Source organism: Mauremys reevesii, linkage group 5, assembly GCF_016161935.1.
Source record: "Mauremys reevesii isolate NIE-2019 linkage group 5, ASM1616193v1, whole genome shotgun sequence".
In the NCBI taxonomy this organism is placed as follows: domain Eukaryota; kingdom Metazoa; phylum Chordata; order Testudines; family Geoemydidae; genus Mauremys; species Mauremys reevesii.
In genome coordinates this window covers 208,926-279,302 of record NC_052627.1, presented here as the reverse complement: position 1 = coordinate 279,302, position 70,377 = coordinate 208,926, and the positions used below count along the sequence as shown (strand labels likewise).

The 70,377-nt window shown below is 50.1% G+C and overlaps 2 protein-coding genes, 2 long non-coding RNA genes and 1 pseudogene across 5 annotated transcripts; all 5 read right to left on the bottom strand.

The window, feature by feature from the left end:
• Positions 1–1,370: 1,370 nt before the first annotated feature.
• LOC120405623 (transcription factor BYE1-like) lies at positions 1,371–2,883 on the bottom strand. The gene is made up of 4 exons (XM_039539278.1): positions 2,845–2,883; positions 2,217–2,325; positions 1,747–1,817; positions 1,371–1,533 (listed from the first exon to the last, which is right to left on the bottom strand). The coding sequence occupies exons 2-4, from the start codon at positions 2,314–2,316 to the stop codon at positions 1,420–1,422; spliced, it is 285 nt and encodes a 94-aa protein (XP_039395212.1). The 5' UTR covers positions 2,317–2,325; positions 2,845–2,883; the 3' UTR covers positions 1,371–1,419.
• A 980-nt stretch (positions 2,884–3,863) lies between these two features.
• Positions 3,864–5,583, bottom strand: LOC120405621 (sentrin-specific protease 1-like). 2 transcript variants are annotated; one of them, XM_039539276.1, is made up of 5 exons: positions 5,204–5,583; positions 4,927–5,042; positions 4,786–4,833; positions 4,257–4,325; positions 3,864–4,028 (listed from the first exon to the last, which is right to left on the bottom strand). In XM_039539276.1, exons 1-5 carry the CDS (start codon positions 5,571–5,573, stop codon positions 3,879–3,881), a joined length of 753 nt encoding a protein of 250 aa, XP_039395210.1. In that variant the 5' UTR covers positions 5,574–5,583; the 3' UTR covers positions 3,864–3,878. The 2 variants fall into 2 exon arrangements, with proteins under 2 accessions (XP_039395210.1, XP_039395211.1); XM_039539277.1 differs by lacking the exon at positions 3,864–4,028 and having other exon boundaries at positions 4,211–4,325.
• Positions 5,584–6,913: 1,330 nt separating this feature from the next.
• LOC120405627 lies at positions 6,914–8,066 on the bottom strand. The gene is made up of 3 exons (XR_005598730.1): positions 7,610–8,066; positions 7,361–7,432; positions 6,914–6,976 (listed from the first exon to the last, which is right to left on the bottom strand). It is a non-coding gene; the product is annotated as an uncharacterized LOC120405627 (long non-coding RNA).
• Positions 8,067–9,214: 1,148 nt separating this feature from the next.
• LOC120405625 lies at positions 9,215–12,171 on the bottom strand. Its single transcript, XR_005598727.1, has 3 exons — positions 12,109–12,171; positions 10,048–10,115; positions 9,215–9,397 (listed from the first exon to the last, which is right to left on the bottom strand). It is a non-coding gene; the product is annotated as an uncharacterized LOC120405625 (long non-coding RNA).
• Positions 12,172–32,160: 19,989 nt separating this feature from the next.
• Positions 32,161–65,548, bottom strand: LOC120405619 (annotated as a pseudogene).
• Positions 65,549–70,377: the final 4,829 nt, after the last annotated feature.

Genomic DNA, 70,377 nt, shown 5'->3' with positions numbered 1-70,377 from the left:
TGTGCTCTGCTTCTGGGTGACACTGCAGACAAGTTGGTGTTAGCTCTGATAAGTTCGTTTGATGGCCTATTAAGGACCATCAGCTACACAATCGACCCATGCAGAGAAGGCTGATACGCCTTGTAACTGAGCAAAGTATGCAGGGACTTGCCCATGTGACTCTAGTCTCCATTTTGCTGTAATTTTCCACAGTAAGGACAAAGGTTCTTACACCTGGAAAAGCCTATATAAGGCTAATGCCTCATCTCCATCTTGTCTTCAGTCCTGCTTCTTACCTCTGGAGGGATTTTGCTAGGAAATGAAGCTCTACGCAAGGGACTAGTGACCCATCCCAGCGGGGATGTTCTCCAGAGACTTGATTTGAACCTGCAGTTTACTCCATCACTGTTACAAGCCTGAACTAAGAACTTTGTCATTACTCTATGTAACTGATTCCATTTAACCAATTCTAGCTCTCATCTCTACCTTTTTGCCTTTATGAATAAGCCTTTAGATTTTAGATTCTAAAGGATTGGCAACAGCGTGATTTGTGGGTAGGATCAGATGTGTATATTGATCTGGGGCTGGGGCTTGGTCCTTTGGGATCGAGAGAACCGTTTTCTTTTATTGGGGTGTTGGTTTTCATAACCATTCATCCCCAGGATGAGTGGGTCTGGTGGTGATACTGGGAGACTGGAGTGTCTAAGGACATTGTTTGTGTGACTTGTGTTCCCCAGTGCGGTGAAACCAAAGTCCTTTTTGTCTGGCTGGTTTGGGTTGCCTTAGAGGTGGAAAACCCCCAGCCGAGGGCTGTAACTGCCCTGTTTGAGCAATTTGTCCTGAATTGGCACTCTCACTTTGGTACCGCCAGAACTGCCTCGTCACGGTGTGAATAACTGAAAAGGGAGGTAAGGTTTGGGGGTACAGAGGACGCCCCTGACCCCAAGGTGATAACCAGAGTGGCCCCATTCATTTTTTCCACTGGCTTCCTCCTTGATTATTTCCAATGACTTGGCTCCCTATGCACCTGTCACCAGTCCAGGGATGGTTGCAAATCTGGAGGGATGGCCTTTGCTGTAAAAAACGCTCACGATCTACTTCGTCCTGGCTAATGTGCCAAATTGACCTATTGGATGATTGAGGCGCGCGCTTCCACTTTTTTAAGTGTGAATACGTGAAAAGGGAGGTAAGATTTGGGGGTATGGAGAACGCGTATGATGAGACCACTTTCTTTTTTTAAATATATTTTTATAATTTTATACTTTGCATTATATATATGGACACAAATACAGAGAATAAATTTTTCAAGTAAAAAACATGTTTTATTAAATTCTGATTATACATAATGCAACCCAACAAAATATAGTTTTATGTTTTGAACAAGAGGCATTTAAACTAGGGGTTTCTCTATTGGGGTTTTTTGGGGGGTAATGAAGTGAACTATGCACATTTCTTGCAGTTGTACTCTTTCTTCTCATCTTTCAGGTTTTCTTGATTGGTTCCTTCTGCAATGCAGGGTATATGTGCCCACCTCTTGCAAGAATCACACTGGACCTTTGATAAGTAACAATTAAGAAATGAAATCACAGAAGTTATAATGTTACACATACTTAGCATTCACTCATGCTATTCCTTCCACATGAGAGCATTACCTAATATATGATAATCAGCATGAAGAAAACGATTACTGCTGTGGAATTTTTACAGAAATCATGCTCCTTAACCAGTTTATGGCATATATTTCTCATTCAATATTATTTATCTTACCATCGTGCAATCCTCATTTTCTTTTTCACAGTTGATACAGTTGCAGTATATGCAGTAGTCCTCCACGCTTTCTAAAAAATAATTATAGCGTTATGAAATGATGAATATGGTATGACCAACACTGAAAATGCAAACCTTGATTTATTACTTGTCAATATTTTAATGCAGTCAATGGTTTTAACTTTTTTTTATTTTTTGGGAATCATAATTTCTCAAATTTTTACTTTACTGCACCTGTATCTAAAAATGCAAATTTCATTTAACTGATCAATAGCAATCATTCACCCCCTTCAAATTTTTGTGTACTTAAAGATATTATTGATTCGTAGTCACCATTAGAGAACCAAACCTGTGAGATATCCCACTTTAGGGGTGTTACGATAACTGTCTACTATGTGACAAAGTTCCACTCTTCATGTTATCTTCACATGTGCCTAATGAGTCCACAATACACGCAAGAAAGTAATTACCTGACTCCTTCATTAGAAGAATTGCTATATGTCTTCTAAATGCAGTAGTAGCCCCTTGGGTTGTTTCTACCGCACTGAAGTCTTTGTGCTGCAAATACATTTCTGCAAACTAGCAACACAGATATTTAGAATACACATAAGTAACAGAGGTGAAAGTTGGCCAGTCTAGTGTACCGTTAAGAACTGCCCACTGGTTCCTTCCCGTACATGGCTGACATTACACTACCGCTGTGGCAGTGCTTTATGCTTTAACGGTGCTGCCCCCTTTATCCCATCTCCCCCGCATCAGTGGCCCAGCCATAGGGTCCAGCAATGCTGTTGAACGCTCCTGGCAGGGCTGCCTACGGTGGGTGACCAAAAGGGCCTCTGGGTTACGGTGATTTACAAGCACCTGGTGCTCCTGGCCACTGCAGCAGCAGCTGTCACGAAGGGCTGGCTGGTACAATCTGGTCCCCCCAGCACCGCACCTTCCACTGGAGACCCCATTCCTTCTTGGGGCCAGAAGCGCACCCCGTACACCCTGGCAAGGACACCGGTGCAGTGCCCACTGGTAATCTCTGTCATTTACTTTCAACATGGATAAGTAAACATACATAACCAATATTAATGGCAATTTGCTATTCAATACCTTTAAGATGAGTGGTCCGCAGTTGTGGCCATCACTTTGTCTTGGACGAGGAACAATTTTACTGTTCCAATCAGATGAGGATTTACTAGTTAATCGTTTTATGAAGTTTCTGAAATTTTTAGAGAGTACATTAGCAGACTGCATAAATGAGCTCTGCTTTCCCTTTCCCCCCCCCCCCCTCTGGTTTCTCGACATAGATAAAAATCCATTCTCTCTCTTTTCAATTAGTAATTGGAATGACTTACTGCTCACATACATACACACTTGTTTTCATATTATTGTCTCACACTTTACACAATGTCTCACCTGATTTGCTGTGCCCCATGTTGATAATAACACATTCTCAAACATGCAACATGCTACTGTTTCGTGTCCACATTATGTTAAGTCTTTCCCCAGAATCAAATCACTACTTGCATCCGAAGAAGTGGGTATTCACCCACGAAAGCTCATGCTGCAAAACGTCTGTTAGTCTATAAGGTGCCACAGGATTCTTTGCTGCTTCTACAGAACCAGACTAACACGGCTACCCCTCTGATACCAATCACACAAGTTCACTCAAAGTCCATCATTAAGCATATTCAGTAGAAGTGCATGCTGTTTCAATTTTTACTTGTCGCTAACAGGAAGATGTTAGTCTCACTGTTGTTACATTCCCTTTAAAAAAATGTCAATGGAAAAGTTAATGTCAAATGTAAAAGCAAGCATCTAATAAATCACCTCCAATTCCTCAGGCATGTCCTTTCATATCTGATCTCATCACACAAGGGGTCAATTATTAACAATTCCTTTTTTTCCAATCAAGGCTATCTGTAAGTTTCAATATATTCACAAATTTTATTGGTCATGAGATGTTTTCAAAAACTTTCTATTGAATTATCAACAAGCATTATGCTACTAACATATTGTTGTTTGTAATGTCTCAGTAAGACATAAGATATAAGCATATTGTGAAATCAATTAATTCTTTACGGAATGTATTCTTCCAGGATACATGAACAATGTAAAGTGACAGTTGCCATTTTTTATAACATTCACATTCCTCTTTCCTTAGCATGCACTGAACACACTGAAAACCCGCAACAAGGGAAATTGTAGTACAATATAAAACATCTTACCGCAATAACCCAATGACCTGGTGTGTGGTAAGGAAGCAATAATATATCATTTTGAAGTAATTCACTCTGTATTTATTTAAAAATCAAAAAATTAGTATTTCAATTATAGTTTCCAGTGAAGCAAACCATTAAATGTACGTTATACTGTATTTCCCAAAATCATTACATGTCTTACTATTAGACTACTCTGCCACATCAAACATACCACTGTATTTTCTGCTTCAACCTGTGTTTTACTCACTGAATGAAACTGAGCTTTTCTCATACTATGTATTACAGTGTGTCAGCATTTACCTTCACTTTCATTTGAGTAGCTCTTCCTGAGAGAATGACAGTGGAAACTACTGCTGAGATGGCTTCTACCTGTTGACAGTCAACAAAGTTATTACTGCATTAATAATTGTGGCATGTCAAGCACAAAGTTAATTTAACATAGACAGGCATGCAAGGGATCCTTCGTTTTACAAATCAGATATGTATATGTAAGAGTGTCCTATAAAAAGTAAATGATTTGTAATCAATGTGCTCTGTCTTACTTAATTTAAAAATGTGACTAAGCTGTTTGCATACTTGTGTACAATTAATGGACCCAATGAACTGTACAGCAAAACTAATGGGGCCCTCTATTGTATGTCCAATATGCACCTCCAAATACCTGATACTATATTTTTTTAAGCATAAAATACAAAAAAATGTTGCGATAACCGGTGTCTGTTGATATTTCAAGGGGATTTGGACTTAAATATGTTGTGCCACATTACCGTGATTGTTCACTTATTGAATCAATGTATACTGTCATGTATCATCACAGTAAGTAGCCTACCTTTCCATCTGCTTTCTCAACTACACAGCTCAAATATGCATCAATAACCTACAACACATGATGAAAGAAAAGCACAATTTCAATGACATTTGATTAGTCAAACCCATTACAAAATACTTGTTTACTGGTACTGAACTGTACCTCATCACTTATCCAGCTTCTAGGTTTCAGGCAATGAAAGGAGGAGCCATATAATTTAATGTTTCTCACTTTGGCCTCCAGTCTCTCTGTGTGTTTGCTGGTCATTACCAATTTGACTAGGGGAAAAAAATTACGCATATTATATGCATGGTAATATACTTTACTTATCCTCTGTTTTACTACCCTCAAAGCCACCACCTTGTACATGAAAACCTATAATATTGTTCCAGTTATGAAGTATGTTAATCTGTGTAAGAAAGGTGCTGGAACCAGTTACCTTTCTGAAGCCATTGGCTGTCTTCCAAATCCTCTGTAAACATGTCATCAAAACTGTCATCAGCATCACTTGTATCATTGTATGAAACATCTTGCCCTCTAGACTCCTCTTCTTCCATTGCTGTCACCTCTGTGTCTTCCACTGTGCTGTCGGGAGATCCAGTGCCATCCACGTTTCTAATCCCTTCCGTGGGTGTTTCTGGTTCAGTCTCACCAACTGCAGGTTCAGTTCCAATTTTTCCCTCTAATTTGCTTTCAGCAGCTAATGTTGGTGGCTCTTTTAATGGTTTTAAGTGTGCAATACTGTACATGCTTTGTAACTGTTTCCCTGAGAGGGTTTGTAATTTCACTCTCTTACCTTCAATTCTCATAATTTTGTAAGGTCCCCGATAGTTAGACTCAGTACTCCACCTTTCTGGTTCTCTTTCTAGCGTTCAGTAATAGAACAGAGTCCCCGACATCAAATGCTATTTCCGTATTTAGATTTCTTTCTTTTAGCATAAAGTCTTTGTTGTTTCTCCTGTGCTTTGGCAATGTTACCTAGGGCCAGTGCAATGTCAGCATCATGTCTTGACTTCATATCTATGCTGTACTCTTTGCAGAACTCTTCCACGAATGTATTAATATCTGGGATCTTTGTAAACAAATGGAGAAGGGGTTGTATTTGTAAAATGAAGACACACTGAATGCCATGTCTACATGACAGGTGCTGGAAAAACATACACTTACCGGGTAATTCTCTGGGACGTCTGTTGGAAACACTGGTTCTTCAGTAAACATTAGACGAAAAGGTGAAATTTTTGTTGTTGCGTGTGCTTTTGTTCGCAAAGAAAACAAAATGGGATCAAGAAATTGATCCCAGTTAGTCCCACTGTCATCAACCATCTTCCGCAGTGCTCTGTAAAAAAGGGACATTGATTTGATTGCTTAAAAAAAGAAAGTCACATGTACGGTCTTGTTTAAAACAGATCATACATAATAAAAAAGGTGTAATACAGAATGAAAAAGACTTTCCATGTAACAATTCCTTTGGAGATTTTTCTGTGAATTGTATCTTCTAGCATAACACAGTCTACTTGCCATTAGTACTGTAATATTCCCAAAAAATCACTTACCTTTTTATGGATTTATTAGCGTTCTCAGCCAAGCCATTGGTCTGTGGGTGGTACGGACTGGTGAAGCTACGTTCTATTCCCAATTTTTCACAAAAAAACAAGTTAAACTGAAAGAAAAGAAGTTACACCATTAACTTGCATATAGGCTTCTGTTGAGGACTGTTCCATTGCATATTTGCCTCTACTTTTATGTTTTTATTAGCAACAGGAATAGACTATCTTTTGTTATTTGTTTTTGAAACCAGTAGTTTTGCATTTCTATGTTAGATATGAAGAATAATAATGGTATAGGAATACTGATGGTGACCAACAGCAGTTTGGGGAAAAACAATTAATAAAGGATGGTGATTGTTGGAGATCAATGGGTGACCTCATAGTGAGTTTTACTGCAGAATTACAAATAACCAGAAAAAAACAGCCATTACCTTATTATTGAATTCTGAACCAAGATCTGTCAGTATCCGATATGGGCATCCACGTCGAAGAATCACTTTGTGTATGTTCATTGTCACCTCTAATGCTGACTTACTTCTAAGTGGAAAGGTTTCCACCCATCTTGACAGATAATCTATGACTGTCAGTATATACTGGTATCCATCCTTTGTTGTTGGTAATGGTCCTATTAAATCCATTCCCAACAATTCCCAGATCCGCGTGACCTACATATAAGGGTACTAGTTACAGACATACTACACATGTTTATTACTAAATGTTCTCAAAAAACCCGTATGTCATAGGGAGAGTACAGAATGTAATATGGTTACAACAGCCATAGAATCCGAATGAAAGCCCACTTTTAAATGATAAAGGAAAAGAAAGAAAGGGAAAACAAACCAACAGAAGTACAGGAATGGGATATAGAAAACAATACTACAGTAAAGCTGTAGAAGTATCCCCAGCCACTGAGATGTCGCATGACAAGTAATTGCTGCACTATGCTGTACCACTTGTATGCATTGGACTCGTTTCAAAAACAAACCCTCATTGTATTTCAGAAATAATGGATAATGATAAACAATAATGTGTCTTGATCAAAAATTAACCTTTATGCTTTTCAAGGTGGTATCCAGATTTGATTGCTTTCCCTGTTTCTGGCAAGTCAGGCATTGTGCAACCTGGTTTTGATAGAACAAAATGATGACATGAACATTTTGTTATGGAAATAGTATTCCAAAGGAACACAGTTAAGATTTGCCCACCAAATATAATTTTATATTCCTTTTCTTCATTGTGAACTTCTACTTCACTTTTAAATAGCATTCCTCAGGATTTCGTTTAATTACTGTACATACCCAATTGGTAATGTCTTTTGTCATCCCTGGCCAATAGTGTTTTGATGTCAGCACGTTCCTCGTTTTGAGTATTCCAAGATGTCCACCGACTGCACTGTCATGAAACATTTCAAAGAGTCGCAGGGCTTCTTTCATGGTATGCACAACGACCACCTTTCTTCCTTTTGCTGAATGGAACAATTTCCCCTCTGTTGATCATAGAAGATGGAGCACGGAGGATGATTAAGGTTTATCGGGGCCCTGGGCCACAGCAATTGTTCTCCCTGTACCCACCCTGTCCACCCGCAGCACCACCTATGGCCCTGTCCCTTGCGTCCTCTTCACCGGGATCTCAGCCATGTTCCACCTAGGCTCCCCACCATTTTGCCTGCCCCAGAACTCCTTGTCTCATTTCCTAACCACCCCGCTCTCCCACACAGCACTGGGACTGGAGAAGCTCTATTCCTATGTCATGGCTGTACCAGGAACTGAGAGCTCCTCCAGTCCCAGGGCTGCAGTGGGGTTTTTGATGCTGCGGTTCTTTAGGGGACCAGGAGCAGGGTGCTGTGGATTCTCCTGCCCCACCAGGCATGTATCCTGGAGATGAGGTTGGGCATATGGGCTTCCCCTGCAGCCCTGTGGCTTCTGCCAGGGCTGTGGTGGGGGCAACATGTTTCACTTAATCTGTAACTGGTTACTTGCAAAAAATTTATTAATTATAAGGTGTATGCCTATCAAAGACATCTATGTACACTATGAATCATAATACCTTGAGTACAAGGGGGAAATTTCACTGTATAGCAGGGCTGCAAAGACTGGGGGTGGGAAGTGGGGCAATTTGCTCCGGACGCAGGCCCCCACGAGAGGTTTTTGTGGCCCCTGGAGCGGGGACCTTCACTCGCTCCGGGTGGCCCCGGGACACTCTCTCAGGGCCTGGGCCACCGGAGCTTCTTCCACTCCTGGTCTTCGCCGCCGTGGGGTCCTTATGCCCCGGAGGAAGGTCCCCCCACCGCCAAAGCGGGACCCGCCGCCAAAGTGCAGCCGTGTCTTTGGTGGTAATTCAGCAGCCGGGGGGGGGGGGTTCTTCTGCTCCGGGACCCGCCGCCGAAGTGCCCTGAAGACCTGCTGAGGGGGCTCCCTGCTGCCGAATTCCCGCAGAAGACCCGGCTGCACTTTGGTGGTGGGTCCCGCTTCGGCGGTAATTCGGCCCCCACCATGGGTCTTTGGGGCACTTTGGAAGTAGGTCCCATAGCGGAAGGACCCTACGCCGACAAATTACCACCGAAGCGTGGTCCTCCGCCGCTGAAGACCCTAGGCCCCTGGAATCCTCTGGGCGGCCCTGGTGTTTAGCTAGAAATTTTTGCTAATTTTACATATAGTGATTGCTGGTGGTGCTTGCAGCAGACTGGATAACATAATTAAGAAATGAAAAAAAAAATTTTTTTCCAAAGTCATACTCATTTATCACATAACTGTACATCACACTGTGTTTGTTGCACCACTGGTATAGATTGATTTTCTGGATAATTTAAAGAAAAGTAGAGATACCAATTCCGGGCCCATGAAAGATAATAGTAACACTCGACATAATCCCAGTGTTGGGACATCAGGGCCATCATTACATAGGAAACTTCAGCCTGGAAATGTGTCAGTACTGTATTAAAAAAAAAAAGGATTCCTTTCCTTCCAATGAAAAGTTGACAGCATATCGACGCAGGTTCAGTCTGCCAGCTTTATTCATTCCTTCAGGATATGTGCCTCTCTTTAAGTATGCCAAGACATTTGCTATTTTTTCTTCAAAAGACTTCCCTGAGAATCATTTACAAGAGAAAACAGTTACTTAACCACAAACATGGCATATCAATGCATATAAGACTTAAAGTTGAGTTACAAGGTATGAGATGTAGATTGCTGACCTATAAGCAGGGTAAACCAAAATCAACGATGCATCAGTCATAGGCCAAACAGAAGACATACATAAAAAAATGTCAGGCTTGTGCATAATTTTAAAATACTTGTTAATTGGAAATTATGGCCATATTCGCCCAATGCAGAGTGAATGTCATCAGAGATGAAGAGATCACTACAAGATTGTAACCATGTATAGACATATTGACTCAGGACCGTAAATGTGACAGCATAAATATGTCCTTAAAAAAGTAAAACAAGCGGATTTTCTTGAAAGTAAGGGGATCTGGAAACTAAAGAATAAATAATAAACTAATTAACAATATATGGTGATATTCTTATGTCATATAACTAGAAGGAACCTTGAAAGGTTATCAAGGACAATGTACTGTCCCTGGCAGTTTTTCCCAAGCCACACCTTTTTTTTGGAGCCCTGATCCCTAAATGGTACCCTTACGGACTGTCCTCACAAACCTGGATTTGGCAGGCCAATGCTCAAACCACTGAGCTACCCCAACCCCCGTGGGTACATATGAAAAATTTCTACTTACTTGCCATTATGTTGAGTTAATTTTCTGCTTGGTGCAACTTTTTTTGGAGAAAATACTTTTCTGTAAATCTGAAGATTATGAAAAAGAGACAATCCTGTAACATACACATATCATTATCACATCATTCCATGGCTGCCCAGAGGATTTAGGGGCCCTGTGACAAAGCAATTTTGGGGTCCTGTTCAATAAAAAAATTGCAATACTATATTCTCGTGGGGGCCTCAGCGGGGCCCAGGAAAATTGCACCACTTGATCTCCCCCACGGGTGGCCCTTGGAAAAAGAAACCTTCCGCATCGCAGCACAAACCCAGTTTAGAGAAAACTTCCTTAGGAGGTATCACTGGTTCTCAGAATCAGGTAATGGTAAAAGGCAGTAAGGCTCATTAAAACGGTTGGACAAATTATTTCCGTCAGTGGGTTTTTTGGATCAAAAACTAGGGGTTTTTAAAACAGCAGAAGAAATTCACGGACAATTTCTGCTTTCCTTCGAAACTTTTTTTTTTTTTTGGTAATAGAAAAGCTGAAAGTAATCAGCCAAAACCTAAATATGGTTTGGGTTTCATAAGTACGTTTCAAAATATTTGATGCTTGCTGTGCTTGATTGTGTTAAGAAACAAAAAGTTCTGCTTGAAAAAATCAAAATCTTTTGAACCACCTCAGCTTGTGACCAAATGCCTGAGCCCACCCAGTCAGAGGTTTTTTCCAGGTTTCTGATACTCTGCTGGCTTACTTGACTCATATGGGTCTCCATAACTTTGGGCTCATTTAGGGTAGAACATAAGAGCAGCCATACCGGGTCGACCAACAGTCCATCCAGCACAGAATCTTGCCTACCGACAGTGGCCCATGCCAAGTGCACCAGAGGGAGTGAACGTAAGAGGTAATGATCAAGTGATCTCTCCCCTGCCATCCATCTCTACCCTCTGACAAAGAGAGGCTAGGGACACCATTCCTTACCCATCCTGGCTAATAGCCATTTACGGACTTAACCTCTATGCATTTATGTTTTTCCTAGAGACTGGCTCCATGGGGTCCACTACAAACCGGAGACGGTTATGGTGGATTTGTCTTTAGTATAGACTATGTACATACTCCACAAACTGATCATTTGAGCTTGTTCCAGAATCTGAGATAAGCCTATGTTGTGAAAACTGACATGCTTAGAAATGCACATGCATGTGCATGGACACTGGTTGCTAAAATTCAATTAACCCAGGAGTTCTCCAACTGGCATCGGGACATCTCAGGAGGTCACAAGGTTGGGGGGGGGGGTCACGAGCTGTCAGCCTCCACCTCAAACCCCGCTTTGCCTCCAGCATTTATAGTAGTGTAAAATATATCAAAAAGTATTTTCAATGTATGGGGTTGGGGGTCACACTCAGAGGTTTGCTATGTGAAAGGGTTCGCCAGGACAAAAAAAGTTTGAGAGCCACTGAATTAACCCCTCTGAAGCCTCAGGGAATGTAGGGGAGGGGGGTGTCTCCCTTGGTAAGGTGGGGAAGAAGGTAGGCGGTGTAGGATATTGCTCTTCTCATGTGATTCCCTCAAGTGGCTAATTTTAAATGAAGCTACCCTCCCCTGAAATTAAATATATACTGTAATTTGGCATTTGAGAAGTGAAAGGGATGGTAGCCCTAATAGAAAAGCTAACAGCTTGGCTCTTCTGCAAGCTTCAAACTGCAAAATGAGCTTTAGGGTAGGGAAGGCTGTGCCTCCAAAAAAGACTGGCTCTGCTCCCTATCTGACCCCCACCCACTTCCTGCCCCCCAACTGCCCACCCCAACTCAGAATCACTGAACCCTTCCTGCTTCTTGTCCCCTCACCATCCCCCACCTCCCACCACCACCCTGTGACCCTAGCCCTGCTCCCTGTCTCCTGATTGACCCACCCCCTAGCCACCCTCCTGCTGAGTCCTGACAGACACCCCAGAACACCCACAATACAACCCCAAAGTTCCCTGTCCCCTGACTTCACCCCACCTCTACCCCCCTCCCTGTCCCCAGGACTTCCTACCCCTTAGCCAGCCCCCCCGGCCATAGCCCCTTAACCCCGGCCAATTACCCCTGGCGCCCCGCTCACACGGAGCCCCAGCGCGTCGTTTCCAACAGTCTCCCTGAATCGCTGCAGCATGGCTCTTGAGCTACGCCACGCTCAGAGTCACGTGGTAAAGGGTGGGGCTGGGAACGCAGCCCCGCTGGAGCTCGCAGCCCCACCCCCTTACCACGTGTCTCTGAAAAGGGAGGTGGTCAGGCCACACCCAGCTGCAGCTGCTCTGAGGCACTACTGGATCCCCTGAGGCTCCAGAAGAGGGGTGGAGACCTCACACGTTCTCTTGGGGGGGCCCTGCGGAGCCCAGGGCTTGGGCCATATTGCCCCACTTGCACCCCACCTCTGTGTGGCCATGCCTCATTCTCATCAATGCCTTTAGTCAATAATTGTAATATAATTTAACTAATCAACCCTAACATACTGTTACTTGATTATCTTACCAATTAGATCTCACCATCTAAATTGTTTTAAACCAAGCAAAATTACTTATATGTCAGCCAAAGACACATAAAAAAACAGACCATGCACAGAGAAACAATATAGAAATTGGTAGCAATAAAGAAATCACCATGATTACAGGCTTGCAAACCATTTAAGAAATGACTACATTCTGAAGATTCTTTATTATTCATGCAGTTAGCCAGGAAGACCCTTATTATTTGGGTACTTTTAACAGATTTGCCCATTACTTGGGATATGCTCATTTAGTGTGGTTACTTGTCTTGGTTTTCCTTGATATTTCTCCTCTTCGGGGTGGGGGGGTAAGTTGTGTAAATCTATCAATGTACTGGTTGTGTGCCCACTGGAATGATTCAAACAGCACTTTCAAGCTGACACCCTTATTTGTCCCACAGTTAGCATGTCCCTGTCATCACCCTTACATCATAAGGAGAGCCTAACTAAAATAAATTATATTCTTAAAGATTAATACCTGTGGTAGAAAAGGAAACAGAGAGATAAAATGAGGGAACTCACCCACTCCAGGAAGCTTGAACTCGTGAGTCTGCATTGTTGTTCTTAACTCAGAATCTTGATTCTGTCAGGAGTAGATGTTGTTACCTAGGGAAGTGGTGGAATCTCCAAGATTTTTAAGCTCAGGCTTCTGAAAGCCCTGGCTGGGATGATTTATGTGGGGATTGGTCCTGCTTTGAGCAGGGGGGTGGACTAGATGACCTCATGAGGTCCCTTCCAACCCTGACATTCTATGATTCTATTCTATGATTCTAAATCAGGCATACTTTGGGTCTATGCACACATGAGAATTCTTAATTGACAGTGAGGAAATGGTTTGGTAGAGAAAATATGGAATTGGTTGATGGGAAAACACTAGATTTGTTTATGGGTAAACTGAGGACTGAAGGAATTTATTTAGGCTAGATAATAGGAACTGATCACCTCTTACTATGGGTGGTGTCCCTTCAGGTGGCTGACAAGTAATTTGTCAGCTTTGGTATTTTGGATATCAGTAAGAGTTTCACTACTAGAAATCTGTCCTACTGCTATGGGTGTGAATAAGGATAGGGGTGTTGCCTACAGCTTGTCACCAAAGAAGTAGGTATGTCTCGCACCTCCATTAACTGCTTTATGCAAGGTTTTTCTCTGATCAGTTTTGGTTGTGTGGGGGTGCGGGAAAAGACTGGATAATGTGCCCTGGTTGCAAAAGAAGACAGGTATTATCTGTGACCACTGAGTTCATAACAGGATATTGATAATAAAATATTTAACCATATGTTGTGACTACTTACATTAAAGAAATCCATTCACCTTAGTTTAGGAGAGAGAGCACTGATTGACAGAAAGTAATAAGGTGTTGCAGATCCCCATAGTGCAATTGTTTTTTCTTCTCCACTGTCAGTCCAACTTTCATTTTGGCGAGTTTTGCACAAAGATACATCCAATAATTCTGCAGCCACTGGTCATCAGCCCAAGCCTTCATTGTTGCAGAAGATTTTTGCCCTTGGGAACAATGTAGGGTGAGACCATATAATACACTTACTGAATATTTGTGAATCATCTTCTACACATAAGCAATGATGTGTGCACATGGGACTGTAAGAGCTGGATTCACAGGCAAGAGTAATGCAGCAAAAGGCAATCCTAAAATTTGTAAACAGTTCTGATACTTTACATAGAGAAATATGAGATACTCTTTTAAATACTCAAGAGATGTGATGCAGAGTTTGATGGAATATAGGGAAAGTATGTCACTGCATCAAGTCTCCTGTAGCAGTAAATTAACAGCAGGGAAGCAGATTTTTATATTTTTAGTGGCATCCAGAAACGGTCCAAGGGAGTTTTCCTGTTGAAGGGGGATGACAGGGGCCGCAGCTTATATGGGCTCGAGGTGCTTAAGCACCAGTAATCTTCAAGGCTGAGGGCTCTGCTCCACCAATATTTGGAGCTGGGTTTCTCCCCTGCCCCGCCTCAGAGCTTCCCTGCCTGAAAGAAAACAGCCAGTGCCTCTCTCCTTTGTTTGTGCTGCTTCTGCCTAAGGCTGTAGAGATCAGCGGCTGGCAGCCTCTTGGAGCACCGGGGGAGGGGGAGGGGAAGAGGGAGAGAGGAGGAGACAGGAGGCACTCAGGTGCTTAGGAGTTCTCTCCCCCCCCGCATGCAGGGGGAATAGCAGGGGTGGGGAGGCCACACATGATGGCAACCCCCCACCCCGGTGTGACGAGCTGGGAATGTTCTTAATGTTTTCTCTGAATACTGTGTTGGTGCCTCAGTGTCTCCTATGCCGTTCTAAAGTATGTAGGTGGTGGATCAAGGTATTTGATTGCTACAGAGCAAAGGGCCAGTGCACCTAAATGCCTGGCACTCTGTCTCCTAGCAACTGATGGCCTGGGCCCCTCCTCTGCAAAGGTGCCAGCTGAAGGTGATGGAGACAAAGAGGTCAGGTGACCTCCTGGCCCAGGAAAAGAACTGAGCAGAGAGGAGGGGCTGGAGGGTGTTTGGGAGTCTGGAGCTAGCTGGGGATGATGAGGGAAGTGCAGATGGGGATCTGGCTCACTGCCCCAGAATGGACCCAGCTGTGGGATCTTGTTTGCTGTACCTACAAGCTCTGTTTTAGACTGTGTTCCTGTCACCGAACAAACCTCTGTTTTACTTGCTGGCTGAGAGTCACATCTGACTGCAAACTGGGGGTGCAGGACCCTGTGGCTTTCCCTTGAACACCGCTGGGGTGGGATCACTGTGGGAAGCACATGGAGGGGCAGAGGATGCTGAATGCACTAAGGAGAGACCCAGGAGATGAAGATGTGTGAGGTTCTTGCCCTGGAAAAGTCTGCTCCAAGGAGAGGAGGCTCCCAAAGTCCTGACTGGCTTGGTTGGGAGCAGTTCCAGAGCATCGCCCAGGACTCTGTGCCACCCAATACCCATCGCTGGGGCGGCGAGTGGGCTTTCTGCACCTGCGCGAGTCCCAAGTAGCATGTGCAGTGAGTGTGTTGCTGAGTGCGTTTGCTGGGGGGGGAGAGGAGGGATCCCGCCACTGGAGCTTGCTGCTGCTGATAATGGGGGGGGGAGTCCTCTCTGGTCCTAGACCTGGGGCAGCCTGTCTGCATCCCAAGTTACTTATCCCCAGCCCTGCCCCACCCCACAGCCTGCACCCCCAGCACCCCAACCCTGAGCACCCTCCTGCACTGTGAACCCCTCATCCCCTGCCCCACCCCAGAGCCCTCACCTAAGGGGGAAAAATGTGCAACTGAAATGTGGTGGTCAGTTTGCAGTATCATTGTGTTTAGCACAATACTTGATTATTTTACACCCCTTTAAAGTATATAAGTAGTTGTATACAGGTGTTACAAAGTGGCAATGTTCTTAATGTTTTCTCTGAAGACTGTGTGGGTGCCTCAGTTTCCCATATGCATTTCTCAAGGATCTAGATGGTGGGATAAGGGGGTGTGATTGTTGTAGAGCCCTGGAGGGCCAGTGTGATGCTGTCTGCACAGAGAATGGCCGAAACCCTGTCTCCGGGCACCTGATGGCCTGGGCCACTCTCCTGCAAGCTGCCAATTGAAGGTGTTGGAGAACAAAGAGATCAGATGGCCTCCTAATGCCTGGAAAAGAGAGAGAGGGCAGAGGAGGGAGTGTCAGTGCCTGTGCGGACTTCCGGGAAGCGCATGGTGTGGAAGGGGATGCTGTGATGCTTTGGAACTACTCCATACAAAGCCAGTCAGGACTCTGCGAGAGACTCCTCTCTCTGAGCGTACTGTCTCCAGGATAAGAAGCTTACACCTTCCTGGGTCTGACCTTGGAGCATTCAGCTCTTTCCACACCGTGCACTTTCTACAGCGAGTCTGCCCAGGCAGGTCATGGGGCAACCAGCGGTCCCTGCACCCCAACTCTGCAGTCAGACGTGACTCTCAGCCAGCCGGTAAAATAGAAGGTTTGTTAGACAACAGGAACACAGATTAAACAGAGCTTGTAGGTACAGAAAATGACCCCTCAGTCAGGTCCATCTTGGAGGGTGGGGAGCCTAGACCCAAGTTCTGGGCCTCTCCCCATTTCCCCAGCCAGCTCCAAACTGACACTCCCTCCTCTAGCCTTTGTATCTCTTCTGGACAAGGATGCCACCTGATCTCTTTGTCCCCAACACCTTCAGTTGGCACTTTGCAGGGGAAACTGAGGCATCCACACAGTATTCAGAGAAAACATTAAGAACATTCCCAATTTGGCACAACAGGTGTAACAAAATTTAATACCGTATATTGAAGCAGGCAAGTGCTGCTTCTCACTTTCCACTTTTAAATGACCCTTGTAATCGTGTGGTTCTGATGCGTTGTAGCTTAATTTTATATCGGCTTACAGAGCGAGAGCGGGGAGATAGACCACCATTTTGGGCACCACCAAAAATTATACAAACCTGCCGCCTATGGGATTACAGTCAGTATCGACTTTACAATGGTGCCATGGCACCAGGGCCACCCTGCATCTCACTGCAGACACAGTGCTCAGAATTAAGCAATGTTCTCAAGGCTATTGTACTCAGTACTAGTTTTCAGTTGGCAGCTACATGCTTCAGCCAGGCCACTTTCTCACTAGGCTATATCCTGAATATTGTGACTGGGAATGAGGCGGGGGCGGGGAGCGTAGCAGATGCAAATTCGAGGTGAATATTATCTTGTCAATACTGTCCTGGGTTTATGATGCTTTATGCCATGGACTGAAGCAAAGTGGCTGGTGAATAACCAGGAATCTGGTTAATAATTATCTAAATTCAGCTTTCTTCTTTCTCTCTCTGTGAATTATCACTACTTCAAAATAGTGTGCAAGTTGACTGGATAATGGTAATAGCATAATCTCTTGTTAAAACATTGTAAACCATACTACCTGGTTTTTATATTAAACACCTACTATACATAATACAATAAATCTGACAAACAAAACCTAGGAAAATTTTATTCTTTCTATGTCTTATTTACAGTTTTACAGTAATCTCTTGCTTCAGAATGCCTCAAGGGTCACCCATACAGTTTGCAATAGGAATCAACATGTGGCTTGGCAGCTGACTCTTGACTGATTCCTGAACAGCTGGTAACTCAATATTAATCTGACATAGATACTATATGCAGAAGCACAACTCTGTATATATGGGGAGGGGGTGATTATTGACCTTTCTGCATACGTAATAATAGTTTTTGGTGTTTGTAAGACAAGGCATAATAATAATAATAATGGTGTGAGAGATGTTACTTATACGTAAATTCACTCCCCTTCCCCACACCCAGCCCTATGCATGCTGGCTAGGGAATATCACTACTGTAGTGTCAGCTTTTAAGAGAGCTTCACATGCAGAGCCATCAGTAGTGATTTTTGGCACATAAAAAAAAGGAACAGAGGCAGCATGTCCGGCTCTTCCCTATTAGAGGGAAGGATCCACCGACGAATTTCTGCAAAAGAGCCGTATGCGCTGCCCCTCTCCATTGAAGACGAACAGCGGCACTTTGGCAACGAGTACCACAGTCCCTCTCAGAGGGAAGGACTTGCTGCCGAATTGCCGCTGAAGGAGAGACTTTCTGAGCCCCTCACTTTCCGTGCCCGAGGCAAATGCCTCACTCGCCTTGCCCTCGTTACGGCAATGTTCACAAGCACCACTTCTAGTATTACGGTAAGTTAAAACAAGCTACAGTACATTGGGACATTAATGCTCTATTACAGTGTTTGCAGTAGCATATTAAAAGCTATAACACTGAACAGACTAGTTAGGGCCGGCTTTAGGAAGTTTGGGGCCCACCCAATTCAAACATTTTCGGCGGGGCCCCAGCAGGGATGACTTTAAAAAAAAGGAAAAAAAGGTGGGGAAAAAAAGCCTTTCCTTTCTTAGCAACCGGTTCCCTATGAAAAGTTCTGATTTAAGGGATGTGCCAGAATATGTATTTCTGGTACCAATAGGGTTACTATATTTCCAGATTTAAAAATTCCTCCCAAACAGGAATTTAAAAACCAAAAAGTCTGACATGTCCAGGAAAATATGGCTGTATGTTAACACTACCTACAGTTCTTTTTTAAAAAGATGGGCCTGAACTAGAAATGAACTCCGCTTCACATGTGTGGGTCCCCGCCAGGGGCGGCTCTAGAAATCAGGCTGCCCCAAGCAGCGCGGTGCGCTGCGCCGCCCTTCCCCGGTCCCGCGGCGGGTCCCCTCTTCCCGCGGCTCCGGTTGAGCTCCCGCAGGCCTGCCTGCGGCAGGTCCACCGGAGCCAAATGCCGCCCCCCCGGGAAAGGGCCGCCCCACGTGCCTGCTTGGCGCGCTGGGGTATAGAGCCGCCCCTGGTCCCCGCCACTCCCTGGGAGTGTGCTAGGGTGACCAGATGTCCCGATTTTATAGAGACAGTCCCAATCTTGGGGTCTTTTTCTTATATAGGATCCTATTAACCTCCACCCCATCCTGATTTTTCACACTTGCTGTCTGGTCACCCTAGGGTGTGCACATGTGTGTGGGTACCAGCTGCTCTCTTCTCCCATCATTGAAGCAGGTGTGCAGGGTTACTGCCCAGGGAATTGCAGGGCACCAGTGGACATGGGGCTGGCTGCAGGCAGGACAAGGGGTGCAGCAATGGCTGGAGACAGGGGTGTGTGGGGTGGGGTGGGGTGGGCTGGCTGGCTTCAAGCAGGGCCATAGGGGGGTGTGGCATAGATTGGCAGTGCTGAAGACAGAGGAGTGCAGGAATGGCTGGCTTCAGGCAGGGGGGGTGCAGCAGGGGGTGCAGGTACAGGGGGTACAGACCACCCGGTATGGTAAGTGCTCCCTCCTCCTCCTCCCTCCCCCACCAGAGTAACAGCAGCCACCTGGGGCTCCCCTGCTTCCACAGCCCTGGCCATGTACACAGCTGCCGGAGCCCTGGGGGAGCGGCGGGGCTCCAGTGGCTATTTAAAGGGCTAGGGCAATAGAAGCAACGGGGGCGATGGACTTTTTAAGTAGCCCACAGATCCCAGGGCCACCCAGGCCCTTTAAATTGTCCCCTGGAGAAGCCGGGCCACCCTGGTACAGTGCACTGACTCTTGCCAATACACCGAACCAGGGCTTGGGCACGGGACCCTCTTAGGGGCAGGGCCCGATTCAGGGGAATTAGTTGAATTAGCCTAAAGCTGGCCCTGCCAGTATATCCAGGACATTAGTAGCACACTTTTCCCCCACCAATACCTAGTAGTTGCACTGTCATCTCCCATAGCTACTTAGGTTGCAGCTTTATTGTTAAACCTAAATTGGGAAGAAAGACGACTGATTCAGAACTTCTTTAATGGTTACTTTATCGCTAAAGGGTGTAGTGGGGTATAGACTTGGAGAGAGGAAGGTTTCTATGATGTAGGCAAGATCAAGTATTTTATCCAAAACCAGAATACGAATGGCGCTGGTCTTCTGGGTGTCTGACCTTGAGCTATTGTCAAAAGTTTGAGGGTGACTCGTCTCCTTCCTCATATTTTGGTTGAGGATTGTATTGATAAAGGGATTGGCCTCAAAGACCTAGTTGTAGGACTCTGCCACGGTGTAGTTTTCATCTTGGATTGCCTGGTCCTAATTATAGTAAAGCATGTACTTTAGTCTTTGTAATTATATGTTATAACTCTGTTGCTTTTTATGAAGACAGGAATAAAAGAAAAGTAGCTGCAATATTTTCATACTAAACTAATGCTGAAAATGTACATAATTTCAATCAGACTCCTAATCTTAATTTTTGGTTAATTTTCTTATGGATTTATTTATTATGGTGGGAAACTGCTATAGGGAAGTACAGTTCTCCTATATAGGTCATAAGGATCCTATCTGTCTGAAACTGGCTGCTCTTTCTTTCTTTGATCTGCAGAGTGACTGATGCTTTTCAGACATCAGTTGTGGGTACAGAAGGGTTTCATTGCATCTTCTCTCTTGGCACCAGCTACTGTTCTCCCTTCTTGTTGTATTGATAGTGGGTGGGTGTGTCTCTCCTTTCTTTAAAATCATATATGCTAGGGACAGTCTTGTCCTCTTCTCCTCTCCTGATGTCAGTGTAGATGCAGGCGGTGCAAAATGTACTACAGTCATATAGTATCTCAAATGCAAAGTTACATTTCAATGATCTGAGGTTTGAAGAACAATGTGGAACTAGCTGTTTTATGGGATGTCTCAATTTCATTCCTGTAGTAACATAACTGGTGATAGGAAAGCAGGGAGAGAGAGAGGTGTGTGCTCTGCAAGGCTGCTTGCCACGGGGCCTATGGGTGTGGGTGGGCTGGGTAGGATCGCGGGAGTCACATCTCAGGATCTGCCCGCTACCCAGCACTGCTCCAGCTATGAGCTGTCTCCACTGCCTGGGACCTGTGGGGCCCCACCTGCCTCCCCGGGGGAAGAGCCACCTGGGACTGGTGCAGAGGCTGCGCCAGTCTCAGCCACTCACAGGGAACAGTTGGGGAGGGGGGAGGCTCAGCTGGGTCCTGAGAGAGCCTGGCCCCGGTAGGCTCTGCTCCTGCTCCAGCCTGGCTGCTTCCACCACTCCCAAGAGGCCAGAGTTCTCCTACCCCAGGACCAGTTCTGGCTGCGCTGCCATCTCAGCCTGCAGCCACAGTCACCTCCCATCAGGGCCGGCTACTGTGGCTGGGGCTAGGGTTTGGGAGAGTAGGTCTCTAGGGGTCTGGGTAGGTGCTGGGCACTGGGGAGATCTATGTGTTGGGGCCTGTCAGTGGGGAGATCTGTGTGTGTGTGGGTGCTGGGAAGTGTGGGGTCTGTGGGTCACTGCAGTTGTGGTGGTGGGGGCACTGGACAGTGAGGGGATCTGTAGGGGGGCTCTGGGTGGGAAGGTGTGGGGCACTGTGCAGTTGTGGGAGGGCTGTGGGGGGTCTTCAGCTGGGGGGCACTGGTCAGTGAGAGGATCTGTGGGGGGGTTCTGAGTGGGTGGGGGAGTGATCTGGGAGTGCACTGAGCAGGGGGGTTTGTGGGGGTCTCTAGATGGTGCAGCACTGGGTGAAGGGAGTCAGAGGGGTTCAGGGCAGGGGATTTGTGGGGGTCTCTGGATGGTGCGGCACTGGGCATAGGGAGTCGGAGGGGTGCTGGGCAGGGGGTTGGGGGGTCTCTGGATGGTGCGGCACTGGGCGTAGGGAGTCGGAGGGGTGCTGGGCAGGGGGTTGGGGGGGTCTCTGGGTGGTGCAGCACTGGGTGTAGGGAGTCAGAGGGGTGCTGGGCAGGGGGGTTTGTGGGGGTCTCTGGATGGTGCGGCACTGGGCATAGGGAGTTGGAGGGGTGCTGGGCAGGGGGTTTGTGGGGGTCTCTGGGTGGTGTGGCACTGGGTATAGGGAGCCAGAGGGGTGCTGGGCAGGGGGTAGCATGGTGCACCATGGGCCCGCCCCCAAGGGGAAGAAGCACAATGGCAGTGCTGGGATGGGCTGGACAGCGTGGGTCTGGCGGATCCCGGTTTGTAAACAGTGCCCTTGTACTGGGCTGGGTGGAGTGGGGCTATCCCTGCCGTGCCATGACTCATCTCCCATTGCCCCCGGCCAGCCCCTCGCTCTGAGGACTCTGCCCCCCTGCCCCATGTCCCCATTTCCCCCATGGGGACCCACAAATATGTTTAGCACCGGGCCCACAAAAGGTTAATCCAGCCCTGTTTGGGGTGCAGGCTCTGGGATGGAGTTAGCGGTGCAGGAGGGTTGCAGGCTATGGGGAGTTTGAGTGACGGGTGCAGGCTCTGACCTGGGGCAGGGGATTGGGGTGCAGGAGGGGGTACAGACATGTGGGCTCTGGGAGGGAGTTACCAAATCAGCACGTTGTATAAGAGAAAGGAGCTGCAGGGATTTCATATAGAGATAGAAAATGATAGAAGAGACTTTTACATAGTCAAAATGTGAGAGGCAGAGTTTGAGGGAGGGAGGGGGCGTCTGTACAATATTTCCCCACATTCAGTCTCCTGGCTGGAGCAGTAACAGCTCCGCAGCACTTATATAAGATAGAGGAGCCGCGGTGTCTACGCTTTGACAGTGTAGGAATCGGGCTGCCTGTGCCTTTAAGCCCCAGCCCCAGGAACCCGCCCCTGCTCCAGGGCTGACACGGGGCACAACTGAAAACAGCCTGTGCCCCCCCCCACAACCCCGACACCCCCAGATCTGCGAGCCCAGCAGGGGGCTCGTCCCGAGGGGCCACTGTCCCCCCCACGACCCCCTCCCTAAACGGGGGTTTTGTCCCCGCACAGGGTCTAGCAGCGTCTCCCCCCACCCCGGGGTTAACCCCGGCTCCCACCCCACCCCGATTTCCCCTTCAGCCCCTCTCCTGCCGCTGCCTACAGCAGCTTTAACCCCTCTGGCCAGTAAATGTGTGTCCCCCGCTCAGACCCTGGCAGCCCCCCCGCTGCGATTTGCCCCCTTGAGCATTTTAAACGCCCCCAAAGAGCAGGCAGCAAATGGTGAGTAGAAGTGAGGGCAGAGAGAGGGCAGTGGCGACAGCGCAGGTTACTGGGCATGCTCAGTTCGGCCGCGCATGCTCAGTGCAGCCAGAGTAGCGAATCGGGAGCGGTTCATGTTTCTGTCGGTACAACCCTGGTGCCACATCCTTTATAAATTAAAAACATGTTTTTGTCTATTTAACACTATTATAAATGCTGGAGGCAAAGGGAGGTTTGGGGTGGAGGCTGACAGCTCACAACCCCCCATGTAATCACCTCGTGACCCCCTAAGGAGTCCCAACCCCCACTTTGAGTGACCAGATGTCCTGAGTATATAGGGACGGTCCCGATATTTGGGGCTTTGTCTAATATAGGCACCTATTACCCCCCACCTGCTCCGATTTTTCACACTTCCCATCTGGTCAGGCCAGCTGCTGCTAGGGCGCTGCTGGAGCCTGCTGGGGCTTCGCGCTGCAGGGAGGAGCGGTGCTCCTCAAAGGTGTTGGTGGCTTCACTGGAGTCAGAGCAGAGAGGGTTGCTGCGCTTGGAGCCTGCAGGGGAGGAAGGGTGAGTAACCCCCCTTCTGGCTTGGGAAAGTGCTGGCAAGTGAAGGGGCACAGCAGAGACTGAGTCTGAGGAGAGGCATCAGGGGCTCTGGGAGGGATGCGTTAGCCTTGGGCGTGGGGGGGAGGGGGATCCAGCAGCCAAATGGAGGGAAACACATCCCTCCATTGAACCGGGACCCAGAGCTGCTGACATTTGGTGGGGCCAATTCCTGTTGGCAGAGGGGTGTGCAGCTTGCTGCCTTGGCTGGACGGATACACAGAACCTGCAGGGTGCTGGCTCCAGCTGCAGCTCTCCAAGCGCTCCCATGCAAGTGCCTAGAACTCTGAAATCCAGAGGAGTGTGCGCTCCGGGGTGGGGTAAATGGGGGCAGTGTCAAGGCCAGTTATACATTTCATTTATTGCTGTAGCCTGTATTTGTGAATTGATTTTATTCAATTGCCTCCTGTGGATTTAAATTAGTGGTGACATTTAATCTTAGTCTGTTATTCCGTTTCTTTAAATTAATTGAAGGTGTGTTAAATCTAATTTAAGTACATTGGATGTATATGATTTATAATTGGTATTTTTGAGTTAGACCAGCGCCACAGATTATTGTTAGAATAGGTTTATTTCTGGAGTGTGTGTGTACAGGGGCCCAGCCAGGTGGAGGTATCAGCAATTTTAAATTCCTTTAGGAGTAAAGGGCCTGCAGCAGAGAGGTGGAGACAGGAGTCCCACCATGGGCGGTGGGTGAAGGCTTGGGTTGGGGAGGCAAGCCCCAGACCCGCCCCTTTCACCCAAGGCCCTGCCCCTTTCATGCCCATCGGACTCTGGAGGCCAGCCCCCATTGTGGCCGCTGGCCCCTGCCCTGTGCCCCCAGTCCCCTCCATCTGGGAGGGTAACGCATCCCTCCCAGAGCCCCAGGCAGCCCCATCTTCTCCCCCCTGGCACCCAGAGCACTGGGCAACCCCACCCCCCAGACACCTCCATGTTCACCCCCCGGGCCTCCAGAGTGCTGGGCAACCCCATCTCCCTCCAGAGCACCTGGGCATATCCATCTTCCTGCTCCCCCGGCCCCCAGAGCACCTGGCAACCCCATCACTGCCTTAGGCCCCCAGAGCAGCTTGGCAGCCCCATCTCCCCCTGCCCCTAGCCCCCAGAGCAGCTGGGCAGTCACAGATCCTCCCCCAGCCCCACTCCAGCCCCCAGAGCAAGCCAGAGCAGCCACTCAGCCCCACTCAGTCACCTACCAGAGAAGCCAGGCAGCGGTCTGGCTCTGTTTTGGGAAGGCTGGGGAGCTGGGGCTACAGCGTGGCTGGAGAGGACCAGGGGGAAGCTAGCTGGGGTTGCCTGGCACTCTGGGGACAGGGTTGTGGGGAGCTGGGGCCACGTGGCTATCTGGCACTACGGGGGGAGGCACTAACCTTGGGCAGGTGCCAGTGGCCATAATGCAGGCAGGGACCTGGGGGCACAGGACAGAGGCCAGTAGCCACAATTAGGGCTGCGCTCCCGGTGGCATGGAAGGTGCGGGGCCTTGGCTGGAAGGGGTGGTGCTGTGGCCAGGCCAGCCGTTCACTCACCATCCATGCCCAGCACCCTGACACCATTATCTCATCTACTCTGAGCTCCTGCTGAACGCAGGCCTGAGAACTTCCAGCGATGCCTGTATGGAGCTCAGTAATTTGTGTGTCATGAAGGCTCTCCAAGCACTTTATGAATTAGGCCTCCCAGGCTGCACCCTCTTTGTGGGGAGTGATAACACTGTAACCCCCACGGAGCTGACCTAGCCATGGGCACAGTTTGGGGGGGCAGGGAGCCATTACTCCCCAAAGGGAGATGAGGGGTTGGGGGCACAAGGAGCCACATGCCACTGCCCCACTCCCCATTTCTGCAAGCACTGGGGAGGGGGACTCTGTCCTCACGCTGCACTGCCCCTCCCACAACTCTGCAGCTGGATGCCACCTCCCAGATCCTGGTGCCTGTTTTCATTGCCTTCTAGTTTGCTGGGTGCCCTGCATGTTCACATCCTTTCCCTATACAATGGGGAGGGGAGAAGGGGGTAGGGTGAAGGGGGGGGCTGTGGGGAAGGAAGGGGGATGGGATAGGGCAGGGGAAAGAGAATGGGAACATGAGGAGAGGAAGGGGGCTTAGGGCTACTGTATTTCAGGTTCCCAAAAAGAGGAGATGGGGAAGTGGGGGAGGCACAGTTGGGGGTTCTGGAGGGTACAGTGGAGCTGGGGGTACAGTTGGGGTGTAGTTGGGTAACTGGAAGGGGGCCTGTGGTGAAGGTGGAGGGTACAGTTGGGGAACTGAAGGGGAGCAGGGGGTACAGTTGGGAGCACTGAGGCAGTACCTGCGGCTGGGGGGTAGTGTTGCTCCCTGTCATGGTGGCAGGGCAGCTGGTACAAACCCAGGACCCGGTGCCAGTCCCTCAGTCAGTGCCTCCCTGTGTGACCCCTTCCCCAGGGCATGTCAGGGGCCCCATTGGCGTCGGGGAGGGTGGCAGATGCCTGCTCGGAGGAGGGGGCAGAATCAAATGATTGACAAAGGACAGCCCAGGAAGAAGAACTAACCTGACCCATAGGGAGTGAGGTGCCTCTCGCCTGAGAAGCCATTTTGGAGGGGTCTGGGGCTGGCCACAGCAAGGGCAGGGTTGGCTGTGGGGGCTGGTGAGGCTCAGGCCGGAATTCAGGATCCCTCTTAGAACAGCAACACCCATCAGCCTGGCCCTTTCCCCCTCCAAGGTGATCCCCAGTTTAGAATTTTGTTGCAAAAATTCCCCATCCAGCCCGGCTGAGTTAGCCCCCCACCCCCCAGCTGAGATCAGTCACCACGTGGCCCCATTGCTCTGGCTGCTGGGGCAGGGTTGCTGCCGGCTGGGAGCGTGTCTGAATGCTGGGGTGGGAGACGAACGTTGGGCGTTTAGTAGAGTTATTGTAACCTGCACCCAGAGCCCTGCACCCCTTTGGGTGAGGGGAAATCCTGGGGCCAGAAGCAGCCTGACTCCTGCGTGAAGAGGATCCCAGCCAGCAGCGATCATCAGCCCCTCTGCAGTGACTGAGGCATGCAGAGCCATCTCTAAACCTACTGTGTCACCATCCTTTATCCTTTAGTTAGCTAGTCAGGGAGAGTGTTTGTTTGGGAGACCCCCCTGCTCCCTGAACTGTGTCCTCAAGCCAGGGGGTCAGGAGTTTGCGGATTTTATTACCTGCTGCCTATAAATCTGCACAGGGACTTACCACCCTATCCCACATGTGAGTCACTTGGGCAGCACTGAGCCCAGTCAGCCATCTTGCTAACAGCTGAACAGACGACATCATGGTCACAGGTCATCAAGGGCCCCTACAAAGTACGTGTACCAACAGGACACTAACTGTACATTTGCTATATCAGGTCAGGTGCCTGAGGAAATTCATCTGTATTATCAGCATGGGCACCGATGACCCTGAGAATAGTGTTTTAACCGGTTACATTATATTTACCTCCTGTTTAATATAATTACTGTGTTGAATTGTGTGTGTGTGTGTCTTATTTCTTGGGAGCCTCCAAATATCTGGCAGGTAAGTGGGGGTTACACTGGTGTTAGAATTTCCCTCCTAAGCTGCCCTGATGATCCTGCCAGGAAGGGGCACGGGGTGTAGAAGCACCACCAAATAAATTCATATGGGAAGAAAATAAGGAAGTTAGAGCTGGAGGCAGGATCCAGAAGAACCCAGGCCTGTCCATCAAAACCTATAAGGAGATTACCTCCTTTCGGGCTAGCCTGGTGGGTGGGGGGCGCTGTGGAATGTGAGACACTTTACTATATTGTCGATACCAGTATTATAAAATTGCGATGAATTGTGCTAGATATGCCATGTGAGGTATCTGTGAAAATGTTATGATTTGCCAAGTATGATAATCTTATTTATATGTTTGTATCACCTTTGTAGTGTGAGTTATAGATATGTAGGGTATATCTGTGTTTCCAAACTTGTGCTGTTTCTGAGTGACACCTCCACACAGACTGGCATCAGCACTGCCTGGCCTGTTCAATGGCCCATCAAGGATCCTCAGCTGTACAATGAACCCACTGAAAGGCCAGAGGCTACACCTTATGACTCAGCAGGACTTGTAGGGTCATGTCTATGGACAGGGGACTCTTAAGGTTTTGTCTACACTCCCCAGCTTTTAGTGACACAACCCTGTCACTAAAACTTTGGCTGTGTGAACTTTTTTTGTTGCCACTTTTGCCAACAAAAAATTCCCATCCCCTACAAGCGGGGTTCATGTTGTTGACAGGACCGGGCTCCTGCTGACAACGTGACATTCACACTGCTGCTTGTCTTGGCAAAATTTTTGTCTTTCACAGGGTTTTTTTTAAGCACCTGTGACCACCAAAGGTTGTGTCGGTCACTTGGCAGTGTAGACAAGCCCTAAGGCTTTTCCATGCCCTTGTATTTGGGGGACAGGAAGTACAAGCCACCTGGAAAAGGAATAGAAAGGGCAGCTGCATCGTCTCCATTTTGTCATCATTCCTGCTCCTTATCTCTGGAGTGAGTTTTCTACACGCCAAAGCTCCGAACAAAGGACTGAATGACCCATCCAAGCTGTGGATGTTCCAGAGGGACTTTCAAGCCAGCGAACTCACCAATACTGCTAAGAACTTGATATATGGCCCTTGAAGTTTCGGTGTGTATCTGAGCGCTTTGTCATTTAACAACTCTCTTCTTTCTTTTTTCCTTATAATAAACCTTTAGTTTTAGACACTAAAGGATTGGCTGGCAGCATGGCATTTTGGGTAAGATCCAACCTAATACTGACCTGGCAGTGTGGCTGACCCTTTGGGGTCAACAGAATATTTTGTATAGCGAGCAGAGTTTTTAAATAATTTCTCATTGTACTGGACCTAGGTGCTGATTGGGAGCCAGAGAACTGAAACACAAGGTGATTTCTTTTTTCAGCTTCTCAGTGACCAGTATGGGGGATGAGAAGCACAGTTTATTACTGGTTGGTGAGTTTAACCTCAGTGTTAACCACCAGTTTTGCTTTCCCTTTTGCAGCCTACCCTAACCTTGGCAGTTTCAGTGAGGGCTGTCACAGGCAACTGCAATACAACAATCCCAAGCACTTCTAGAGCATTGTTGGCTCCATTTTATAGATGGGTATAAAGGCACCTACAAAGCACTGCCTCCAGGACCACTCTCCTTTTCAGTTGGGGTAAATGGAACCAAATCTGTTCCACTGAGTGGGGTAAGGAAGGGGGATTGGGGCAGCCCCACATGGACCACACACCCCCAGGGGATGCTACAGGAGGGAAGGGGTTATTCTGCTTAGCCAGAGTAAAGGTACAAACTCCCTTCCTGTACTGGATACCCGCGTCAGAGACAGCAGCAGCAGAAGGAACGGGAACCCACGGCTGCGTCTGTATCTCACATAGGTTAGTCTACATTGTTTATGGTTCAGGTCTAGATGAAATGACTGTAAAGACTCACAGTAGTTATCAATGATTCACTCTCACAGTGGGAAAACATTGCTAGTGGGGTCCTACAAGGGCCGGTTCTGGCTCTGACAGTTTTCGTTAATGATTTATATGCTCCAGTGGAGAATAGACTTAGAAATGCTGCAGGCACCACCAAGCTGGGAAGGGGTGCTAGCAGTTTTGAGGACAGGATTAGAATTCAAAACAATCTTGACAAATTGGAGAATTGGTCTGAAACCATCTTTGTTGAATTTATCTTAATTACTGCAAATATTTCAGCCAGGAGGACAAAATGAAATGCATTAAATGGCCTAGGTACTGATATTACAGAAAAGGAGCTGGGGTTATAGTGGACCACAAACTGAATATGCGTCAACAACGTGAGGCTATTGTGAAAAAGACAAATACCATTCTGCAGTGTATTAACAAAGGTGTCCTGTGCAAGACAGGATGTTAAAAATGGACATATTTATTCTTGAGAAATGAATACTGAGGAGGGGACCTGACAACAGGCTTCATATAAGTTAGGTTAAGGGCTGTTAGGGACAGGATGGTGAACAACTGTTCTCCAGCTGCACTGAAGATAGGAGAAAGGGGAATCAGCTTACTTTGCAGTGAGGGAGATTTAGGTTAGACATTTGGAAAAACTTTCTATGAGGATAGTTAATCTGTGGAACAGGTTGCCACAGACCCACAGGCGAATGCTTTCTTGGCTTCGACAGCCCGTGGGAGGAACCGCTCTTTAGTGTATTGACTGTACTCACTGCTTGGGATTTAAGCCGTAGGCTCCTCGACCTCCCAGTACCACACCTCTGAGCCTTCAGCGTGCCTCCCTCCCTGTGTGACCTCGCCTCAGTGAGTCTACTTGGACTGGACCCCTGGAGAAGGCTTCACACCCAGAGGAAGCAATGCAACCTCCATCTCTGGACTGCAGTGACTCCCTGCCCATGCAAAACAGAAGGGCTTATTGTACGTCTGAACCTAGCACAGGGAGTTCTCAGGGGCCTTGAGCAAAAACTCTCAGAACCGTCCTGCTGGGCTTGTCTCCATCCAGGTGGGCTCAGGCTGCTCTTTGTTCCCAGTCCAGCAGTGACTCCTCCTACCTGTGTCCTCTACCCCAGGGGTCTCCAACCCCCGGGCTGCGGACCGGTACCGGTCTGCGGCCTGTTAGGAACCGGGCCGCGAACCGACCCCTAGCACATCAAGCGGCGTGTCTCCGGCGGGGCCCCTGAACCCCGCCCAGAGCCGCGTGGGGAGGAGGTGGGGCTGCGAGCTCCAGGCTGAGCTCAGCTGCCTCCGCTCGGCGTGGAGCTCCCAGCCCCGCCCCCTCACCACGCGGCTCGGAGCGGGACGGAGCTCAGGCCCCGCCAGAGACACGCTGCAGCTGTCGGGCGAGGCGCTGAGGCTCCGGGTGAGCGGGGAGCCAGGGGTAAGAGGCTGGGGCCAGGGGGGTTGGCTAAGGGGCAGGGAGTCCTGGGGACAGTCAGGGCACAGAGAGGGGGCAGAGGTTGGGGAGCAGTCAGGGGGCAGGGAATGGGGGGGTTGGATTGTGGGTGTTCCAGGGGGGGGTCTGTCAGGACTCAGAGGGGGGGATAGGAGTTGGGGCAGTCAGGAGACAGGGGTGGGGTCCCAGGGTGGTGGGGGTCTCTGGGGGATGGTGAGGGGACAAGGAGCAGGATGGGTCAGGGATTCTGAGGGGGGCGGGCAGTCGGGAGGGCAGGAAGTGGGTGGGGGTCAGATAGGGGGCAGGTCCACGGAATTTTTTTTTTCTACGAAACCGGTCCCTGGTGCCAAAAAGGTTGGGGACCGCTGCTCTACCCTATATAACCTCCCAGGCCTCTCCTCCATCTTCCCCAGGCAAACAGATCTCCAGGGGACTCTCCTGCAGCTCTTTGTTCTCTCCACTGACCCTAACTGGACTCTCCTGCAGCTCTTTGTTCTCTCCATTGACCCTATCTGGCTGGCTCCAAGTTGGGATGGGCCTTCAGGTCATCAGTTGCTAAGTTACAAAGTGTCCAGGCCATGGTCTGGGGTCCCAGCTGCTAGACTGGGTCACACCCGTGGGAGCTCTGGGGCTGGAGCACCCATGGAAAAAAAATAGTGGGTGCTGAGCACCCACCAGCAGGGGCCCCCGCCTCGAGCCCTGCCAATCAGCTCGCCCCTGTCCCCCACAGTGCCTCCCACCGGCTGCCATCAGCTCTTTGGCAGTGTGCTGGGGGAGGAACGGGGGGCAGGCCTGGGCAACGCATGACCCAGATGCAAGGAGTAGAAGGGGCGGAACCAGCCCCTTCCAGCCACTGAGACGCTGCTCTGCAGCCCTGCGCGGCTGTTGCCTGAGAGAGTATGGCTGGGGAGGTGACTCGGGTATTAGGGTCCCTGGCAGCTGATCCAGGCGGGGAGCGGAAGCCACCTCCTCCCCAGCCAGGCTCTTTCAGGCAGCTACTGGGCAGGGCTGCAAAGAAGCGACTGGGAGGGGCTGGCCTTAAAAGGGGCTCGCTCCTGGGCTCCTGGAGAGCAGGGAGAGCAGCAGAATGTGCCAGGACGGCAGGCGCAGCGGACAAAGCGCCCTCCCCCACCCCTGCAGGTAACATGGGGCCGGGAGAGTGTGCTGGCCCCGGGGCTGGGCGTGGGGGGATATACATGTAACCTGCCCTTTTGCTTGTGCCACCCCACTATAGGGAAGCACCAGTTGAATATGGGGCACCCTCATGAGAGGGGGCGGAGCAGGGGCGGGAAGATGTGGAGTGGGGGCAGGGCCTAGGACAGAGCAGGGGGTCGAGCACCCGCCCCGGGAAATCTGAAAGTCAGCACCTATGGTTATACCTAGTCCTCTGCAATAATAAACACCCCCCCTCCCACCTTGGTTAGACTTGCAGCACATAATGGAAACTGAGGCACACACAGGATACATACGCAACGTTAGGAAAATACCCCACTTCATCACACAGGTTACCAAGAGAGGCTGTGGAATCCCCGTCATTGGAGGCTTTTAAGAACAGGTTGGACAAACACCTGTCAGGGTCCAGGGATGGTCTAGGTTTACCTGGTGCTGCCTGAGCTCGGGGCTGGACTTGATGACCTCTTGAGGTCCCTACTAGCCCAGCATTTCTATGAATGGTGAAAAGGACATTAGAGGCACTTATAAACTAAACACAGACACTTCTTCCTGTCCAACAGACGTCCTCAGCTGATGATGGCAACAGCGCTACCAGCTGCGAGTATACGAGGCAATTTATGTTATAATCATGAAATTGTACAGAAAAAAAACACGCCCCCCACCATATACACACAAGCAGTTACTGCTCATATATCTAGTGTACGGTACAGGGTGTGCAAACAGCACAGCACAGAGCACTGAGTGCACACACTAAATGTAGCAAATACTAAAATCTTACTAAGAGTTTTTATCGGTTAAAATTTTGGAAATTTTCTGCACATAAAACATTTTTACAGAAAACTATTACATCTGAAAAGTAATAGTTTTGTGGTCCAGTGAGCAGATAGATGAGGCCAGAAATCCCACACTGGACACTTGAAGTGCCAGAGAAAAGTTTGGGAGGGGTTGATTGGTTCTTGTAGGGAGACAAAGCAGAGCTCATCAATCTTCCTCTCTGGGATCCCCTCAGGTTGTGTCACAGACTCCAACAGGTTCTGTTAAGCTGCAGAAATAAAACACAGGCAACGTCTATGAAAGGGAACCTGCCATAATGTTTTGTAATGACAGTGCACAGTGCTGTGGGACAGTCACCCTAGTGGCTGCAGTGGACAAAATCTCTAACCCCGCTGACAAAGCTTTTAGCTCAAGTATCAGAGACCCTGTGTTCCTGGAGCCTCAGGTGCTGGGCGCTGTCCCTCCTGCTTCCTCCCTGCAGTTTCACTGGAGGCTGTTCTCTGAAGCAGCTGGATTTATCATTACAAAGGCTGATCTCAGCCCAGGCTGTATCAGCAGCCACAGAGAAATCCCTCTCACTAGAGTCTTTCACACCTAAATTAATCTCAGAGAAAACAAGGAGGATTTGGCTGCAAACCTGTTCCTGCACCTCCAGTGTGAATAAAAGGGAAATAAGGGATCCAGAACTCCCTTGTTCTGCTCCTTGAGGCTGGTTTGCTAGAGGGGACGGGCCAGTGAGACTCAGGGTCCAATGACTTGGACGAGGTATCTCTTGCCAGAGGCCAGAGTCAGAGCAGTGAACCCCTAGGCTAGAGCCCCCCCTCACTTACCCTTGGCAGCCACGTCAGAGCCACTAGATCCTTGGTCATCTGCTGTGCGGAGGAGGAGAAGAGAGAGTATATTAGCATCTCTCATAAGACAGGTTTCAGCGTAGTTAGTAGATACGGGGACTCTTATCCCAAGGGAAGAATAATCACCTTACTCTTCCCTAGCAGTGAGATGGTTACTGCACAGATCAGTCTGCCCTGGATTTCCATTATTCACATGCAAAAAACGTTACCATTGTAGGGGGTCAGCACTGCTTTGTGCTTCTCACGCCTCTTCAGAACAGGAGCACTGAATACTCAACATTCAACGGCTAGCAAACCAGGAGATGCTGGGCTAAGGATACTCCTGCCAAACAACCTCAACTCTGTCCCCTTCGGTCTGTGCCCAGAGGGGTCCCTCAAGCAGACCACAGACTTCACTCTCCCCCCTGCCAATTGACAGCAATTCCCACCTGAATGAATGGCGCTGCACAGAGCAGTGTGGGCGGTATGAAGAGGAATGCTGATTTGGGGTGGTGCTGGGCACACAGACAAGGGCAAGTTTGGTTTGGCCTGGTGCTGTTCTACTTGAGTTGTGTGGGAAGCATAATTCTACCTCTGCATATCCTGGTTTGCCAACCTTTGACTTCTGGGAATTAAACACACTGTAGCAAAGAGGCGTGGCCTCCCTCAGAGACAGAGAGCAAGGGAGGGCCAGACCTTGGCTGCCACGCCAGAAGTGGAAGGGCGGGACAGGAACTGGGCATATAAGACGCGACCCCTGCAGCTCAGCTGAGCAGGAGTTGCTGAGGCACGCTTCCAGCCCGCCGCTGGAGCCCTTAGAAGAATTCTGGTATCTTGGGTGCGTCCTTGGGACAGCAGAACTGCCAGACATGCCCGACGCTGAGGAGCTGCTGGGATTGCCACTGGCAGTGTGCACCGCGGGGAGACGGAGGACGACCCGGGGTTCAGCTACACACAGAGGGAGGGGAGGGGAGGGGAGGAAGTAGCCCAGGGGCAGCCGACTACCGTCCAGCTATGTTGCTGGCTGACACTAGGTCAGTGTGTTGCGGCTGGATCCCCACTGACCCAGTAGCAGACTGCTCTGCCAATCTTAGAGCCCTGGGCTGGGACACGGTGGAGTCAGGTGGGCACGTGTCGTCCTGCCACCCTAACCCCGGGGTCGGCAGCCTCCCCACCTTAGGCCAATTGGTCCTGCTTTGAGCAGGGGGTTGGACTAGATACCTCCTGAGGTCCCTTCCAACCCTGAGATTCTATGATTCAACTCCTCCCTGAGCCCTAGACTGTTCCCTGCTCTACCCTGCCTGAGGGTTGGAGCCTGTCATAAATATACACAGGGCAGCTGTACTGAATTGCCTTACCTGTAAGGGGTTAATCAGTTCAATTAACCTAGTTGGCACCTAACCAGAAGGACCAATGGGGAAAGAAGATACTTTCAAATCGGGGTGGGGTTGAGGTTTTGTTTGTGCTCTTTTTATTTGTTCCCTCTCTAGACGGAGAGAGAGACCAAGCAAGTAAAAGCAGCAAAGAATCCTGTGGCATCTTATAGACTAACAGACGTTTTGCAGCATGAGCTTTCGTGGGTGAATACCCACTTCTTCGGATGCAAGCAGTGGAAATTTCCAGGCGCAGGTGTATATATAAGCAAGCAAGAAGCAAGTATTCACCCACAAAAGCTCATGCTGCAAAACGTCTGTTAGTCTATAAGGTGCCACAGGATTATTTGCTGCTTCTACAGAACCAGACTAACACGGCTACCCCTCTGATACTTGACAAGCAAGTAATGCATCTCCTGAAAACATACCTGAAATAATACATCTAAAATTACAGAAATTGTAAGTAAAGGCAAGGAAATGCTTTAGATTATCTTTTGTTTTAGCTTGTGAATTTTCCCTATGGTAAGAGGGAGTTTTATTCCTGTTTTTTGTAACTTTCAAGCTGAGCCTAGAGGGGAATCTTCTGTATTTTAAATCTTTTTGTTACCCTGTAAAGCTACCTTCCATCCTGATTTTTGAAGGTGTGATTCTTTTACTTTAAAAAAAAAATAAAATTCTTCTTTTAAGAACCTGATTGATTTTTAGTGTCCTAAAAACCAAGGGGTTTGGTCTCTGCTCACATTGTACCAATTGGTGAGTATATTATTCTCAAGCTTCCCCAGGAAAGGGGGTGAAGGGACTTGGGGGAATATTGGGGGAAACAGGGACTCCAAGTGGCCCTTTTTCCTGGATGTTTGTCTAAATCACTTGGTGGTGGCAGCAATACCGTCCAAGGACAAGGAAAGGATTTGTGCCTTGGGGAAATTTTAACCTAAGCTGGTAGAAATAAGATTACAGGGTGTTTCACACGGGTCCCCACATCTGTACCTCAGCATTCAGAGTGGGGAGGGAACTCTGACAGAGCCTTAGACTGCTGACTCCCCCTTGCTTAGACTGTTGTTGTAGGAGCGTGTCAGCAAAGAGGCATGGCCTCCCTCAGAGACTGACACCAAGGGAAAGCCACACGCGCCTACACACATACACACTCCCATTCTGAGGGAGCCCGGGGCAGGGCTGAGCACCTGCAACCTTAACTCTATATTAACAAAGTTCTTGCATGTGAATTTCCGTTGTTCTGGAGTAAAGAGGAGGAGTGAGGGAGGCACGACTGAGGGCCAACTGTAGGAGGAAGGGTGATGCTCTGAGGAGGTTTTGTTGGCACTTCTCAAACCTCCTCAGTTACCAGCTGGAGGCACCCCTGAGAGGGTAAAGAGAAATCCAGATGACCATATCCTAGCAGGGCCCAGCAGATCTGCACAATTTATACTGACTCTTCGTGCCAGGCATTAGATGGCCTCAGACACAGTCCATCATTTATGTAAATATTGCCTTAGTTGTTAGTCTTGGTCTTGTTCCTAAAGGAGACAACTGAGGAGGGGATTTGAACTCGTGGTCATCGAGGGGACAGAGTGGTGCTGATCTGAAGTCAATGGAAAGACTCCCATTGGCTTCAACAGGCTTTGGATCAGGCCCAGACTTCACAAGCTTCGAAACCAACTTTCAGATAAGTCAAAAGAAGTGTAACATTAAAAGCAGGTCAGACACCTTCAGGGTCACACTCAGCCACACGCAGCACAGCTTTAGGGGGATAATAATTCAGTCCAACACCACTGTATACATTCCTGACCAGCGCCTTGTCTGCACTAGCAAAACTGGAACCCATACCCGCAAGCAATGCAATTCCACCAGAGGTCAGACTGATGGAGCAATTGAGGAGATGGGGTTCAGGTGGGTTTAATCACTGTATCATCTAGAGTTGCTCTGAGCAATGTTAGACAATGTGTCAACAGCATTCTACACTACTGGAGAAGACATCTGTTGGGAAAATAATACAGTGGGGCACAGATTATCCAACAAATTCTGGGAATCTAATAGGGAAAATTTTTATTCCAGAAGGTGGAGAAAGCTACTAGGGGAGAGAGAGTTCTACATTTGATTTTGACAAATAGGGAGGAACTGGTTGAGAATTTGAAAGTGGAAGGCAGCTTGGGTGAAAGTGATCACGAAATCATAGAGTTCATGATTCCAAGAAATGGTAAGAGGAAGAACAGCATAAAGACAATGGATTTCAAGAAGGCAGACTTTAGCAAACTTAGGAAGTTGGTAGGTAAGATCCCATGGTAACAGGGCCGTACGGCACTAAGGGGGGGGGGTGCCTGGGACAATCCCCCCTCCACCCCAGACAATAACAGAAAATATGGAAATGGCAGAAGTGCTAAACGACTTTTCTGTTTCAGTTTTCACCAAAAAGTTTCATAGTGATTGGCTGTCTAACGTAGTGAATGCCAATTAAAATGAGGTAGACTCTGGGGCTAAAATAGGGAAAGAACAAGTTAAACATGATTTAAGACAAGTTAGATGTCTTCAAGTTGCCAGGACCTAGAATGCTCAAGGAGCTGACTATGGAGACATCTGAACCATTAGCGATGATCTTCGAAAAGTCATGGAAGACAGGGGAGATTCCAGAGGACTGTAAGAGGGCAAATATAGTTCCAGTCTACAGATAAGGACAACCTGCGGAATTACAGACCTGTCAGCTTCACTTCAGTTCCCAGAAAGATAATGGAGCAAATAATTAAGCAATCAGTTTGCAAACACCTAGAAGATAAGAAGATGATAAGTAACAGTCGGCATGGATTTGTCAAGATCAGATTGTGTCAAACCAACCTTTGACAGGGTAACAAGCCTTGTGGATGGGGGAGAAGTGGTAGATGTGGTATATCTTGACTTTAGTATGGCCTTGTCTACACTGGCACTTTAGAGCGCTGACATTTTCTCACTCAGGGGTGGGGAAAAACACCCCTCCCCCAAGTGATGCAAGTTTCAGCGCTCTAAAATGCCAGTGTAGTCACAGCACCAGCGCTGGGAGACACACTACCAGTGCCCCTCGTGGCAATGGCTTTTTTAGAGTGCTGGGAGAGCTCTCTCCTAGCGCTGGTGCCGCGACTACATGCTGGTGCCGCGGCAGCTCTTTAACATTGCTAATGTAGACAAAGCCTAAGACTTTTGATACTGTCTCACATGATTGTCTCAAACTAGGGAAATACAGCCTAGATGGAGCTACTATAAGGTGGTTACAGAGCTGGCTGGGAAACTGCTCCCAGAGAGTAGTTATCAGCGGTTCACAGTCAGGCTGGAAGGGCATAACAAGTGGGGTCCCAGAGAGATCAGTTCTGGGTCCAGTTTGATTCAGTATCTTCATCGGTGATTTAGTTGATGGCATAGAGAGCACACTTATAAAGTTTGTGGAGATACTAAGCAGGAAGGGGTTGTAAGTGCTTTGGAGGACAGGATTCTAATTCAAAATGATCTGGACAAACTGGAGAAAAAAGTCTGAAGTAAATAGGATGAAATTCAATAAGGACAAAGGCAAAGTACTCCACTTAGGAAGGAGCAATCAGAATCACACATACAAAATGGGAAATGACTGCCTTGAAAGGAGTAATGCGGAAAGGGATCTAGGGGTCATAGTGGACCACAAGCTAAATAGGAGTCAACAGTGTAACACTATTGCAAAAAAAGCAAACATCCTTCTGGGATGTATCAGCAGGAGTGTTGAAAGCAAGACACGAGAAATAATTCTTTCATTCTACTCTGCGCTGATAAGGCCTTAGCTGGAGTACTGTGTCCAGTTCTGTGCATCACATTTCAGTAAGGATAGTGGACAAATTGGAGAAAGTCCAGAGAAGAGCAACAAAAATGATTAACGGTCTAAAAATATGAGGGAAGATTGAAAGAACTGGGTTAGTTTAGTCTCCAGAAGAGAAGACTGAGGGGACATGATAATAGTTTTCAAGTGCATAAAAGGTTGTTACAAGGAGGAGGGAGAAAAATTGTTTTTGTCCACCTCTGAGGACAGAACAAGAAGCAATGGGCTTAAATTGCAGCAAGGAATGTTTAGGTTGGGTAGTTAGGCACTGGAACAAATGGCCTAGGGAGGTTGTGGAATCTTCATCACTGGAGGTTTTGAAGAGCAGGTTAGACAAACATCTGTCAGCGATGGTCTAGAGATGAAACTTAGTCCTGCCCTGAGTGCAGGGGACTGCACTAGACGACCTCTCGAGGTCCCTTCCAGTCCTACAATTCTATGGTACTAGAGCAATAGTTGGAGATTTCCTTAAAATTCTCAGTGGAGACAAGTCCTATGAGTGGGAGCGAGGATCTCCTGTCAGTGGCTCCAGGCTAAAATCCAAAAGCAAATACTGTTAGCTGTTCAGAGATGGCCACTTGAAAAGAGGTGAGGGGTCTCTTGTCACTTACCCTGAGCTGCAGCGTAGCCGTCTCCCTTCCTCTCTGCAGATAAAAGGTAGATTTCAGTGAATGCAGCTCCCAAGGCAGGAACCGACTCCAATCTGTGTCCACAGCTCAGAAACAGGGCCCCTGGCCTAGCACAACCCCCTGGCGCTCAGTAATGGACTCAAGGTCTGAGGCGCTCATGATCGGCAGGAGAGAAAGACACGAGAGAGAGTTTCCAAAGATCTCAGCCCACTGGCTGCTGAGCTCTTTGGAAAACCTAGCCTCATATAAGCTGTAACCCGTACCCAGTTTCTGGGTCTGGCCATCTAGCAGCTCCCATGGGGATCATTAGCTCACTCTCACAGTGGGACAGTTACACAGTACAGATACTGATTCCTGTATTGCTGTTGTCCTTAGATGGGTGTGCAAGGCCCAGCAAGTCCAGGGAATCCCCCCATCCCAGACTCTTTACCTGGGCATTTCTTTTTCCAGACGACTACTCCAATTGTAACACCAACCAGGACAACTGCAGTGATAACTCCAGCCACAATGGGAACCAGATTGTTATTTGGTGCTGAAATGGAATGGAGAGAATGATCAATGGGGAAAAATCCCGCCCCCCCCCCCAAACTACCCCCTGCCCCCTTCATCCCACTGCAGGCATCAGTCAGTCAGCTCCCCAGGTTAGGGCTGAATCCTACAACCCTCCACCCCTTCCAGGGAGCTCCACGCAGCCACCATGCATTGCACCCCACCGTAGAAAGTCCTGGGCACAGCCTCTACCACTTCAATTCATAATAACTATACAGCACTTAAAATAAAATACTTTTATAACATTAATCAATCCTCATAAACCTCTGTGTGGGGAAGGATGTCAGTATCATCCCTAAATTGGAGGGGGGAAAAGATGTGCTGAAGATCGCACAGCAAGTCAGTACAAGAGCCAAAAATTGAACCCAGGAGTCCTGGCTCCCAGCCCCTAACTGTTCCCCCCCGCGCCCTTGACCATACTGACTTTCATGACTAGTGGAACACAGTCCCATTGTGTGATTCTGGTGACAAACTGGAAATTGACCTCAAAGCTCTGGATTTCTCTGCCATTAGTGGACGAGAAGCTGGATATGAGTCAACAGTGTGCCCTTATTGCCAAGAAGGCTAACGGCATTTTGGGCTGTATAAGTAGGGGCATTGCCAGCGGAGGGCAACAAAAATGCTTAGGGGGCTGGAGTACATGACTTATGAGGAGAGGCTGAGGGAACTGGGATAGTTTAGTCTGCAGAAGAGAAGAACGAGGGGGGATTTGATAGCTGCTTTCAACTACCTGAAAGGAGGTTCCAAAGAGGATGGATCTAGACTGTTTTCCGTGGTAGAAGATGACAGAACAAGGAGTAATGGTCTCAAGTTGCAGAGGGGGAGGTTTAGGTTGGATATTAGGAAAAACTTTTTCACTAGGAGGGTGGTGGAGCACTGGAATGGGTTCCTTAGGGAGGTGGTGGAATCTCCTTCCTCAGAGGTTTTTAAGGTCAGGCTTGACAAAGCCCTGGCTGGGATGATTTAGTTGGGTTTGGTCCTGCTTTGAGCAGGGGGTTGGACTAGATGACCTCCTGAGGTCCCTTCCAACCCTGAGATTCTATAATGGCGTTACAGACACAATGCGTGTCTTTTGAGGATGCAGAAATTGAACAGAAGAGGATAGAGATATTTTAATACTGTTCTTAGTTTATATAAACCTGTTAAACCCTGAGTTCTGTATACACATTCAATTTCACTAATAAACTTCTCCTGTTGTCTGAAAGAGGCACATAATAATACAGCAAAAAGAAAAATATTTCTAAGAGAATAAGGAAATGTGGTTTATGACAAAAATTGGTAGGGGACGTGGTAGCAGGATTATGATGTGAAACCATCTGATGACTAGATTTCCAGTGCAGGCTGCCCTTTTAGAAATGGTTTGCGCTTCCAAATGCTGCATTTTTCCACATCTGAATTAACCAAGCAAAAAGATGGCTGGAAGGCAGCTCCATGTGTAAAAAATACTTCCAAGACTTTCTTGTGCTAGGGGCATAGGAGACTCTCGCTGCTGATGCAGGACTCTAACCTGCCTCCTCGCTCCATTCCAAGGCCATACCCTCTCTTCCAGCATCACTGCACAGAGAAACAAGCTGCTCCCAACATTAAACATCTCTCTCTGGCCACATGGGTAGAATGAAGGGCCCCCAGAGCTGTGTTTCTGAGAACCTGCTCAAGTTGAAAATGGGCTGGAAGCTGAAGCAAGACAAATTCTGACTGTAAATAAGGGGCAGATTTGAGCTTCCCCTGGGATGTGGTAAATTCTCCATCCCTTGGAGACTTTACATCTGGAATGGGCATCTCCTTCTGAAGGATCAGATCTAGTTTGCCCACAGGCTACCAGGTTGGTCCCTGGTGTGATTCCCTGCCCTGGGCTATGCAGGAGCTCAGACTGCTCTCTTCCAGCCTGAATGTCTCATTGTTAATCTTCTCCCTTCAGAGACACTGTATTGCTGAGATGTATCCAACAGCCCCAGAGGCAGCAACCTGGAGAGCAAGGCATGAGCCCCAGGCACTGTGGGTCCCAATTCTAGCACAAGCTAGCTTTTGCGAACAGGGGCTGCTAACAGGGAGTTTTGCAAGGGAGTTCTCCAGGTGAAGGAGGAGCAAATACAGCATCTGTGGGGTAAGTGACTGTCTATAGTGTGTGTTTGTTTGTGTTTGGGGGTTACTTGCTGTGTGCTGAGCTTGTGTTTGTCAGTCTGTTTGTTTGTTTGAAGGACAGTGTGCTGTGGCTGGCAGTTGGAGGCTGTGAGCTTCAAAGGAAGGTCTGAAAGCTAGAAGCCTCTGGTAATTGGCTGAGCCTTAATCAGTGGGCGGGGCATTCACATAGGCCAGGGCTTTATAAAGCTGCGCACAAGCGACCAGAGGCTGCTAACAGGGAGTTTCGCAAGGGAGTGGGAAGGGAGCGGGGGTCCCTTGTCAGTTCTATCTGTGCCCCTTTATTCCCCTTAAAACCTATAAACCAAACTACATTCAAAACTTCTTGCTTTAAACAACCCTTTCATTAACTAGGAGACAATGCAGGCAGAAGCCCAGCAGCAGAGTGGGGGCTATCCAGTTTATTGCGCTGAGTGTAGCATGTATGATTACCTGCCCTGTGGGCGGGTGGCGTATGTGTGCATTTGGTGCAAGGAGCTCCTGGCCCTCAGAGACCATGTACGGACTTTGGAGGCCTGGGTGGTGGAACTGGAGGAGCTAAGAGAGGCAGAGAGGTATGTTGATGAGGCTTTCCGGGACACTGTAGAATTGTTCCACCTCCGGTCAGACAGCCCCTGCGCTGTTGAGGAGGATGAAAGGCCCAGGGAAGCAGAGCAGTCAATGGGAGCAGAGGGAAACCTTCCCATAGTTGGGACCCTCCTTCCAGATGGTGCTGGGGTTGCCTCTCGCACTGAGGTTACCTCTCCGGGGGAGGGAACTCCAGTTTCTAGGAAAAGGCAGGTGTCAGTAATGGGAGATTTGATCATTAGAAACGTAGCTAGCTGGGTTTGTGATGACCGGGAGAACCGTATGGTGACTTGCCTGCCTGGTGCGAAGGTTGCGGATCTCTCGAGGCATCTAGACAGACTTATGTGTAGTGCTGGGGAGGAGCCGGTGGTCGTGGTACATGTAGGTACCAATGACATAGGGAAGGGTAGGAGAGATGTCCTGGAAGGCAAATTTAGGCTGCTAGGGAAGAGACTGAAATCCAGGACCTCTATGGTGGCATTCTCAAAAATGCTCCCAGTTCCACGCACAGGGCCAGGTAGGCAGGCAGAGCTTCAGAGTCTCAATGCGTGGATGAGATGATGGTGTAGAGAGGAGGGGTTTACGTTCATTAGGAACTGGGGAAACTTTTGGAATGCGGGGAGCCTATACAGGAGAGATGGGCTCCACCTAAACCAAAGTGGAACCAGACTGCTGGCACTAAACATTAAAAAGGTTGTAGAGCAGTTTTTAAACTAGGAGATGGGGGAAAGCCGACTGCTGCAGAGGAGCATGTGGATCGGACACAGACTTCTCTTAGGGGAGAGTCTAATGATAGAGAATCTCCAGGTTATAGTCAGGAGCAGAGGACTGAAGAGGATAATGTAAGGGCCGGATCAGATGATAAACAGTCAAATAAAAAAGAATCTGACACATCAGAAAATGGCAGACAAATAAACAGGGACAAATTTTTAAAGTGCTTGTACACAAATGCTAGAAGTCTAAATAATAAGATGGGTGAACTAGAGTGCCTTGTGATAAAGGAGGATATGGATATAATAGGCATCACAGAAACCTGGTGGACTGAGACCAATCAATGGTACACAATCATTCCGGGGTACAAAGTATATCAGAAGGACAGAACAGGTCGTGCAGGGGGAGGAGTGGCACTATATGTGAAAGAAAATGTAGAATCAAATGAAGTAAAAATCTTAAGCGAATCCACATGTTCCATAGAATCTCTATGGATAGTACTTTCATGCTCTAATAAGAATATAACATTAGGGATCTATTATCGACCACCTGACCAGGACAGTAATAGTGATGATGAAATGCTAAGGGAAATTAGAGAGGCTATCAAAAGTAAGAACCCAATAATACTGGGGGATTTCAATTATCCCCATACAGACTGGGAACATTTCACTTCAGGACGAAATGCAGAGATAAAATTTCTCAATAATTTTAAATGACTGCTTCATGGAGCAGCTGGTACGGGAACCCACAAGGGGAGAGGCAACTCTAGATTTAATCCTGAGTGGAGCGCAGGAGCTGGTCCAAGAGGTAACTATAGCAGGACTGCTTGGAAATAGTGACCATAATACAATAGCATTCAACATCCCTGTGGTGGGAAGAACATCTCAACAGCCCAACACTGTTGCATTTAATTTCAAAAGGTGGAACTATGCAAAAATGAGGGGGTTAGTTAAACAGAAGTTAAAAGGTACAGTGACTAAAGTGAAATCCCTGCAAGCTGCATGGGCGCTTTTTAAAGACACCATAATAGAGGCCCAACTTCAATGTATACCCCAAATTAAGAAACACGGTAAAAGAACTAAAAAAGAGACACTGTGGCTTAACAACCATGTAAAAGAAGCAGTGAGAGATAAAAAGACTTCCTTTAAAAAGTGGAAGTCAAATCCTAGTGAGGCAAATAGAAAGGAGCACAAACACTGCCAAATTAAGTGCAAGAGTGTAATAAGAAAAGCCAAAGAGGAGTTTGAAGAACGACTAGCCAAAAACTCCAAAGGTAATAACAAAATGCTTTTTAAGTACATCAGAAGCAGGAAGCCTGCTAAACAACCAGTGGGGCCCCTTGATGATCAAAATACAAAAGGAGCGCTTAAAGATGATAAAGTCATTGTGGAGAAACTAAATGGATTCTTTGCTTCAGTCTTCACGGCTGAGGATGTTAGGAGATTCCCAAACCTGAGACGGCTTTTGTAACTGACAAATCTGAGGAACTGTCACAGATTGAAGTGTCACTAGAGGAGTGTAGTGAGGTGGCCTGGCTCCCGACGGCCCCTGAGAGAGAGGAACCAGAACAGCCACCTCAGTGGGCGGAGCCACCGCCGCCTGTTCCCGCCCCCCGGAAGTCAAGGGGCGGGACAGGAAGTATAAAAGCCCGGCCTCAACCCTCAGTTAGAGCCCAGCGGCCGTAGAGGACGGACGCTCCTGTTCAGGCTCCTGACTGGCCGAGCCTGCCCAGAGCCAGGTACCCGGACGCGGACGGACCCAGCCTCCCTCAAGCAAGGTACCCGGACGCGGACGGACCGAGCCTTCCTCGAGCCAGGTACCCCGAGGTGGACTGGCCGAGCCTGCCCCGAGCCCGGTACCCCGAGGAGCTGCCCGAGCATTCCTGTGACCCAAGTCCAGAGGAGCAGCCCGACTTAGACCGCTTTCAGCGCACCGAGGAGCCCATGGTATGGGACCCCGCTGCCGAGCCCAGCGACGAGCAGGTACCCGAGGAGGGGGAGATGGAATGCAGCCCGGGGGTAGCCGAACCCTGTCCGGCTGAGGGCACTGACGTGCCCATGTCAGTGTGTTGCGGCCAGGATCCCCACTGACTGCAGCGGATCCACGCCGCTGTTAGGGCCCCGGGCTGGGACACAGAGGAGTGGGTGGGCCTGTGTCCCCCCTGCCACCCCACTCACGGGTGGCAGCCTCCCCCTCCTACCAGCATTCAGGCAGAGAAGCCTGCACTTACCTGGGCTTCTTGAACTGCTGCCACAGCTCAGTTCCTGTTACAAGGCCCTGAGCCTTGAGCTATTGTTTGTTGCCCTGCCCTGACTGAGGGCCTGGGCCTCCTGAGACTGATGCCGCTGCTTAGCTCCTGCTACAAGGACCTGAGCCTTGGACTATTGTGTGTTGCCCCACCCTGACCTAGGGCTGGGGATTACTGAACTATTGTTATTACTCAGCTCCTGACGCAAGGACCTGAGCCCTGAACTGTTATTGATACTCAGCTCCTGCTATAAGGACCTGAGCCTTGAACTATTTTGTATTGCCCCGCCCTGATTAAGGGCCTGGGCTTCCTAAGACTATTATTGTTGCTCAGCTCCTGAGACAAGGACCTGAGCCCCTGGGACTATTGGTTGGTGCTCCACCCTGACCTAGGGCTGGGGCTTACTGACCATTGTTGCTCAGCCCTGCTGTGAGGAGCTGAGCTAGAACTGCTGTGTTGCTGCCCCGCCCTGACTGAGGGCTTGGGCTTAAACTAGTGACTTTGTGTGCTCAGCCCCTGCCTGAGGGTCTGAGCTAGAACTGCTGTGTTGTTGCCCCGCCCTGAGCTAGGGCTTGGGCTTTACAGACGTAGACTGCTGCTCAGCCCTGTAGTGGGATCTGAGCTCCCTGGATTCTGGTGTGCTGCCCCGCCCTGACCTAGGGCTTGGGGCTTACTGACTCTGTAATTGCTCAGCTCCGGCTGCCAGGACCGGAGCCTAGACCTAGTGTCTGCTGTCCCGCCCTGACTGAGGGCTGGGACTCATAGCAGGAACTGTGTGCCTTCTGTTCTGCCCCTGCTTGAGGGGCAGAACCCCAAAACCCTTCAGAACCCGGAGACTGATAGGGCCGTGTAGTGAGGCGGCCTGGCTCCCGACGGCCCCTGAGACGGCACGGCCCCTACCTCGGACTATTACAAGGAGGTTTGGAATTAATTGATAAACTCAACATTAACAAGTCACTGGGACCAGATGGCATTCACCCAAGAGTTCTGAAAGAACTCAAATGTGAGGTTGTGGAACTATTAACTAGGGTTTGTAACCTGTCCTTTAAATCAGCTTCGGTACCCAATGCCTGGAAGTTAGCTAATGTAACACCAATATTTAAAAAGGGCTCTAGAGGTGACCCTGGCAATTACAGACCGGTAAGTCTAACGTCGGTACCGGGCAAATTAGTCAAAACAATAGTTAAGAATAAAATTCTCAGACACACAGAAAAACAAACTGTTGAGCAATAGTCAACATGGTTTCTGTAAAGGGAAATCGTGTCTTACTAATCTATTAGAGTTCTTTCAAGAGGTCAACAAACATGTGGACAAGGGGGATCCAGTGGACATAGTGTACTTAGATTTCCAGAAAGCCTTTGACAAGGTCCCTCACCAAAGGCTCTTATGTAAATTAAGCTGTCATGGGATAAAAGGGAAGGTCCTTTCATGGACTGAGAACTGGTCAAAAGACAGGGAACAAAGGGTAGGAATTAATGGTAAATTCTCAGAATGGAGAGGGATAACTAGTGGTGTTCCCCAAAGGTCAATCCTAGGACCAATCCTATTCAATTTATTCATAAATGATCTGGAGAAAGGGGTAAACAGTGAGGTGGCAAAGTTTGCAGATGATACTAAACTACTCAAGATAGTTAAGACCAAAGCAGACTGTGAATAACTTCAAAAAGATCTCACAAAACTAAGTGATTGGGCAACAAAATGGCAAATGAAATTTAATGTGGACAAATGTAAAGTAATGCACATTGGAAAAAAATAACCCCAACTATACATACAATATGATGGGGACTAATTTAGCTACAACGAGTCAGGAAAAAGATCTTGGAGTCATCGTGGATAGTTCTCTGAAGATGTCCACGCAGTGTGCAGAGGCGGTCAAAAAAGCAAACAGGATGTTAGGAATCATTAAAAAGGGGATAGAGAATAAGACGGAGAATATATTATTGCCCTTATATAAATCCATGGTACGCCCACATCTCGAATACTGTGTACAGATGTGGTCTCCTCACCTCAAAAAAGATATTCTAGCACTAGAAAAGGTTCAGAAAAGGGCAACTAAAATGATTAGGGGTTTGGAGAGGGTCCCATATGAGGAAAGATTAAAGAGGCTAGGACTTGTCAGCTTGGAAAAGAGGAGACTAAGGGGGGATATAATAGAGGTATATAAAATCATGAGTGATGTGGAGAAAGTGGATAAGGAAAAGTTATTTACTTATTCTCATAATACAAGAACTAGGGGTCACCAAATGAAATTAATAGGAAGCAGGTTTAAAACAAATAAAAGGAAGTTCTTCTTCACACAACGCACAGTCAACTTGTGGAACTCCTTACCTGAGGAGGTTGGGAAGGCTAGGACTATAACAGCGTTTAAAAGAGAACTGGATAAATTCATGGTTAAGTCCATAAATGGCTATTAGCTAGGATGGGTAGGAATGATGTCCCTAGCCTCTGTTTGTCAGAGGGTGGAGATGGATGGCAGGAGAGAGATCACTTGATTATTGCCTGTTAGGTTCACTCCCTCAGGGGCACCTGGCATTGGCCACTGTTGGTAGACAGATACTGGGCTAGATGGACCTTTGGTCTGATCTGGTACGGCCGTTCTTATGTTCTTATGTTCTGTTCTGATAAGAACTTGACTGCAGAGAGACTGGGCCAAAGAGGACAGGGCCTCACAGACCCTGAGGAAATTCCAGCTTCAGCCTAAAAATCTGAATGAGAATGTTTCAGGGGTTGAGTTTAATGGATTCTCCCCCTTCAGAGACACTGTATTGCTGAGATGTATCCAACAGCCCCAGAGGCAGCAAACTGGAGAGCAAGGCATAAGCCCCAGGCACTGTGGGTCCCAACTCTAGCACAAGAACTTGACTGCAGAGGGACGGGGCCAAAGGAGACAGGGCCTCACAGGCCCTGAGGAAATTCCAGCTTCAGCCTATAAATCCGAATGAGAATTTTTCAGGAGTTGAGAGTAATGGATTCCCCCTCTCCCACTAGGAAAACAGACACACAAACAAACTCCTTACCCCAGGAGACAGAGAGTGGCTCTAACAGGCTTTCATGCTCCACGTGACATGAATAATGGGCTTTGATCTTGGGATCAATCTCCATTGCCACCCAGGTCTGGTAGGTCCCATCCCCACTGGGTAGGATGCCTTCAGAGTAGGTTTCATGCTGTCTGCTCTCCCCATTTCTCAGCCAGGTCACGGTGATGTCCCGGGGGTAGAACCCACTGACCTTACAGGAGAGGGTGGTGAGGCCGTCATGAGATGATCTGTCACTCACTCTAGCTGTTGGGTGCACTGGGAAAAAGAAGAAACTGAAGTTAGTTGTTTTCAAGCTTTACTCCAGGCAGCCTTTTCTAGAGCTTTGCAGCATGAAATTCTGAGACCCCAGCCGCGGGAGAGGATGAGAGTCCATGAGACGGAATCCCTCTGATGAGAGAGAACCACCATGTTAGAGGATTTCTGTGCCGAATTCACAGCATCAGCAACGGTGAACCCCCAATCCAGGTCCCTGACCAGATTCTGAGTGTGGAAACCAGAAGCCTTTGCTCCTAGCCACAGTGAAGCCTTTGCTTCACTGGAGCTTAGTGAAGCCTTAAAAGGCTTCACTAAGCTCCAGATATAGGTGTCACAGATGTCAGTCCTTAATCACACACTACATTTGTCCTCATCTCCTATCAGTCCCCGGATAAGAAAGAGTGAAGAATCTTGCCCTGGCCAGGGCTCAGAAAATGAATTATATAAACTAACCAATTAGAGATGGGAAAGACCACTAAACAAAAAAATGACACGTTTGAGGGGCAGTTTATAACCAAGCTAATAGCGGGGAGTTGTTTCCCCACCCATTCCCAGTGCAAGGTTAGCTGAACGGCCCCGTACCACCCCCGCCCCGCACCCCTGCTCCATTTTGGAACTGGGGCTGGGGAATGGAGATGTAACTTGTAATGACCTCCTGGGTGGGACTTGTCCCCCATCTTACCTTTCCTCTGTAGAGTCTCCTTCCCGAACTCTAGAGCATTCCTTAGCCAGGAAATACATGTCTCCTCAAGGAAGTGTGTCCATCCCTGGTTGTCATCTACTTCAGCATGCCATCTCCTCTTAGTGATCTGAGCCCCAATATCTGCTGCTACCCATGTCATGGTCTCCTTATCGAAGGTAAGAAAGTCTCGTCCGTCATATGAATCCTGGTAAAACCCGGAGATCACAGCCAAATATTGTCTGGATAATGTGAAACCCTGAAACACAGCTGAGGATCAGCGGCAGCCTCTCTCTGAAAATCTCACCAAGACCCCACTGCAGTTAGCCTAGTGGTGGTTCTCCTTGCTACTGGACCCTCCCTCCCCTGAGAAATGGGGATTCCACTCATGCTGTTGGGTCCTACACCCTCCCAGCTCCTTTCAGATGGGAACCCAAACCCGCAGGGTGTGCCCTCTCCATCTGTTGGGTCTTGTACACTAAAGACCCCCAAATGCAGAGTACCTCACTGCTGCTTGTTCTTGTATGCTCCCTGCAGGGGGTGCAAGGTGGCACAATCCCAAAGGGAGTACTCCAGATATTGCAGGGGTCTGTCCCCTCCAGCTCTCCTCTGCTCTCTGAGGATCCCCCCAGTTCTGGTAGTTAGGGTCATTCTGGAGAAGAGAGAGTGCAGAGGGTCTGTACCCCACTATTTCCTGCTCTGGTTGTATTAATTTTGCAGGGTCCTCAGGGTCACTTGGTCCCCCACCTCCTCCATTCACATCACCCCCATGTCCCTGTGGGGAGGGGGTACAGGTCTGTCCCCACACTAACCTCTGCTCTGGTTTAATGACCTCACAGAATCCCCAGGCTCACTCTGTTTCCCTGCCCCATCTCCCCATGCCCCCAACTCAATCTAGGAATGGCAAAGAACCAACTTCGGATGCTTGGCTCTTTTTCACATGGCCACTGTCTCAAGGTGATTCCCTGTAAGGATTAGGCCATTGACAGCCCTTAGTTCAGATGGCCACCATTTTCCAGGCTAATCTTCACAACAATGGCCCCCATCTCTCACACAACCAAGAGCAGAGAGGGATACGGGGGCGGGGGGATGTGGGGATGGGGACAGGAAGGCGAGTTTAGGGGACAGGGAGGGAGGCTGTGGTGAACAGAGAACACTGTGGGGATCATGAGGAAGACTGAAACGTGTGGGGAATGGATTAGACCCCTAGCCTGGCAAACAGGGCACAATGTGGGGGTACAAAAATAACCCACACAGGGTCCCAAATATTTTCACTACCACCCCTTGCATTAGATACATCAAGGTAAATGCCTAGATTTTCAGCAATGACCAGTGATTTTGGGTGCACAACTGAGACCTTTTAAAGGGGCCTGATGAGAAAGTGGGAGCATCTGGCCTCTGCATATCAGACACCCAAATATCACTAATCACATTTGGAAAAATGTAGGCCAAGGGATTAAAATACAATTTGGTGTCACAGCCATAGGACAGAGCCAAGCCCACTAAGCTGTGTCCCTGAACTATGTCCCAGGTTTGGACAAAAAACAGTTACTAACCTTCCTGTAATGGTTGTTCTTAGAGATGTGTTGCACACGTCCATTCCACGCAGGGCCGGCTCTAGTTTTTTTGCCACCCCAAGCAAAAAAATTTTTGGCTGCCCCCCACCCCAGCCCTGAACTCTCACTCCCACCCCACCAGTGCCCTCCCCCACCTGCCCCCCTGGCTGCCCCAGCCCTGGGCACTCTCTTCTCCCTCCGCACCCTCTGCCGCCCCAGCTCTGGGCTCCCCCCAACCAGTGCTGACTCCGCCTACTCCCCCCTCACCTCCAGCTCATCCAGCTCTGCCAGGGTCGGGATAAGCAGCAGGGATCCCAGGCCACGCCTCAGCCCAGGGTCCCTCCAGCCAGGGCTCCTGCCTCCAGGACCGGCCGGGACCCAGGAGGGCAGAGCTGGGGGACACCCGCAGCAGGGGACTGAAGAGCCGGGGCAGGGTAGCCCCAGAGGGAGCGGAGCCCCGGAGAGTGGGATGTGGGCCCCAAACCGCAGTGCTCCGCCCTCTATGGCCCGCTGATGCTTCTGGCCACCTTGCCGCAGTCCCTGGGCGGCTCGCACCACTTCGCCCAGCCCTGGCTGTGGCGTTAGGGGGCAGCCACCCTGCTGCACCTGCAGGAGGCTTTGTGCCCCCTGCGGGGCGTCCCCCAGCCTGTGTGTCCCCCACTCGGAGCCTGCCCAGCCCAGCCACAAGGTGCAGGCACTGCTCCCGCGCAGCGCGAACTGCCGCGGCCCCAGGGCGCCCTCCGCGCACGACGCGCTGCTGCTGCCAGGGCCAGCTCTAGTCTTTTGCCACCCGAAGCAAACAAAACAAAACAAAAACACAATGGCCAGAATGCCGCCCCTGAAAATGTGCCGCCCCAAGCACGTGCTTGGTTTCCTGGTGCCTAGAGCCGGCCCTGATTCCACGTTAGGTGTGCACGCCCTGCACACAGTCGCTGTACATTTTTCCCTCAGTGATACCCATCAGGCCAGCTCTAGCGCCCTCTGGTACCATGCGCTTATGTCACAGTGTGAGAGGACCGGTTGACCCTGCCCCTTCTCAGTTCCTTCTTGCCAGCAACTCTAACAGAGGAGGACGACAGTGGCTCGTAGAATCAACATGTGCAACATGTCTCAAAGAACAACAGTTACAGAAAGGTTAGAAACCATTTTTTCTTCTTCAAATGCTTGCACATATCCTTTCCACATTTGGTGACTCCCATGCAGTACCGTAAGAGGTGGGCTCAGAGTTCATGGGCACGTGGATTACAACACTGCCCAACCAAACCCAGTGCATGTCTAGCTTTCTGGATGATAGCGTAGTTGGAAGAAAAAGTATGTACTGATGTCCAGGTCACTACTCTGGAAATGTCCTGGATCGGACCTGGGCCATGAACATCACTGAGGAACCTTGTGCTCTCATTGAACAGTCTGTCAGGAAGGCAGGTGGTGGGATACCTGCCTGCTCGGAGCACATGTGAATGCACAATGTGATCCACAATGAAATTCTCTGAGCCTTTCACCCTGTCAGCTACTGCCACAAAGAACTGCGTTGATTTACAGATCAACTTTCTATATAAAACAATAGGGTGCACCTAACATCCAGAGTATGGAGATGTCATTCCTCCCTATTCTTGTCCAGCTTCGGGAAGAAAATGGGCAGGAAAATAGCCTGATTGCTATGAAGTGTGAGACTACCTTTGGGAGGAACATGGGGTGGGGGTGACATTGTACCTCGCCCTTAAAGAACACTGTATATGTAGATTTTGACATAAGTGTGCTCATCTCCAAGACCCTCCTGACTGAGGTAATTGCTACCAGAAAGGCGACCTTCCAGGAATGGTACAACAGAGGGCACAATGCCAGTGGCTCAAAGGGAGGCCCTGTGAGCTCTGACAGGACCAGGTTTAAGTCCCCCAGTGGGGTGGGTTCCCAGATTTGGGGGTAGAGCCTTTCAAAGCCTTTGAGGAAGTGAATGGACATTTCATGTGAAAAAACGGATCGACCACCCAGCATGGGGTAGAATGCGGAGACCGCGGCTGTGTGTGCCTTAACAGATGAAATCGCTAGACCTGGCTGTTTCCAGACTGTTCTGGAGTATCTGCTTCTGGAGTATCTGCTTTATCTGAGAGATGACTCAGTGGGTGAGAGGCAGGGGTGCTGGAGCAGGGGGAACGAGGAGCCATGGCCCTGCCACTTTAGCAGCAGGTGAGAGCAGGGAGGGGAGGGGGCGGAGCCTCAGGAGAAGAGGTGGAGCGGGGGGGGGGGCATCGGGGAAGAGGCAGAGTCACAGTTTCAGCACCGGTGGCCCCCCACTCACAGGGAGGTTCTGACACCCTGGTGATGGCCTTGCTGGGGAGACCAAATGGAGAAACGCTTCCACTTGGCCAGGTAAGTAACTCTGGTAGATGGTTTCCTACTGCCTAGCAAGACCTAACAGACCTGCTCCGAACAGGCCAGTTCTGCAGGTTTAACCGTGGAGCTGTCAGGCAGATGGAGCATTTGGCCGTGATCTTGTGAGATCAGGTCTGGAAGGGGAGGGAGCGGCACTGGAGTTGCTACTGACGGTCTAGATCTAAGCCAAACTAGTGGTGATGTGGCCAGGCTGAGGCTATGAGAATAACCTTCACCCTTGACCTTCAGCAAGACCTTGTGCACTAAAGGAATGGGGGGGGGGGAGGCGCAGAACAGGTGATTTCTCCAAGGGAGTAAGAAGGCATCCGGGAGCGAGCCCAGGTTGCAGTCACACAGACAGCAGAACTGCTGACATTTCCTGTTCTGTCTGGTTGTGAACAGGTCTACGAGGGGAGCACCCCACCACTGGAAAATGGTCCTTGCTATGTTAGGGCATAGGGACCATTCGCGGTGAGAATAGCTGATCTGCCAGCTCGTTCTGGGCTCCTGAAAGGTGAGAAGCTTCGAGGCGGATCGAGTGCTTTATGCAGAGCTCCCACAAGCAAATGGCCTCCTGACATGGGGGGGAGAAGAGCGGGCCGCTCTCTGCCTGCTGATGTAAAACATGGCTGCCATACTGTCTGTAAGAACTTATCCCCCCTCGCAAGCAAGGTGGTGCAACACCTGACATGCTAAGCAGATCGCCCTGAGCTCTCTGATGTTTATCTGTAGCAAGAGCTCCTGCTGGGACCATTGACATTGTGTCCTTAGGTGCCCAAGATGGGCAGGCACTGTGAGCACCGAGTCCAAATGATGGCAGTTTAGCCGGTACGCTGAGGCCAGCCAAGCCTGAGGGGGTCTGAGGTACAACCTTGCATACTGCACCATGTATGTGCACGCGGCCATGTTACCCAACAGCCTGAGGGGGCCTTGACCTGTGATGACACCGACTGGAATTGGGCTTCTGGGAGGAAGGCCCTGGCCTCGGTAGAATTGAGCACTGCTCCGATAAACTCTATCCTCTGAGCTGGGAGGAGCGTTGACTTCTGCTCATTTATCAGCAGGCCCAGTGCTTGAAAGGTTGGTTGGACGAGGTGGATGCTGGCAGCCACCTGGGATTGGACTGGCCCTTGACCAGCCAATCACTGAGATATGGATACACCTGCACCCCTCACCTTCTCAGAAAGGCTGCCACTATTACCAGGCATTCCATAAAGACCCATTTGGCTGGTGACAAGCTGAACGGGAGGATGATAAACTGGCAATGGGTCTGGTTCACAAAAATCCCAAGAAACCTTCTGCGGTCTTGGAAAATAGAGATGTGGAAATAGGCATCTTTCAAATTGAGGGCGGCGTCCCCGTCCCCTGGATCCAGGGAAGGAATGATGGAGGCCAGGGAGACCATGCGGAAGTTCAACCTTTTGAGGTAACAGCTGAGGCATTACAGATCTAAAATGGGTCAGAGACGCCCTTTGGCCTTCGGGATTAGGAAATAATGGGAGTAAAACCCATTCCCTCTTAAGTTCCAAGGCATCTCCTCCAGGGCTCCTCCACAGAGAAAGACTTGCACCTCCTGGGCTAAAAGTTACTCATGAGAAAGGTCGCTGAAGATGGACGGGGATGGGGTGTAGGACAGGGGCATGGAAATTAACTGAAGTGTATAACCCTCCTCCACCGTACTCAGCACCCAATAGTCTGAGGTGATAAGGGACCTTCTGAGCTGAAGAGGGAGAGATGGTCCAAAAACAATAGGGAAGCAGGATCTAGTATGGGAACTGGTATAATGCCCTTGGACGTCCCATCAATAGTTCTGCTTGGAGCCCCCTGAGTATGCGTGAGGGCCAGGCAGTGAGGCTGAGAGAGATATCTGCACCTATAACTTCTATTCTGGTTTTTGAACAGGTCCTGACAAGGTGGTGGGCCTGGGAAGCAGCCAGGCTGTTGGGGCTTGAAATGTTTCCTCAAAGCCACCGGGGCACGGAGATTCAAGGACTTGAGGGTGGCTGCAGAGGCCTTCAGGCTGCACAGTTTGGTATCTGTTTGCGCTGAGAAGAGCAAAGTCCCTTCAAATGGAAGGTCTTGAAGAGACTGCTGGACCTTTGTCCGTGGGCCAGAGGACTGAAGCCAGGAGCTCCTTTGCATGGCCACTAGTGACGCCATAGTCCCAGCCACCACATCCACTGTGTCAAGGATGGCTTGTGGGGAAGCCCTGACCACTGCCTTCCCTTCCACCACAGCAACAATCTCAGGCAGGAGATTGAGAGGCAGAGATATCTCTGATGGGGCCACTGAAGCCCAGATGTTGACCAGGGTGATGGAGGACTTTTTAACTACCTTACACTTCCAGCCCCAAGTTCGAGACCACCTTCTTCCATAACTTCTGGTGAGCCTTGAAGTGTCCTGGGGCAGCAAAACAGCCATCCTTGCCTCTTCTGGGGAGGGAGGAGGCAGCCTGCACCAGCATGGGATCTTCCTCGTCTCTTTCTGCTCTAACTGGATCCTGTAGCTCCAGGTTCAGAGAGTCGGTATCTGGTTCAGTATCGTAGCCCAGGTTGGGTACTGTTTGGTGTGACAGAGGAATCCTTCTCTCAGACACCACTGAGTAGGAGTGCGTAGATGGGGGGCCAGGCAGCGGAGGAAAACCCCAGGGATTCCAAAAAGGCCACTGCATCGCATGGCCATTGCTCACTAGGCCAGGCGCTTGGAGGAACCCCCACCCCGGAATCCACCACTGCATAGGACTGATTGGTGGGGTACTGGTACCAGTCCCTTGGCTGGATACAAGATTTAATCTTGTGGGGACCATGGTGGTGTGGTACCTGTCGGCTCCAAGAGATGGTGCTGAGGATCCAAGGATCGGTGCTGAGACAGGGAAGCCTTCTTTGACATAAGCAGAGACGATTTCCCTCTAGACAGTGCCTAAGGGCCTGGTACCAAACGGGAGCTCAGGGCAACATGCTCCCTTCTGATTTCCCACACTGTTGTTACACTGCGGCAATAGTGCTACTGGAAGTGCCGATAAGTCTCTGGCCACAACAAATGCCTCCGTAACCCTGCTGGCGCCTCACTGCCCCTCTGGTACTGGACTCAACAGAGCCTGTGAACAGGGCAGAGTCGATGGTATCGCCTGCAGAGCAGGGGCAGAGGAGTGGCCAGACACAGGTCACACTCCCCTGCGCTCCCCATGATTGTCCATTCTTAGAGATGGGAACCTCTCAGACAGCTGCTTCTTATGTTTCTTTCTTGGCCCTGGGCATAGGGAACGGTGCCGGGAGTCTCGTAAGGACTCTCTCTGCAGCAGCTCTTCATACCAACACTGAGGTACACGGTGCCAAGTTTGACTGGCTTGGTTCCGAAGAAGGTTTGAGCACCGCTTCCATCAGGAGGGACTTCAGCCTGGCCTCCCTGTCCTTTTTCATATGTGAACTGAACTGGTGGCAGAGCTGACAGCGATCCGCAATACAAGTCTCATCCAAGCAGTTTAGACAGATAGAGTGCAACTTGCTCAAAGGCATGGGCTTGCCAAAGGAGGCACTGCATTTGAAGCCCGGAGACCGAGGCATGCCCAATTTCAGGAGCAGAAGAAACTCTGCTAGGAGAGTCTACCTAACTATTTATACCAATCAACTAAAGTCAAAAAGTGAGAAAACAACTGAGGGGAAAAGGGATGGAGTAACGAGAGAACCACTGAGACTCTGGAGAGGTGCTGGGCGGCTGGTCACAGAACACGCAGACATCCCAAGCCAGGCACCCGAGAGGAGTGGGCTGGGACAGGCCTCCCCATCCACCCCTCTTCTCTTCCGTGCTGCACTCCACAGGGATGAGCGGGGTGGGGGCACCGATGGGGTCCCAGAGGGACCAGACCCCGAATTCCCCCATGTGCGTGTTGGGGGCAGACGCAGCTAGCGAGGGGAACACTGTTGGTGGCCAAAGTGCAGGACTCGGGACAGTCTCCGGCGAGCTGGCAGCCCCAGGACTGTGAGGGAGGGGTGAATGGGGGGAGGAGGGGGCAGGAGGGACAGAACAGCAGCTCCCCAGCGCAGGCTTAGGGGCCGGGGAGCAGAGCCCCTCTCTCAGCACTGGGGAGGCCGGTGCCCATGTGAGCAGGTCAGGCTGGACAGGCTCAGCAGCAGGGGACCAATGGGTGAGACTAGTCAGGAGAGGGTTAAACTAGCTACAGAGGGGGCGGGCTGGGGGGGGCAGACACTTGGCAACGCTCTGCCCTGTTGCTTAGTCCTGGGGCAGGGCCGCCAGGAACCCAGGTGTCCAGGGCAGGATGGGAATTAGTTCTCACTGCTGCTGTCACAGTGCTGGGAGCCAGGAGGGATTGGGGCAGAAGGGGGTGGGTGTTAGAACAAGGGGCTGGGGACACCCCTGGGTGAGGACCAACGTGACAGGCCAGTATCACTGACACGGGGAAATCAGGGATTGTCACTCGCCAGTCCCCTATCAGGAAGGGCAGAGCAATTACATCAGAGAGACCCTCCCCTGCCAGGGACAGTTCAGCAGTGCCAGGCACTGAACGCTTACGGATCATCACCGAGCTAGGTGAGACAGCACAACTGGGGGCCTGGCCAGGTGGCTACAGCCCCACACACTGGGGACCGAGCAGGAAGAACGGCTCTTTACACATCTATTGATAGTGTGCAGGGGAACCTGCCTGACCCCGGGGGCTCCAACCAGGGGACACGTGCTGGGGTTTGTGCTGCCAGGAGTGAGGAAGACCGGGAGTCTCTGCACCTTGCAGGGGCTGATTATCTAACTCACTCTCCAGCCCAAGTCAATGTCAGACCCTCACTCTGCGGAGTCCGACCTTCGATAATCTCACTCTGGAAACAAGACAAAGCGAACAATGGAGGCTCACCAGTGAGCAGCTTGTCCCCAGGGCTGGGGTGAATGCAGCACTGCCTGCTCCTGTGACTTTATTGTGCATCTCATGACAGCAGGTGATTTTATTAAATCCCCAGTTCCTGGATTCATGAGATTAGAGGAGAGTCTCAGCTCTTTTTTCTTACAGCAGTGACTTCTGGTCCTTCTAGGAGCAGGGAAATCCCTGGAAATGTGTCCCTGTAGTGGGGAGGCTCCTCCATTCCAATGTGCCCCAATCAGGCCACAGCTGGCTTGTATAAAAAGGCTGTGAGCCAGAGGCCCAAAAGGAGTCTTCCTCCAGGCTGGGAGAGAGCAGGGCCTGGCCTGCGGTAAGGGTACTGGGAGTGAAGCAGGGCTGGGGAGAGCTAGAGGAGCAGAGGAGCTCCAGGTTGGCAACTCCCCAGGCTGGAGGGCCTGGTCCAAGGCCCACAGAGGTACTGGAAGGCAGCAGGTCCGAACCCCCTCGCCTATGATGAGTGGCTTTTACACCACAGTCTGCCCCAGGGAGCGGGGGCTTGGTGATGACTGGCAGTACCCCACACTGAGGCAAGGTGCAGAGTATAGGGTTGGGGGTTCCCCAGAGAGAGGAGACCCAGAGGCAGAGTGTGGGGGTATTGCCGGTGGCAGCACCCCATATAAAAGGGCACCGGGTCTGGGAGGGACACGGGGTCGGAAACAAGCAGGACACCGGCCTGCAGAGGGCACTCTGGAGGCTGGACGAGCTAATTCCCTGAGACCACCAGCAGGAGGCGCCACAGGGGTGAGTCCCGCACCTTTACAGTCCCCTAAAGCAGTGGTCTCCAACCTTTTTCATCTGGCGGGCACGAGACAACGAGCCAGGGAGCACCGTGGTGGCGGATGAGCATCCGCTGAAATTCCACCAAACGGCAATGTCAATAGGCATCACCGCCGAAATGCCGCCAACAAACTGCGTCATCCAGCGGCGTCGCTGCTGAAATATCACCAAAAATCGGAGGCATTTCAGTGGCGATGCCTCTGGATGACGCAGCTTGTTGGTGGCATTTTGGCAGATTCTTGCCAGTACACAGGTGCACTTAGACGCCCCGGCGGGCACCATGGCGCCCGCGGGCCCTGCGTTGGGGACCCCTGCCCTAAAGGCTCAAACCAGAGGGAAAATAAAAATAAACTCCAGTATTATTCCCAAAATACTCCCAACATTAAAGCAAACTCAGGATTTTGGGGCCCGACTCATGTCTGAACACTTGGGGCTGTCGATACTGGGATTCCCCATCACTCAGTGTCTGGGAATTGAGACAAGACATCTCAGAGCCCTGTTCTAGCTATAGGGTCCGACAGTGTCGCTGTTGTAGCCGGGAGGCACAAACCCCTCCGTGCAGGAATTACTGGGTGCGATTCTCTGGCCTGGGTCACCAGGAGGTCAGACAAGCCGGGTCTGATGGGAACTTCTGGCTTTCGCAACTCTGCCAGGGAAACAACCACACACAAGGGGCGGAGGGTCCCCCGAAGGGCAGCAGAGGCAGCTGCAAGTGGGACTGGGAGCAGAAATCTGGGGTGTCTGGGGAGGGGACAATATGAGAGTCCCACTTCGGAGGGTGTCAAAAAATGTCTTTCACATGGACCCTCCATCCTGCAGCCCCTTCCCCCGCCCCATGTCCGTTTGTCCCCCACATTCACACTGACTGACTCCAGCGAGAAAATGCCCCTTCAGGCTCTGTCCCCTCCCCCAATCCCCAACACACATCCCGGTGTCCCATCACCCTGTTTACATCAACCACGTGTTCCCCCCAAAGTCCCTGCATCCCTAGGTCAGGTCGTGTCCTTCACTCACCCTTGCTCTGGTTGTAGAGCTGACTCAGGGTGTTCAGACTGGCTTTGTACCATTTCTGGTAGCGCTGTGCCCACCAGGTCCTCTCCTCCCAGAACTCCGGGCCCTCCTTCCGCGCCATCCACACTGGGCGAGGCTCTGCCTTCTGCATCCCGCTGGTGTAAACGTAGTTGACCTGATCGTCCACATACACAATACGTCTGTACCAGGGCAGCCCCGAGCCGGGCTCCGACACCACCGTGTCCAATACGCGCCTGGAGTGCAGGCCTGGGAGGGTGGGGGAAAGATAGGGGGCGGAGGGAGTCAGACCCAACCAGGGAGCCCTTGGCAATATGCGAGAGGTGGCGCCAGCCCTCAGGAGCGCTCCTGTGGGAGCAAGACCTGGGAAACAGCTCACAGACTGTAAAACTTGAGACAAAGTGGGGCAATGACTTGCCCAAGGCCAGGCAGTGAGAAAGGGAGGCAGGGCTGGAGGAGGAGTGAGGAGGAGAAGGGGTGAGGAGGTACAGAGGGACTGGAGCATGTGTGAGGAGTAGGGGAGCATATGGGGAGAGTGTATTGGGGGTACAGGGGAGTGTGAGGAAGGAAAAGGGGCAGAGCGGGAGTGCGCTGTGGGGAAAAGGAAAGGGGTGTTATGGGAGAGGGTGGGGCAGGAGGACCGGGGGACAGGAGATGCAGGAGCTGAAGCTGGGGAAGGCAAGGTGGGCAGAGGGATGTGTCCAAGCTACAGGTGGGAGCCAGGACACCAGCTGTGCACACATTTTACTATAATTTATTCAGAACATAAGAACGGCCATACTGGGTCAGACCAAAGGTCCGTCCAGCCCAGTGTCCTGTCTTCCGACAGTGGCCAGTGCCAGGTGCCCCGGAGGGAATGAACAGAACAGGTAACCATCAAGTGATCCATCCCCTGTCGCCCATTCCCAGCTTCTGGCAAACAGAGGCTAGGGACACCATCCCTGCCCCATCCTGTCTAATAGCCACTGATGGACTTATCCTCCATGAACTTAACTAGTTCTTTTTTGAATCATGTTATAGTCTTGACCTTCACAACATCTTCTGGCAAGGAGTTCCACTGGTTGACTGTGTATTGTGTGAAGAAATACTTCCTTTTGTCTGTTTTAGACCTGCTGACTATTAATTTCCTTGGGAGACCCATAGTTCTTGTGTTACATGAAGGGGTAAATAACACTTTGGTATTCACTTTCTCCATATCAGTCATGATTAAGACTATGATTTTTGTGAAGAATATTTTTAGTATAAGACCTGGGCAGATCACGGGCAACAAAGAAAGGTCACAGGCTTCCATGAGCTTATCTGTGACTTTTACTAAAAATATCCATGGCAAAATTGGGAGCTCAGCTGCGTGACCTACACACCACCCGCTGGGGCTAGGCAACTGCGGGCCACTCAGAGCTCCGGGATCCCCCTGCCACTCACGGCAACTGGGAGCAGTTGGTCCCTGCACAGCCCACAGAGGCCCCACCACCAATCCTGGCTGCTACAGGTGGCAGGGGGACCCCACAGCTTCGGCCGCCACATTCTGAAGTCATGGAGTTTGCTGGAAGTCACAGATTCCGTGACTTCCATGAACTCTGAAAAAAAACAAAGCCTTAGTTTTGATTTTATAGACTTTCATCATATCCCCCTTAGTCGTCTCTTTTCCAAGCTGAAATGTTCGAGTGTTATTAATCTCTTTTCATGTAGCAGCCATTCCATACCCCTAATCATTTTTGTTCCCCTTTTCTGTACCTTTTCCAATTCCAATATATCCTTTTTCCAATAAAATGACTACATCTGCACACAGTATTCAAGATGTGGCAATATGATATTTTCTGTCTTATTATCAATCCCTTTCATAATGATTCCCAACATTCAGTTAGCTTGTTTGATGGCCACTGCGCATTGAAAAAACGAGGAGCCCTGTGGCACCTTGAAGACTAATGCATTTATTTGAACATAAGCTTTCGTGTCTGCATCTGATGAAGTGGGTTCCAGCCCACGAAAGCTTATGCCCAAATAAAGTTGTTAGTCTTAAGGTACTACAGGACTCCTCGTTTTTGCTGAAACAAACTAACACGGATACCCCTCTGAAACTGCACACTGAGTGCATGTTTTCAGAGAACTATCTATAATGACTCCAAGATCTCTCTTGAGTGGTAACAGCTAATTTAGACCCCATCACTTTATATGTATAGCTGGGATTATGTTTTCCAATGTGCATTACTTTGGGTTTATCCACACTGAATTTCACATACCATTCTGTTGCCCAGTCACCCAGTTTTGTAAGATCACAGAATCATAGAAAATTAGGGTTGGAAGGACCCTCAGGAGGTCATCTAGTCCAATCCCCTGCTCAAAGCAGGACCAAACCCAACTAAATCATCCCAGCCAGGGATTTGTCAAGATGGGCTTAAAAATCTCTAAGAAAGGAGATTCTACCAGCCCCCAAGGTAACCCATTCCAGTGCTTCACCACCCTCCTAGTGATGTTTCCTAATATTCAATCTAGCCCTTCCCCACCGCAACTTGAGACCGTTGCTACTTGTTCTGTCATCTGCCACCACTGAGAACAGTCGAGCATCCTCTTTGGAACCCCACTTCAGGTAGTTGGGGCTGCTATAAAATCCTGCCTCACTCGCCTCTTCTGCAGACTAAATAATCCCAGTTCCCTCAGCCTCTCCTCAGAAGTCATGTGCCTCCACCCCCTAATCATTTTCGTTGCCCTCCACCGGAGTCTTTCCAATTTGTGCACATCCTTTCGGGGGGAGGGGTAGAACTGGACGCAATACTCCAGATGTGGCCTCACCAGAGCCGAATAAAGGGGAATGATCACGTCCCTCAATCTGCTGGCAATGCCCCTACGTATACAGCCCAATATGCTGTTAGCCTCCTCGTCAACAAGGGCACACTGCTGACTCATACCCAGCCTCTAGTCCACTGTAATCCCCTTTGTAACTCTTCACAGTCTGCTTTGGACTTGGCTTATTCATGCTGTGGCTGCACCCCAGGTCCCCTGTAGGATTCGGGCCCCGTAGTGCCAGTCACTGCACAGGCCCTGCCTCACAGAGTTCACAGGCTGATCTCCCGTCCCCACAGATCCACAGGCAGGATCAGGGCCAAAGGGGATGGGGAAGGACAACAGCTCCCAAAGGGCCTGATGATGCAGAGACTGAACCCCTGATCCCTTCACCCATGTGAGCATCTCACTGACGTCAGACACGGCTAAGGGGAGTTACACACGTCTGGGGGGTCAGGACCTGGAAGGGGAGGAGGGGTCAGGCTGACGCAGGATGGTGACATATTTGGTCCTGTTAGTTCCTCAGTGTCTATAAGGGTTATTTAGTCTCAGATTCTGCAGACTTGCAGTGTGGACCCTCACTCACTCACACAGCCCTCCTGGCGCCTTCCCTCACCTCAGTAACGTGACACGCAGCATTTGCAGGATTGGGGCCTTGTTCCCTAGTTCCTAATGGCCAGTTACAGACCAGAGACCCCCGTGCTGGGCGCTGGACACACACAACAGGCACAGCCCTGCCCTGGCTTATGTATGAGCTGAAGAACAGATGGATCTAATGGGGGCAGAGCTCTCCCCTTTTCTTCCCCTCAGCTCCACCAGCTCCCGAACGTCCTGCGTCCCTCCTGCCAGCACCAGCCACTGTCCATTTCACTCCCCTTCAGTCACAATCTCACGGCCTGATCCGGCGAGCAGGGCTGCTGATGCTGCTCCTCCCTGGCTAACTAATTAAAGAGTCGGTGGAGCAGAGGGCCTGGACCCGGGGTCTCCACCTCCCGGGTGAAGGCTCCAACCACCCGGCTACAGAGCCTCTGTCACGCCCCTGCTCTCTGGCCCAGTTCTAGTTCTCCCCAGTGGAACAGCTCCCACAGGAGCGATGGAGGGGGCCCCACAGCAGAGTGCTCCACAGCCAGGGGCGGCTCTAGACCCCAGCGCACCAAGCAGGTGCTTGGGGTGGCCGTTTCCCGGGGGGGGGCGGCATTTGGCTCCGGTTGAGCTCCCGCAGTCATGCCTGCGGCAGGTCCACCGGAGCCCGGAACGAGCGGACCTGCCGCAGGCATGACTGCGGCGGGTCCCGTCTTCCCGCGGCTCTGGTTGAGCTCCCGCAGGCATGACTGCGGCAGGTCCGCTGGTCCCGGGCTCCGGTGCTCAACCGGCAGGAGCTCAACCGGAGCCGCGGGAAGAGGGGACCCGCCGCGGGACCGGGGAAGGGCGGCGCAGCGCTCCGCGCTGCTTGGGGCAGCGTGATTTGTAGAGCCGCCCCTGTCCACAGCTCAGGGACTAGGACACCCTGGGAGGTGGCAGAGTCCTGCTCAAATCCAGTCTCCCCCGCAGGCAGAGGGGGCCTGGAACCAGGAGTCTCCCTCACCCCAGGTGATGCCCAAACCACTCAGCTCCTCCCACACTGTTGTGTGAGCTCCTGTGCGGGTCCGATCCAGCAAGCGGCCTGAGCACACCCACCGCATCGGGCCCTCAGACGAGTTAGGTGGAGGACACCTGTCGTCCCTCGGTCCATGCATCGCTCTGGGGCTCAGGCATCCAGGCACCTGGCGGGAAACTGTGGGGTGCAGGCCCAAAGGCAGGAACACAGATCCCGAGAGACCTGTTACTGCACAAACAAAGGTGCCAAGTGAGTTCAGGCACCTACAGGGCTCAGCAGCAGCCACAGGGCCTGATTCTGGGATTTAGGCACCTTCACCCCTTTAAGTCTCTAGCCCTTGGACACTGCAGCGATGGGAGCAACAGGGACACTATGGATCAGAGTCTGATCCCGCTCCTGCCTCTCAGAGACCTGGCTCCCTCCCTCTGACACTCCCCAGACCACTTGCCTGCTCCTTCCAGCCCCTCCCTCAATCTCTTCTTTTGTACAGCCCTGCATCTAACTTCTCTCCTTTCTTCTCTCCATGCTGCTGTCGTCTGCCATCCACCTCACTCCTCCCCTCAGTCACCCTCTCTGACCCCAACCCCAGCTCTCCCTTCATTTCTGCAGCTTCCCACACTCGTCCTCGGTAACTTTAGCTTCCAAGGCAATGGCCCATCCGACCCTCTGCTCCCATCTCCTCACTCTCCCCTCTGCATTCACCCAGCCGCCCTGGGTCAGTTCCCCCACTCTCCAAAAGGGCCACGCACTGGACTTGAGTTCACCAAGCCCTGTTCTCTGAGCTCTCTGGTGCGAATTCCCTCTCTCCAACCATCACCCATTTTTTCCTCAGTATCAGCCACCAATCACCTCTCCCCATGATTTGTAAGGTGTGTGCCTCAGTTTCCCCTATGAGCTGCATGGTTAAAGAGGGTGAGGAAAAGGTTGTTTACTCTGCAGAGATCCAGGTGTGACTGACGCCTGGCTGTCTGGGGTCTGGGCCCCATGCCGATGGGGACTGCCCGGACATTCGGAACCTAGCAACTAGTGAGACCCATCCTCTGCAGGAAGCCTGGTTGTGACCAGCTGGAAAACAAAGGGCTGAGGAGGAGGCCAGGTGACAGTGTTTGCCAAGAACAAAGGACGGGGCAGGCGGGGGCCCTTGGGGTTAAGTGTGGGCTTTTGGAAGGAGGAGAAGCATCTGGACTGGGACTAGAGAGAGAGCTCTGGGTTCTGGACTGACCCAGGTCTTTGCTGTAACTTTCCATTCTCTACGTTAACTAAAGATTTTCTACACTGTGTTCCAGACACCCAGCAAACCCTCCTGTTTGTACAGCGCTGGCTGAGAGTCACCCCCGAGTCCGGAAGTCGGGAGCACATTGTCCCCTTTGGGGGTGCAGGTCTCTGGTTCTGGTGGAGTCACTGAGGGGAGCTCATGGCAGGAAGTGGGGTGCTGAAGGCTCGGAAGTTCTGTCCCAGGAGGAGGTGGAGCCAAGCGGCTCACTCCAATGAGAGAGTGTGACCCTAAGGGGGTTAGAGCACTAGTCGGTCAGGTGGATTCCTGACAATGAAACGTGACCTTCCCTTTCCTCTCCCCTGGCCTTCCATTCCCCTCCTTCAATTCCCACCTCCCTCTCCTTCACAGATGCCGACATTTCTCATTTGCTCTTCTCCTAAACCTTCCACTCACCCCACCCCATCTCCTGATCTCCCTCACACCCACTCTCCTCCCTCCCTCCCTCTTTAACCTCTCACTCTCCTCTGGCTCTTTCCCCTCACAACACAAATACACATTAGAGTCTTCCATCAGAAAGACCTTTGACTCCATTTGCCTCCCCAGCTACCGCCCCTTCTCCCCTTCATCTCTCAGCTCATTGAATGTGCCTCTGCAATTGCTGCCTGGAGTTCCTGTCCTCCGGTTCCATCCTAGACCCTCCCCATCCCAGCTTCCACGCCTTGCGCTCCACAGACATTGCTCCTGCCAAAGTCTGTAATGCCTTTTCCTAGCTAGCACTCAGACTCAGCGCTCCATCCTCACCCTCCTTGGTTTGCCAGCCGCCTCTGGCACCATTCACCACTCTTCTTAAACTCTTGTCCTCCTTGGCTTAACTCTGTCCCCACTGACCTCTCTAATCACTCCTTCACCATGTCCATCAGAGGATCTTCCTCATCCCCCCTCCAGCCCTCTGTGGGATTCTGTCCCCACCAGGACTCTGTCCTTGGTCCCCTTCTCTTCTCCCCTACACCTTATCTCTGGGCAAAGTCATCTGCAAACACAAATTCAACTACCATCTCCACGCTGATGACTCACAGATCTACCTATCCACTCCAAACTTGTCTCTTTCTGCTCAAACTACAATCTTGGCCTGTCTCTCTGACGGCTCCTTGTGGTTGTCTCGTCATCAGCTCAAGCTCCATGTGGTTAAAACAGAGTTCCCAATCTTCCCCCCAAGACCTCCCTGCTACCTCCTTTGTCAGTCACTGTGGACAACGCCACCATCCTGCCTGTCACTCAGGACCGTAACCTTGGTGTCATCTTTGACTCGGATCTCTCTCTCTAGGTCCTCACATCCAGGCAGGGACATCCCCAGCTATTCTGGGGCCCTGTGCAGCCCCCCCCCCGGGGGGGGGCAGGCCTCTGCATGGGGAGGAAGCGGGGCGGGGGGGCTAGACCCAGGCCTCTGCGGGGGGAGCCAGCCTCCAAGGGGGGACTAGCTTGGGGGGCAGGGGGGGAACCAGCCCCCCAGCACTCACCGGCAGCGTGGCTGGGGCCAAGTCACTGCACCTCCCACCGCCGCTGAGTGCAGAACTCAGGGGAGTGGGGGCAGGGCTGGGGTGGAGCAGGGGCGGGAAGGGGCAGGGCTGAGGCTGGAGCAGCACGAAGCTGCGCAAGGCACCAGGAAATGTGGTGCCCTACGCAGCTGCGTACTTTGCATATGGGTAAGGACGGCCCTGCATCCAGGTTATGTCTAAATCCTGCCGACTCTTTCTGCAGAACCTCTCTAAGATGTGGCCTTTCCTGTCCACCCCCACAGCTAAAACTCTGCTCCAGGCTCTCGGCATCTCGTGTCTCGACTGCTGCAACATCCTTTTCTCTGGCCTTGACAAACGCAGGCTCATCCCGCTTAGATCCATTCAGAAGATGCTGAAAAGATCATTTCCTAGCCCACCCCCTAGTGCGAGTGCAGTTCTCTCGGTACAGCCGTGCTATACACCAGTGTAGCTTATTGCTGTGAATGTAGGGGAACAATCTGTATGAGTATAACCAGGGCTTAAATTCAGCAGGAGCTGTCCAAAGCGGAGCACAGGTAAATATTTTCTGACCTTGACTCCAGCCTGATGCTGTTGAATGGGGGGACAGAGAGGGAACTTTGGGGCATTCCAGGAAATACTCGATGGCAATTTAAGCCTTGAGTATAACTGTGTCCACACTAAGGCTATGTCTGCACTGCACTTTAGTTGGTAAATTTTTTGACACACAGGGTGTTAAAAAAAACACCCTGACCAACAAAAGTGTTACCAATGAAAAGTGCCGGTGCGGACAGCGCTTTGTCGACACAACTATCACCCCTCGTTGGGGGTGGTTTTATTTTGTCAGCGGGGGTCTCTCTCCTGCCGACAAAGAGCGGCTACACTGAGTGCTTGTAGCTGTCAGGTGAGCAGTGGAGACGTAGCCCCAGTGGTGATTTAGGCTAAGTCTACACTAGACAGTTTGAAGTGCTGCCGCAGGAGCGCTCCCACGGCCGTGCTTTGACCTGACAGTGTGGGTACCCGCGAGCACGGGGGAGAGAGCTCTCCCAGCGCTCCTGGTAAACCAGATCAACGAGGGGAGTAGCTCCAAGTGCTGGGAGCCTGGCTACACTGGCGCTTTACAGCACTGAAACGTGCTGCGCTCAGGGGGGTGATTTTTCTGACCTTTCGCGCCTTTGCTATCCTTTGGGAAGCAACAGAAATGGACACCCTATTTCCCCCTTCTCAGGTCACCTGTAATGTACTGAAAAATGTACTCAGGGGGGTGAAAAATCAGGGGGATTTTTCACCCCCCTGAGCCAGCAAGTTACTGTGCTGTGAACTGCCAGTGTAGACAAGCCCTTCGCTATCATGGTTTCAAACTGTGTAAAAGTGCTACAAACACTTCATGTAGACCAGCCCTAAAAAGTTTATTCCACCTGTTTAAACTTCATTGTTAACACCTTGGCCTTCTCTACTCACAAATTCACACCAGTTTAAATTAAGATGTGAGTTAAACTGGTTTAGTTAAACCAGTGCAAGAGGCTCTATGGACACTTCTTTTCCAGTTTAAGAATGACTTTTTTCTGTTTACCTTAAGTCGGTTAGGCCTTGTCCACATGGAGAGTTGCACCAGTGTAACTAAACACAAGTGATTCGGCTAAACTGTACAAAGCCCCACGTGGACATTTGTATTCCGATGTAAGAGAAGTTTTTTTTTCAGTTCAGGTTAAGATGCTGGGAACCAGTTTAAGCTAAACTGAAAAAAGGCCATGGTTATGCCAAAATAAGAGGGTCCACAAGGGGGTTTGCACTCATTTAACTAAACAGGTTTAATTAAACCAGAGCAAATTTGTGTGTAGCAAAGGCCTATTTAAATCAAGCACCTGCCGAGCAGAAGAAAGAAAAGCTGTCCTTGGTAAAGACTCAACACCCCGGGCCCTTCATTTGAGGACTGAGAATTCCCACTGCAAGTGTCCGATATTCCAAGGAGACCTCCAGCAAAACAGGGCAAACAAGGAGGGGAAAAAACCCTTTCGGGCCTTTGCTATCCCTTAGGAAGCAACAGAAATAGACACCCTATTTCCCCCTTCTCAGGTCACCTGTAATGTACTGAGCACAGAGGATTTTTCTTTCAACAAAGGCCCAGCCAGGCACCGACGGGAGCTGGTGCTGGATGTAACGCATTAAAAAAGCCAAACCAGCCAGTGAGAATGTAAATTTGGCCCAGACCCTCTCTGATCATCATCAACATCCTTCTCTGCCCACACACACACACTGCAGGCCCCAGGCCAAAGCTCTGCACCACTGGAGTTACACCGGGACTGGAAGTGAACCCCTGAGATGGGGGCCTCCCGTCTCGTTGCTGCAGGGATAACCCGACACATGCACCCCCCTCACTTCCCTGCTTTCGTTCCTGGCCCCCCTGACTCAACCCCGCAGGACCAGGCTGCACTGGTCCTAACCCTGTTTACCTCAAACCAAGCCTGTTACTGAGGTGATGTGAGGGCAACAATGTGCCTGAGACCACTTCACACAAACCCCCCAGGCCAACCCACAGCCTCACGCAGCTGGATAAGGGCTGCTGAGCTCCCTGGGGCCTGAGCTGCTGCCGCAGGGAGAACTCTGGGCCAAGATTGGGGCCATGGAAGATTCAAGTCCATGCTAGGAAATGCAGGATGTGCCTGTGCCTGCCCCTCCCCACCTTACTGGCACCTGAAGCTCTTTATCCGGCAGTCACAGGAGATCCCAACAGCACAAACAGCAGTTGTACCAGGCTCTGCAACGGGAGCTCGCACCCAAACCGAGACCTGATTAATGCAAAGATCCTGGGGCTCTAACCTCTCCCCTTGCCCTGGATGCACTGCCAGAGACTGGACACATCCCCTCCCTAAGCTGACACCTCGAATTAGACTTGCCTCCATTACAGACACGTCCCATTGTTAGGTAAAAAGCAAGTCCTTACTCACCTCTCCAGCACCCGAGTTTGTGCGGAGTTGGTATGGGGCTCACAAATCTGTCAGAGACCAGACAATTCATTGATCAACGGGCTCACACCATCCTTAGCTTACAGAAAAGCTTCGGAGTAAGTGTGGCAAGTTTATTAGGGGTGAGCATCAATGTTTATACACAGAAGTAAACAAAGTGATTAACAGATCATAATGGTCATGCATAATCAATCAAGATTCTACAGGATAAAACAGGTTAAAATGTAAATTGGAGAAGACATAAGAGGAGATGACTACTTATGGCTACTTATTGGGAGGGGAAGGGTCATGAGTAGTTCGCAGGTCAAAACTTTTGATTAAAAGTTTCAGACAGAGACATGTAGTCTGAGTTAAGTTTCAGTTCATAAAGAGTTCAGACTCAACACCATCACTGACCCTGGGGTCACTGGACTGGTGCTGACAGAGCCCAGCTGTATGTAGCCAAGGACAAGCCACACTCAGGAGTTCCAGGCACTGGGGTGAAACCCTCCATGAAGAACCTTCTGGGAGCCATTAAAG

Coding starts and splice junctions, on each gene's coding strand:
- LOC120405623 (XM_039539278.1), bottom strand. CDS start 2,316: ATGTATTTGCAGCACAAAGACTTCAGTGCGGTAGAAACAACCCAAGGG. Junction 1,818..2,216: donor TCTTCTAATGAAGGAGTCAG/GTAATTACTTTC, acceptor ATTATTTTTTAG/AAAGCGTGGAGGACTACTGC. Junction 1,534..1,746: donor AAAATGAGGATTGCACGATG/GTAAGATAAATA, acceptor TACTTATCAAAG/GTCCAGTGTGATTCTTGCAA.
- LOC120405621 (XM_039539276.1), bottom strand. CDS start 5,573: ATGAGAATTGAAGGTAAGAGAGTGAAATTACAAACCCTCTCAGGGAAA. Junction 4,834..4,926: donor GAAGCTGGATAAGTGATGAG/GTACAGTTCAGT, acceptor CATGTGTTGTAG/GTTATTGATGCATATTTGAG. Junction 4,326..4,785: donor TTGAGAAAGCAGATGGAAAG/GTAGGCTACTTA, acceptor GACTGTCAACAG/GTAGAAGCCATCTCAGCAGT.